This window comes from Babylonia areolata, chromosome 31, assembly GCF_041734735.1.
Source record: "Babylonia areolata isolate BAREFJ2019XMU chromosome 31, ASM4173473v1, whole genome shotgun sequence".
Classification (NCBI taxonomy): Eukaryota; Metazoa; Mollusca; class Gastropoda; order Neogastropoda; family Buccinidae; genus Babylonia; species Babylonia areolata.
In genome coordinates, this window is record NC_134906.1 from 26975860 (window position 1) to 27044564 (window position 68705).

Sequence of the window (68705 nt, forward strand, 5' to 3'; positions counted from 1 at the left end):
TCTTTTTCAGTGCGCCAAGTGCGTGCTGCACACGGGACCTCGGTTTATCGTCTCATCCGAAAGACTAGACGCTCAGTTTGATTTTCCAGTCAAACTTAGGAGAAAGGGCGAGAGCGGGATTCGAACCCACACCCTCACGGACTCTCTGTATTGGCAGCTGAGCGTCTTAACCATTCTGCCACCTTCCTCCAGAGGACATCCACACACCAAGGCTGGTGCACCCCACACCCACCCACACCATCCCTCTCCACATGGAGCCCACAACCACAGTCACTTTTCAACTCACATTTTTCATTATACTCTCTCTCTCTCTCTCTCTCTCTCTCTCTCTCTCTCTCTCTCTCTCTCTCTCTCTCTTATGTAGATCTGCAAAAGAAGATGAAGTCCATTTCGTATTATGTTGTCCTGTATTAGATGACTTGAGACAAATATATATTCCGTTGAGATATTATAACAGACCAAGTAAGTTTCGGTTAGTATTACTTCTGTCTTCTACAAATGATAACGTTTTTTCGAATCTTGCCATATTTATCTATAAGTCATTAAAACGACGGAGTTTCATGATTGGTTAAAGAGAACAGAGCTTTGAGTATATTCTTATGCAAATCTATTCTTACAAAATATGTAATCACCCCTTCAAATGGGGCCATGGCCTTATTGAATAAACTTTCGTTTCGTTTCTCTCTCTCTCTCTCTCTCTCTCTCTCTCTCAATTGGCAGCCACTTAAGCCCTCACGGTAACGCCCATTTACAAAAAATAGCACCCTGAATCCAATATAATTATACACTTGTTTCACCCCCTTGTGGTATTATATAAGGTATTACCCACAATGAAGCAAAAACATAACAAACATAAAAACAAATGACACATAAACTGTTCCAAGAAAATTCAGGTGTTTCAATGCTACCTTTATGTTAAGCCCAGCCAGTTACTGACAGCTAGTTACCATCGGCCTGAAACAGCTGACACAATCAAACTTGGCAGTACATCAATCCCTCTTTCCAGGAACCTCGGTGTTGTCCTTGACAATACACTACCCATGCAAAAATTTATCGGTCAGACATGTCAATCCTGCTACTGTCAATTGCGGCGCATCAGTTCCGTCCGGAAATATCTGTACACTGACGCAACATCTAGACTTGTCGTTTCTCTCATTCTCTCTCGCATTGACTACTGTAACTCTCTATTGTCTGGTTTGCCTGCTGCATCCATTAAGTCCCTTCAGCGCATACAAAACTTTGCTGCGCGACTTAATGGATGCACAAAGAAAAGATCTGAGTACGTCACTCCTCTTTTGCAACATCTCCACTGGCTCCCTGTCTCACACAGAATAAAGTACAAGAGCAGCACTCTATGTTATAAATGTATTCACAAATCTGCCCTTCCTGTCTCCGTGGCTGCCTTCACCTCTACACTCCATCTCGCTATCTACGATCGACTTCGGATCCACTATGTTTACGCATACCCAGATTCAAACACTCCACTGTTGGCCGCAGTTCTTTCTCTGTCTCTGGACGTTGTAATTGGAATGAACTTCCTCTTTCGCTTCGTCAGGTCTCCACACTCAGCTCTTTCAAGTCTGGCCTTAAAACCCACCTCTTCCCAAAATAGCCTCCCTTCCCTGCCTGTTCCTTGTCTTCCATTTCTCCAGTTTTAGAGTTATGCATGCGTTTGAATGACTGGTGCGAAAGCGCTTTGATTTGTCTCTGCACAAGATTTAGCGCTAAATAAATATAATAATTATGATTAATAATTATTAATTATTATTAACAACAACACACACAGCCGGTTGCTGTCATCTAAAAACAGACAAGAAAGAGTTCCGTCCCTAGGATCAGCCATCTGTCTCATCTGTCTGCACGAGACAAATAGAAAAAAGAAGAAAGAAACTGTCTGGAGACGGATTGAGACAGCTGGTGGCCAGTGTGAACACTTACCGCCGGCACGCAAAATGGCGTGGGCACATCTATCGGCCAGTTGCTGGCTGCATCTGGCTGAACTAAGTGTGAACGTAACCAAAAACTTTCTCTTACTTTGGACTTTCTCAGTTTGTTTTGCGTATTGAGTGACACAGCATTTGGATCAGCCGACGCACCTGCACATTTCCAACCGAACGTAACATATCGGTTACATTCACGTGCTTGGGAGTATGCACAATGCTAGTGGCACTCTTTCGTTTGTGTTCCTGTTAACAAACAAAAAAAAAATCACCCCGATACTTTATAAACACAAGACTGGCCAAATTTTCTTTCAACTTCTTTCGAAGAAGCGTGTGCAGCGAGGAAATGCATTGTTGTGTGTGTGTGTGTGTGTGTGTGTGTGTGTGTGTGTGTGTGTGTGTCAGTGGAAAGATGGGCATACACTATTCTGTCTTACCTTGCCCTTCATTTCTGAGGCTGCTTTTCTTTTCATCTCTTTTTTTTTTTTTTTTTTTTTTTTTTTTTTTTACACGCTGGTTTGTTTTCCATCCCCTTTGTGACAAATCCTCCCGAACAAATATATTTGTATCTCTCAGGGTGTTTTTTGTTGTTGTTGTTGTTGTTGTTGTTTTCATTTAGCTTTTATTAAGCGATTGTTGCAGAATCTACCTCCAAGTTCAGTGTTCAGTTGGGTATCTTCTCTCTCTCTCTCTCTCTCTCTCTCTCTCTCTCTCTCTCTCTCTCTCTCTCTCTCTCTCTCTCTCTCTCTCTCCTTATTTCAATTTCACACACAAAAAAAGATCATTGCTCCTTTTGATTCTGCTGTCCAAAACTATCAAATACAGACTAATTTTTTTAGATTGTTTCCTTTGGTTGTTTGATCCTCATTATTGCGTTCAGCCGTTCATCTAACAGTACCTGTTTAACTCTCTCCATACGAACGGCGAAAGAGACGACGTTGACAGCGTTTCATCCCAATTACCACCATCAAAATATTGCAAGTGGAAGGCTCTTATACTGAAGAGGTGAATGTTGACAAAGAATACCACAATTCTGACGACGGAAGCTAAAGGTTGGGTCATTCAGACACCCACTGGACATCCGAGGGGTCTGTGTAGAGGAGAAGAGAGGACTGGCCGTACTGGGTGAGTTAACTGTGTAAACGCCAAGCTTCCGAACGGCAATACAGACTTTGGACATTCATATTTATCTGATAACAAATGACTGGTATCAAAAAAATATGAACACTCCATGATAAAATGAAATTCATCACCAACGGTATTCATGTTACATTTGTGGCGAGTTACGATACTTTGTCGGAATTCTACATCTCTGCTCTGTTTCAACTGGTCTGCTTTTAATGTTACATCTGAACTTTAACTGAATGAAAAAAATTGAGTCTGAGAAATATACCCTTTCAATGCTATGGACAACAACAACAAAAAAGTTTGTACAGGGCGATTGACCTATGTACATATCTGAAATTCCTTTTTGTGGTGCATATAAACATGTTATTCACACACACACACACACACACACACACACACACACACACACACACACACACACACACACACACACACACACACACACACACACACACACACACACACACACACACACACACACACACACACACACACACACTTGTCTCACTTCACAGTTTCAAAAAGAACAACAACAACAACAACAGCAGCAACAACACACACACACACACACACACACACACACACACACACACACACACACACACACACACACACACACACACACACACACACACACACACACACACACACACACACACACACACACACACACACACACACACACACACTTCTCTCACGTCACAGTTTCCTGAAATAATGTTTATTGTTACAATTCATACGACGCACGCAGTTGACACTTGGCATTATGATTTATTGACTGCTTAGTGGAATATGATGTATGAGTGCCGATTTGTTTCTTCTCTTAATATAGACAGTACATCCATAAATTGTCGTAGGTGAATATAGTGAAGTAATGTATTTATTCTTTTCTGACTGTTTGAAGTGGAAAATCGCAGAAACGCTCAATGTGTTGAGTGGTGTGTGCTTTGAGTATAGGGGCTAATATGTATCGCAAGTTTCAGTCAGATAATGGCATAGTTCCAGTACAAAGTTATTATTACTCTCATTCTTATTATTAAGCTTATAATTCTCATTCTTATCATTGTCGTTATAAATGTATTCAACATGTGCTAAGTCTTCTGCAGAATTAACTCTCTCCATACGAACGGCGAAAGAGACGACGTTAACAGCGTTTCACCCCAATTACCATCATCAAAATATTGCAAGCGGAAGCCTCTTATACTGAAGAGGTGAATGTTGACAAAGAACACCACAATTCTGACGACGGAAGCTAAAGGTTGGGTCTTTGAGACACCCACTGGACATCCGAGGGGTCTGTGTAGAGGAGAAGAGAGGACTGGCCGTACTGAGTGAGTTAAACCAATGCATTTTCACCTGTCACGCTCTTGCAAACCTCAGAATCAAAGTAATAAATACATGTGGATACAAAGCAGGAGAGACAACAGGCGGAGAAAGGAGTGTATGGGAGAAAAAAGTTGGGAGGATTACCAAAATGGCTGCGGAACACTCTGTTGAATGTGGTCCAAGTTTTCAGTCTCATTTGTACAGATTGTTCACCGGCCGCTGCCGGAACATAGATGCTTCGTGCATTGAGAACCCTGGGGGGTCAACAATGTCCCCCCCATCAAAGCCATGCAACTGAAAGATTTTTCAGCCTGTGTCCAGTTTTCAGTAGCTCAAGGAGGCGTCACTGCGTTCAGACAAATCCATATACGCTACACCACATCTGCAAAGCAGATGCCTGACCAGCAGCGTAACCCAACGCGCTTAGTCAGGCCTTGAGAAAAAAAAAAAAAAAAAAAACACCAAAAAAAAACCTACCACTACTAATAATATGTATAAGGCGCAAAAACTTGATGAAGTCAGCTATAAGCGTACATAAATAAATAAATAATAATTATGATATAAAAAAGTAGTAGTAGTAGTAGTAGTAGTAGTGTCCAGTTCTCATCCAGCGTAACCCAACGCGCTTAGTCAGGCCTTGAGAAAACAACAACAAAAAAACAAACAAACAAAAACCAAAACAAAACCACCACTACTAATAATATGTATAAGGCGCAAAAACTTGATGAAGTCAGCTATAAGCGTGCATAAATAAATAAATAATAATTATAATATAAAAAAAGTAGTAGTAGTGTCCAGTTCTCATCCAGCGCTGAGCGTTCCATGGGCTTGAAATGGGAACATTCCAGTGGAATCCACTTCGTGGAGGAATCCCTGTGAGTGTTCCACAGGAAAGTTCATCCTCTTACAAGCTTTTCTGATCACTGCTAACTGAAATCAAGATTATTTACAAATGAACAATGGAGACCCCATCCCCGAAAAAGATGAGTACAAACATCACACGATTATAGTAAAACAAAAAATTATATTGATAAAAATGCGTTTGGGAACAGTATTCAGCAGAATCACTTAGTTAAGTTTTGGGTTTACCAGGGATACAAGAACTAATATATTCATCATATTGATAACAAACTGAAGCGTCAGATTATCAAACAATCTATCGTGAATAACGAGGAAGTGAATGAAATCATATATCAATCTTTTCAAGTGATTCAGTCAGCAACGGATGTTGTTATTAAAACACACACACACACACACACACACACACACACACACACACACACACACACACACACACACACACACACACACACACACACAACACACACACAACAACAAACATGCAGTTTCACAGATAAGAAAGCACGATCAAATACACATAGACGTACACGACGTACGTGTCTACGAATGGTTATGATGGAATGTAGCAGCCATGAGGTAAGGAAAGTATTGTTATACGGGCGACGCCCTCGATAAGAACATTGAACACTGAGGGCTGGCACTGGACTGCTATCTTAACTCACTCAGTACGGCCAGTCATCTCTTCTCCTCTACACAGACCCCTCGGATGTCCAGTGGGTGTCTCAATGACCCAACCTTTAGCTTCCGTCGTCATAATTGTAGTATTCTTTGTCAACATTCACCTCTTCAGTATAAGAGCCTTCCGCTTGCAATATTTTGATGATGGTAATTGGGCTGAAACGCTGTTAACGTCGTCTCTTTCGCCGTTCGTATGGAGAGAGTTAAACTGCATTGGCTGGACAGTTGACCTCTTCCATTACTGACATACTGACTGTCGGGATGACTGATGAACGCACTGGGTGAGTTAATGATTCACTGTCTGTCTGAGTTAACCCTTTCACCGCCAGTCAATTTAGAGTACAAAATTCCGTTGTGGTATAAACACAGAAAAGACAGTGGCTAAAGAATAGCTGGGAATTCCCCCTGCGATGTATAGAAAATATGGCCTATCCTTCCACTGAATATTAAGAGCAGTAGGTTCATGGATAACAGACCAATGAATGGTCACCTTTTAGTGACATGGGTCCTCTACCACGCCTGTGCAGAAATGCGAGCTTGGCGTTGAAGGGTTAATGATCTTTTCACTTCGTTTTAAAACGTACAGTGCTTTTTCGTTCAGAGTGTTGAACCAACCATTTGTCTAAAACCCTCAATCAAAAAAAGACTGTCTGTCTCTGCTGACTTGATCACAGATCACAGAGTCTTGAACAACGCCAACACCAACATCACGACGCTCTGCGCCATGTGCCCGGGTTTGGACTTTTTTCTGAATCAAAACAAAACAAAGTACACACTCCAACAGGTCAACCTCTCAAACTGTGATATCAGTAGGCCACCCTTCACGGAGCGAGTTGTGTCTTATGGTGTGTGTGATGATTCCACACCTTTCTGTAGAATGGGATTGAGTGTTTCACCAGACTCGCCTCTCCAGATTCGTCTGCAACGCTTATCATATTGGTGTGATGCCAGATACTGGCAAACAGATGTGTTCAACGTTGGAGACATTAAATTTACATGCATGTATCATAGCTTTAAAGAACTATTTCTTCAACTAGATGCAGGCATCATTTCTATTTTTCATAGCAATAACCCTCTGATTAATCTTAATATTGTGGAAATCAAACAGCATCATTTCATCAAGAAACAAATTTCGAAATATGTTGGATATTTGATAACACCACATGTGGGACTATCTCCGCGTTTCATACCACCGACTATCGTAGTCAGTGCACATCTCAAAGGACAGAAAGACCATGTGATCATGATCAGTGTACGTCAGTCATACTATCCTGATTATCGGATGAGGAAACAGTACCCATTACTGATGTACCGAGAAGCAAATGCAACTCAACAAAGTGTACAGATCTGGTACGTTGACCAGCTCCCAGTCGCTAAGGTCTTTTTTGCTTCATACCTTTACATTGAATCTCGTGTCACTTTACAGACTCAGTTTATGAAACTGTATTTTACTACACTTTCCGAGAGTGCACAGCCCCATAAGTTGCCTAGTGATATGTTCAATTGCTCTGTGACCAGTTATTCTGCATTTCAGGATCACCTACACTGCAACCTGAGGGTAGAGTGTGAGGGCGGTCAGGATGAAATGGGACACTGTCCCTTCAGCAGTCCTGACTGTCAGGGTCTCGTGGCTTCACGGAACAAATGTTTTAAACTTGTCACATCAGACGATCATAACGTGCATTACTGGTGGCGTATCAAATGCAGGACTATAAGTGGAAAACTGGCTTCGGTGAAGACAAGAGAGGAATTTGAATCCATTTCACACATTTTCAAAGTCGTTTATGAACTACCTCATTTGTGCTTAGGGTACACAACAGGATGGGACACAGTACCCTTCATGTACAGCAAGTTTCCTAAATGGTCTGACAGTACACTGATCTACAATATGAACCACTTCAGAGTAGAAAGTCCATACGACCCTTCAAGGACGGTCCAGAGTGCACACTTTCCTTCTATGGTCATTTATTCGCACTCAGCACGAGAAAAGGTGATGTGTTATCAATCACTGTGTGAAATGCACACACCATCACCCAGATACGCCCCCTCCGAAATGATCCTTATTGAAGTTCATTCACTTCAGTCTGTCTTCACAAACACACACCAATTTCTATTTATTTGTCCGGGTAAAGAACTGTCGCATGCATTTTTGTTTTCTAACCTCCAAAGTAACTGTGGAAACGCAAAAATCTTGCAAACTGACACGTTTGTGAACGTGAGTAACATGCAGCATTATGGCGTGGTTCCGTCTACAAAAGATATGTTTGGCATGTTTAGATGTGATGATTATTTCACAAAATTACATTACACTTTCGTGTGTGACTTCAGACAAGACTGTGCAGACAACAGCGATGAGTTTTTCTGCGAAACTTCTTCATGTTATGGTTTCCAGTGTTTTAATGCTCAGTGCATACTGAACAGCCAACGTTGCAATGAATATTCCGACTGTCTGGATAGCTCTGATGAGACCAGCTGCCCAGCACACGAAACACTGCATTCTCCATTCAGAGAGGAACTCAATTGGAAACACTTTTACATCAGTTTGGATGGTACAGGTTACTTCCATCAGAAGGTAATGACAGCTGAAGACTCTTGTCCCGACACTCATTATCGCTGTACAGCTGAGTGGTTGTACTGTCTTCCAGTATATACACGATGCAATGGGTTTTTTGACTGTGTTTATGGAGAAGATGAACTAGCTTGTGAGACAGCGGCTTGTCCTGACCTCTTCAAGTGTAGAGACTCTAAAGTTTGCGTACATACCTTTAATCTGTGTGATGGATGGGGTCAGTGTCCACAACTGGATGATGAACTGATGTGTGACGTGACCTGTCCTGGTGGTTGTCAGTGTCAGGGTTATTCTTTCAGGTGTGATCAGACATTCCCCGTTCATTCCTTTACTTCACTTCGTCACGTGGATGCCACAGGGTCAGGAATGACATTGACAGACTTCTCAAAAAATGCATATCTGGTTTATCTGAGTCTGTCCTTTTGTTCCCTGCAGAATGTGTCAGGTGTGAAACTCAGCAACTTGCAGTCCATCAGTCTCGCCAACAACCATCTGAGATCAATTGACATGACTGTTTTTCTTTGGCTGCCCAACCTGAGACTCGTATCCTTAGCAAATAATCCTCTACAGGAAATGACAAGTAAACTGTTGAAGCACATTCATTATTCACTGAGGAGAGTAGATATGTCGAACACTTTTCTCAACTTGCTTAATAGTAAAGTGTCTGTCTATTTACCCTGTGTAAAATATGTAAATATGTCTCTTTGTGCCTTGGAACACATTGGAGTGAAAGGCTTTAAAGACATTCCTCAACTGACAGAATTGGACATAAGAGAAAATCCACTAATAAGTTTTCCTTTAGACATATTCGCAAGGAAATATCATTTGAAATACGTCTTCTCATCAGATTATAGGATTTGCTGCGATTGTATGCTTCCTGAGCAAGCAAGCTTAAAATGCGTAGCAGCTCCAGTTGTATTCCCTTCGTGCCAGACATTGATTCCATCAGAACTGCACACGTATCTCTTCTGGGTTGTGTGTGTTGTTGCTGTTGTGGGCAGTCTGGTTTGCCTTCTGTCTTCATTCACTGTCACAGGACTGTTTGGAACGAATTTTCTTATGGCCTTTGCCCATCTAAACTTTGCTGATATATGTATGGGGAGTCATCTTGTCATTGTCTTGGTTGCAAGTCACATATTGAATGGAAAATATATCCTGTTTGAAAAGACATGGTTGGAAAGTGTAACATGTAAAGTAAGTGGATTCCTTTTCTTTCTCTCCAATGAGGTGTCTGTTTTTATCATCTTGATGATCAGTTTGAGTCAGTTAATTAGTCTTTGTTTTCCAAATCGTGTTTTGGCATTTGATAAGTGTTTTATCACTTCGACATGTGTGATAATTTGGTTTGTTGGAATCTCCTTGTCTATAATACCATTTCTTCCAGGACTGTCACACTGGGGCCTCTCTGGTCAGTCTGGTCTTTGTCGTCTGGCTTTATTTCAACATTACAGGTCTAACCAAGAGTTCAGATGGTTCAGTGTTACTGCAGCAACGAATTTCATCGTCAGCATACTGACTCTGGCTGGCCAAATCGCCATTTGCAAACTTACGCCAAAATGCAGAATTGTATTTGACCAGCTGAAGAGGTCACTGTATTCCTCAGTCCACCTGATGAGAAAGGTGGCTGTCATGACTGCTGTTTGCTGGATTTCATTCGGCCTGGTCACGGTGATGTCAGCAGGTGGTGTTGGTGTTTCAGGCAGGATCCACGGAACCCTGGTCGTGTTCATGTCACCACTCAACGCTGCCCTCAACCCTCTGTTTTACATGTGGACAGTCGTTACACAGCGACGAGGGAAAGCTCAAGAAGAAAAATTACTTAAATTGTTAAAACTGCGATTGGAACAGACTACGAAAAAAAAAAGTTTAAGTAAAGAAGAATAGAAATGGAATCCCCAGGGCAAACGGAAGAGAGGAAGGCCAAGAAACACCTGGCGACGTGACCTCGAGGCAGACACCAAGAAGATGGGGCACACCTGGAGACAGTTAGAAAGGGCAGCCCAGGACAGAGGACTCTGGCGGACTGTTGTGAGCGGCCTATGCTCCGGGTGGGAGTGATGGGCATAACTGATAACTGAACTGAAATAAGATTGAATGTCCATCAGCCAATCAAAATCAAACCATTAATCAACATATAAATCACACTTCTATACATTGATATGTCATGCAAGAGTTACTCAATCGCTAATATGTTTTTCTTTCTCTTTCAGCCACTCCATAAGTTCCAAATTCTTGTTTTGGGGGGAGGTATTGAAGATAAGTTGATGAAGCAAGTTGTTGTGGTGACACCCCCGAAGAGGCCCAGGTTTTACCCTTTCGTTTGTAACGTGCTTTGAAGTAACAGTGTGTTAGATAAATGACGACGTTGAAAATCTCGTGTTGGTTAACGTAGTGGATGCTCTCTATGTCAAGTCGTCCTGATGGTGTAACGAGTGATAGAGAATCGTTTAAGTGTCAGGTCAGGGGCATAGCCCTTGCTACTGGTACCATGTAACCCAGTACTACCTGCCGCATGTGAGGTCTCCCAACGACGGACCAGGCGGAGGAGGAAACCTTTCCCAACGGCTGTGAAGGCGGAAGAGGGTGACCAAAGGGCAGAGGGAGCTCTTATCCTTGGCTGGAAGTCCCCCTAGGAGATGGAACTCCGAAGAAAAAACCTGCACCTGCCGAGGCCGTCCTACACGTGGCGGTATCTGCACCTGTGGGACTGTGAGCGTCGGTAGGCGAGAGAGTGGGGAAGGGACTGCACAACTCCTCTTCACTAAAAAAAAAAAAATCACCTGGGCAGGTCAGGCTTTGAAAACAAGAGAACGCTGGCCATTAAGGAGAAGCGTGAGCGAAGGATGCAGGGCTCAACTTCTGGAGACGTTTTCCCTTGCAACACCTGTGGGAAGTGCTGTGCATCCAGAATCGGCTTCTTCTCCCATATGAGGACACACACCGACAGATAAGCCTGCCTGCCTACTCATCCGTCGGTCCGACGGGAAACTCCATCAGAATCGTGTATGGAAATTTGTTTTAAAACACTCAGCAGCTTTGAATATCAGTTCCAGTACACATTTTTAAAGGATTTTCAGAGCACACACACACACACACACACACACACACACACACACACACACACACACAGCACAGACGGAGAGGGGGGAGGAGGGAGAGAAAAAAGGGAAATAACTAACGCTCACCTGGACAGAGCATTTAAGTATTCATGATGGTGATTTGTCTTCCGGATGGTGATTTGCGTTTCGCACTAATCGAGATGATTTAGTTATGTTTTTCACATATCTTGTTTCTGAATTAAACTCATCCTTAAGGTAATAGAGATGCCAACAATCCTTCAAATCCTGATGAATATATTAGTATCGACAAGGTTCCGATCACGAAAAAGAATGATAAAGTGAGTTTAACCCTTCAACAGCTGACTCTTGTTGAACTGAGATGTGTGGCGTTTCAGTGAGCTTTGTACTTTTTGTGTACCTCAGTTTATCGTCTCATCCGAATGACTAGCGTCCAGACCACCACTCAAAGCATAGTGGAGGGGAAGAAAATACGAGCGACTGTGGGACTTGGAACCAGTGTGCTCAGATTCTCTCGCTTCCTAGGCAGACGCGTGACCTGTATCTGACTGCAGGCCTGCTGGTTCCATCAGTACCATCTTGTTGTGGATGGGGCAGGAAGCGCTGACTTGCAGTGACATTCTGAGGAAAGTGCTGGTGGCTGTATTTGTATTTGTATTTCTTTTAAATCACAACAGATTTCTCTGTGTGAAATTCGGGCTGCACTCCCCAGGGAGAGCGCGTCGCTACACTACAGCGCCACTACTTTTTTTCTTTTTTTTTTTTGTATTTTTTCCTGCGTGTAGTTTTATTTGTTTTTCCTATCGAAGTGGATTTTTCTACAGAATTTTGCCAGGAAAAACCCTTTTGTTGCTGTGGGTTCTTTTACGTGCGCTAAGTGCATGCTGCACACGGGACCTCGGTTTATCGTCTCATCCGAATGACTAGCGTCCAGACCACCACTCAAGGTCTAGTGGAGAGGGAGAAAATATCGGTGGCTGAGCCGTGATTCGAACCAGCGCTTTCAGATTCTCTCGCTTCCTAGTCGGACGCGTTACCTCTAGGCCATCACTCGACTGTGTGGGGAAGGCGAAGAGGGAGGGAGGGGGAGATCCTTTCAGCAGACTCAGCATGGGCATAATCTCACAGACAGATGCAGAGAATCGTATCGTAAAAAGCAGCAGTAGCAGCAGCAACACAGTCATTTTATTGTCGTCGTTGCAGTAAACCTAGTAGCAGCAGTGGCGAAGCAGCAATATCAAGAGTGCCAGTGAATGTAATAATAATAATAATAATGGATACTTATATAGCACACTATCCAGAAATCTGCTCTAGGTGCTTTACAAAAACGCTTTTGTTAACATAAAACATTATATCTATGTTACATACACACACCAAAATGTGACTACACACACACACACACACACACACACACACACACACACACACACACACACACTGCATACATACATTTTAACATACATGTGTATCTAACAGCTACCCTAACACATACGCACACATAGGCAGCCACAAACTTACTTAAACACACGCACACACAATACACATTTATATACATGCATGTAGTTATGTACACATACATATGTATACACACATAGTCAAGCACAGCTAACGCAAAGGAAGTGGAACGTATTGCTGAGGGAAAAGGTGAGTAAAGAGTAAACAGAGTAGGAAGTATTCTCTGTAACACTGCAGCAGATTGTTAGCAAAGGCAGCTGCATCATCATCATCAAATCCAGTATGTCACGGACAAGGAGGGTTGTGTGTGCGTGTGTGTGAACGCTGCCACTTATGGTAGACCCCTCTCCTCGCAGCTCTCCCGCGTGCTCCATGTAGCTAAGGAAGTCTATGGAATGCACGTGTTGCACTGGAAAGCATGACGTGCAGATTTCCGATTTGTGAGCTATGGAAAGTTTTCTTCATTTGGAAAACCAGCACCATTAGTCAGTGGAGCAAGACACTTGGCCAGGTCTACAAGTGTAGAGTCCTATGGAGAGGGACGCTCAGCCGGTATTTTGGCCGGAGCCCAGAAACCGTTGAGGTTTTTGTCTAGGGAACTCCATTCTCCCTGTGTGGAGACCCGACTTCATCCCCGCTGTTTGAGTGGCCGTCTTCCGTCCGCCTGGGGAGCTCCAGCGTCGCTGGTGGACGTGTTTCCCCAAGCGGCAACACCAGAGTCCACCTTCCAGGACAACGAACTGTGTGGTGCTAGTTTCTACCACCCCCACCTCCTAAGTTGAGTTTTACAGGAAAAAAGACAAACTGTCACGGGAGAGCGACGGAAGGGAAAATTTTGGTGTTCCTCATGTGGAAGAGGAAAGCGAACAGACTTCTTCTTTGTGGTGTCTAATTAACTCTCTCCATACGAACGGCGAAAGAGACGACGTTAACAACGTTTCACCCCAGTTACCATCCTTAAATTATTGCAAGCGGAAGGCTGTTATACTGAAGAGGTGAATGTTGACAAAGAAAACCACAATTCTGACGACGGAAGCTAAAGGTTGGGTCATACAGACACCCACTGGACATCCGAGGGGTTTGTGTAGAGGAGAAGAGAGGACTGGCCGTACTGAGTGAATTAAGTATTGTATCGTGTCTGTGATTTTTGTTAATAGTATTTGGAGTAAATGTTTTGTATCTGTTTATTCCAGGCTTTTGTTTGGATAAAGGTGAGAGAGCGTGAGAGAGTTGGCCATAACTTTTATTTGAAAAGTTGCACGCGACACAGTATAATAAGTAGAAATGTGCAACCAACAACCATCTACCTGAACATTTAGTCATCAGCTCCATCCACATGTAATATGCAGCTTCTGTTCAAACGTGTGTGTGTGTGTGTGTGTGTGTGTGTGTGTGTGTGTGTGTGTGTGTGTGTGTGTGTGTGTGTGTGTGAGAGAGAGAGAGAGAAAGAGAGAAAGTGTGTGTGTGTGTGTGTGTGTGTGTGTGTGTGTGTGTGTGTGCAGTGCGTGCATGTGTGAATGTGCACAAGTTTTTATATTGATATGCACTTGTATATATCCTAATTTCTACTGTATCTGTGTTTGTGTATGATTTTCCATTTATGTTCATATCTTGTTATGTATTATCCGCCCCCCCCCGCTCCGCCCCACCCCCACCCACCCCCCCAAAAAAATTCCTTGTGACCCCAGTGCACTTGCTAATAAAGACATATTCTATTTTATTCTATTCTATCATCATCATCAGCAGCAGCAGCAGCAGCAGTAGTTGTTGTCGCAGTTCTTGGTGTAATATCGGTTTTGTGGGCGTTATCAAGACATTGGTGGATTCCTGTCTCCCAGTAGTAACAGCAGCAGCTACAGCAGTGTTAGTGTCGTTGTTGTGGATGTTCTTGGTGGTGGTGGTGGTGGTGGTAATGGTGATGGTGAGGGTGGTGGTCAATCAAAGAATGACTCAATCAATGTAACTTTCATTATTTCATCGCAAATATTGGGGAGAAGGTATATGAATCACATGTCATTTCAAGCCAATCAGTAACCGTCAGAGGAAGAGCGGAGATTTCTTGTGGGAGTGTAAACACTGATAAGGTCAGAAAGATAAGCAGGTCCTGCGGAGTGGAAAGCAGAATAGCAGAGACATGCAACTTTGTATTTAATTCTCGCTTCAATGGGGAGCCAATGTAGAGTGTGGAGGTGAGGAGAAATGTGATCAGTACGTGGGACTCTGAGAGTCAGACGGGCAGCATTGTTTTGAAGTTTTTGAATTCGCTGAAGAATAATTATTATGTGGACAGCCTATGAGAAGAGAATTTCAGTAGTCAGTTCGTGACAGCACAAAAGCAGAAATAAGAGTTTTAGTAGTTTCAAAAGAAAGGTATTATTTATTAAGACTTCTAATTAACGGATAGAGCTGATGCGACGAAGTTCACAATTGACTATGCGTATCAGATTTACAACCTGAGCTTGCATGCTGAGGTTTGAGTCATGAATGACTCCAAGGTTCCTTGCTGATTTAGAAAACTGAACTGTGGCATCACCAACCACAATAGAGGCAGGAAAAGAAGTAGATGTGAACATTCTTGCAGAGGAAATAACCATAGTTTCAGTTTTGCCAGGAACATATACATACACACATACATATATATACATCAGAACGGACGGGTGAAAACGATTGTCTCCCATTTCAAAACGTCCTTACAATGCAACAGGGACAGTGTGTGTGTGTGTGTGTGTGTGTGTGTGTGTGTGTGTGCGTGTGTGTGTGTGTGTGTGTGTGTGTGTGTGTGTGTGTGTGTGTGTGTGTGTGTGTGTGTGTGTTTCAAGAACTTGCCTTTCCAAAACTAACATGAATGCTCATCCGTCATCGAACCAAGAAAAATACAGAATTTCTTAAGAAAATATTCTTAGAATTTCTCTTCAAATCCAGATGTAAGCGAACAAAAAGCCACAAACGGGGTGCCAACAAGGGATGATAAGGGAGAGAGAGAGTGTGTGTGGGGGGGGGTTGTGTCGTCTGTCTTTTCCCACCATCCTCTTAATTAATTTTACATACTCTCTCTCTCTCCCCCCCTCTCTCTCCCCCCTCTCTCTTCCCCCTCTCTCTCTCGATCTCTCTCCCCTCTCTCTCTCTCTCTGTCTCTCTCCTCTCTCTCTCTCGATCTCTCTCTGTCTCTCTCTCTCTCTCTCTCTCTCTCGATCTCTCTCTGTCTCTGTCTCTCCCCTTTCTCTCTCTCTCGATCTCTCTCGGTCTCTCTCTCTGTCTCTCTCTCTCTCCCCTCTCTCTCTCTTCCCTCTATCTCTCTCCCTCTCTCTCTCCTCTCTCGATCTCTCTCTCTCTCGCCCCCCCCCCCCTCTCTCCCCTCTCTCTCTCTCTCTCTGTCTCTCTCTCGATCCTCTCTCCCCCCCTCTCTCTCCCCCCCCTCTCTCTCTCTCTCTCTCGATATCTCTCTGTCTCTCTCTCTCTCTCTAGATGTGTGGTGTGGCAGGCGCGCGTGACGGTGTGTGTATGTGTTTGTTAAAAGTCCCACCGACTGTGAGAGGGGTGGAAGCAGACTGAACCACGTTCACTTATCGTGACATCATTTCTGCCCGTGGGATGAAATTACACACACGCGGTACAATTCTATCACACCGACGCGGCGTTTGAGGGGAGACTAATTACTGGTGAGATAACACTGACATACTTATCTTCTTCTTCTCTCTCGCGCTGTGAGTGACCCAGAATGTTCAGGTGTAGAACCGTCATTGTTCCCCTCCCTACTAAACTTAGCCCGCGGATAATTTTTTTTATTCTTTCTTTCTTTCTTTCTTTCTTTATTATTATTATTTTTTTAATTTTTATTTTTTTAAGTTTTCAGTTCTGAATTTTTTTTTAATGTCCACACCAGAAACATTACATGATAGTATTGCATACACAAATACACTTGGGAAAAAAAAGAACAAAATATCAACAACTGGAAAACAAACAAACATAGGGAATAAGGAGGGAGAGGGGGTGAATGAGAGAGAGAGAGAGAGAGAGAGAGAGAGAGAGAGAGAGAGAGACCTGTCATTTAATTTCATTTTCCCTTCTTTGCCTTTTTATTTTTCTATGGAGGGAATTACAAAAAAAATAGTGTGTCCTATGGTTACATATATCCAAACATATTAACAATATATCCTGCTGATAAAATTGTCTCAGAAAACAGATCGATAGTCTCTCAGACTCTTGAGCCATTCTGCATCGAATAATATACCAAGAAATCTATGTCACAAGTTCTTGTTTGTTCCTTTATTTATTTATTTATTTATGTACGCTTATAGTTGACTTCATCAAGTTTTTGCGCCTTATACATATTATTAGTAGTGGTAGTAGTTATTTTTTTTATGTATTTATCTATTATTTATTAACCCCTTATTATTTTTTTTTCCTCAAGGCCTGACTAAGCGCGTTGGGTTACGCTGCTGGTCAGGCATCTGCTTGGCAGATGTGGTGTAGCGTATATGGATTTGTCCGAACGCAGTGACGCCTCCTTGAGCTACTGAAACTGAAACTGAAACTCCTTTGTTTTACTTGAGATCGATTCAGTTCAGTCACACGGAATCACGCAACTCCCAGCTTCACTCAATTGGGCTGACGACAGAAATAGCTCCTGAACCCGAGCGTGGTGTTACTCAGTTGGCACTGACACGTCTCGATTCTCCAAACCCCGGCGAATTCACATTTTAACAAAATGGGATTTTCAAACAGAATTTTCATCAGGATTTTTGCAGCAGAATTCCTCTCCTCCTGAGGAAAGCCCCTTGGCAGCATCTCCATCTTCACTGATTCCATGTCCACGCTCCAGGCCCTTGACTCCCCTGATCCTGGTCCACTGATCCAGTCCCTTAAGGCCTCCCTCACAACCCTTACCCAAACAGCCCCAACGACCCTCCAGTGGGTGCCTGCACATGTAGGCCTCCCAGACAACGAGCGTGCAGACCACCTTGCTAAGGAAGGAAGCCAGCTCACACTGCCAACCATTCCTTTTATGTATTGAGTAAAATGCATTTACTGTTATATTTACACAAGTGAGTCAAAAACCAGAGACTTTCACTGCCAATGTCAGCCATAGACTGCAAGCCTGATGAGTGCCAAAAGAAGAGCACGAACTGGCCATAGCTTCATTAATGTTTGGGGTTGTGGTTCAGTTCTTTACCCACCTCTGTGGAAAAAACCTATATAGGGCCTACCTGAGAGAAACCGACACACCTTTGCGTGTGTTGTTCACTTACGTTTTCATACTTCATTTATAGAATTTCAAGTTCGTTGCTAGGTGTTCAATGGTGGGTTTCTGAATAATTCCTGAACCGATTTAAGTCGGACTGGTCGCAAATTAACGGGCTCAACCCAACCTTTCTAATGAATATGGAACGAAGTGTTGGTTATAAAAGATAAGCTTATAATCTTGATTTTAAGTCACCTGAAACTAAGCCCTTTTAACAAGTCCAGAGCTGAAAATTGCTAATTGCGTTAAATGAGTTTAGCGTAGGCAAACACTTGTGGTACAAACTTAAAGAAGGAATTGAAACAATTCTGCCAGTATATGATACTATTCTTATCCATTAAAAGAAGTAATCACTCAATTAGTGGATGCTAAGAAATACAGATTCCAAATTGGCCATGCAGGCAAGCAAAGCCAAAATAATGCGTGAAATGATCGTTGTATGTGTCGACAATGAAAATCTGCTTTGAATCTTATAAAATGCCTGCTCTATTTTCATCCACACTCCATAACAGTGGATTTGTCAACAAGTGATCACACACAGAATTTAAGAATGCAGTGTTGTATGTGACGCACAAAGAAGATTGCGTAATCTTTGCGTCAGTTGAAATCCTTTTGAGCTGACCAACGATTAGAATACAATCTGAATAAGATTCTGTCTGGTCTTCTGAAGTGTACGTAAGCACAACAGGCATATAATCTAGCTGTGAATGATACATATTTGTGTAGTTTTCTAACTGTTTCGAGCATTTGTTTAGGATGGGCTAGTTTGAATTTTGAGTTGCGTCGCGCCTGTGTTATCTTCGCAAACTGCACCAGTCCGCCAACTGTGAAACTGTCCTCTGCTGTTAGTGTTGATGTTGTTGTGTAGAACGTGGTATTCATAAATTGGGGCCAAGGCGCATTTGACTGTATTATTATTATTGTTGTTGTTGTTGGTATTGTCATCAGCAGCAGCAGCAGTAGTATTTTTATTGCCATTATTTCAATTACCACCTTTGATCAATATTATCCCGGGGGTCAAAATGAGAGAGGGGGTAATTCTAGCCCTTTCCACCCTTATTCTGTGCAGTTCACTTCCACAGAAAACACACAGGGAAACGTTTGTAGTTTCTGTGCTCATCAAACAACAACAGACAGTTACTTTAAGTCGCTGGGGATTTTTTTTTCCAATGTTGTTTCGACTTTGTGACAACAAGGGATTCTATCGTCTATCGTCCAGGAGTGGTTTTTGATGTGTAGGCTAATGTAAGATTGTACATGAAATAGCATGTAGGCCTATTTCAACAGAGGGGAATGGTAGTGTATAGAAACGATGAGGTTTTGATTTTTCTAAAAATCAAGAATTAAAACAACAGTAACATACACAACTGGATGTTTCAAATGTGCGCACTGGTGAATTTGGGTTACATTGCTTTATGGCTTCCGGTTTGGTTTGGTTTGGTTTTTAATGCTAGAGAACGCGCTGCCGCGTCGTTTTAAAGGTTAAAAGTTTACAAATCCCTCTACAGCCTTTTACGGCCATCGGGGCAGGGAATTCATATCCACTGTGTCCATGGCTCGGGTTAGGAAGGCGGGGACCAGTTCTCTCCTTTTTTAGTGGATTAATATGGATACTTTGATTGACTGATTAATTGACATGGATACTTATATAGCGCCTATCCTCAGTCAGAGACCAAGCTCTAAGCGCTTTACAAACACGGGGTCATTTGTGCAACAGGCTGCCTACCTGGGTAGAGCCGACTGACGGCTGCCACTGGGGCGCTCATCATTCGTTTCCTGTGTCTTTCAAACAGATTTCAGGCACGCACGCATACAAACTTAGACAGACATGTAACATTTTATGTGTATGACCGTTTTGTTTATTTACCCCGCCATGTAGGCAGCCATACTCCGTTTTCGGGGTTGTGCATGCTGGGCATGTTCTTTGCATAACCATCCGAACGCTGACATGGATTACAGGATCTTTTAACGTGCGTATTTGATCTTCAGCGTGCGTATACACACGAAGGAGGTTCAGGCACTAAGCAGGTCTGCACATATGTTGACCTGGGAGATCGGAAAAATCTCTACCCTTTACCCACCAGGCGCCGTTACCGAGATTCGAACTCAGGACCCTCAGATTGAAAGTCCAACGCTTTAACCACTCGGATATTGCGCCCGTCCTTCCAGTTCCGGTTCTCCTTTTGCCGTTTCAATCTCCTCCCTCCCCCCCCCTCCCCCCCCCCTCCGCCCCCCGCCCGCCCCCCACCCCCACCCTCCCACACCCCCAGCCCTCCCCTACCGAAGCCAGGTAACCCGTTCACACCCGGGTGGAGTGAGGTAAATCGGAGTAAAGTGCCTTTCACATGGACACAACACCATGCCGAAACGGGGGAACGAACCTTGACCATTGGTGAACACTGGATCAGAAGTGCAACGCCTTACCGAATCTGCTACGGCGGATCCTGTTTTTTGTTGTTGTTTTTTGTTTGTTTGTTTGTTTGTTTTAATAATAATTTTCTTTAATTCACTCAGTACGGCCAGTCCTCTCTTCTCCTCTATACAGACCCCTCGGATGTCCAGTGGGTGTCTGAATGACCCAACCTTTAGCTTCCGTCGTCAGAATTGTGGTATTCTTTGTCAACATTCACCTCTTCAGTATAAGAGCCTTCCGCTTGCAATATTTTGATGATGGTAATTGGGCTGAAACGCTGTTAACGTCGTCTCTTTCGCCGTTCGTATGGAGAGAGTTAAAGCGACATATTACGAAGAAATACCTTGTCTAAATGATGTCATGGCTTTATTTCCCTTCCTACAAAAGTGATGACAAACTGCATTCAAGCAGACTGTTAGACCTTTTAAGTTTAGAACTGAACACTGGTATTTGGGGTCGCTGTGCAATTTTCGAAATCTAGGTTCGAAAAGAGTAGGCAGAATGAGAAAACGGTTTTGCTTTGGTTTTCTGTTTTCTATTTGTTTTCAGTAGCTCAAGGAGGCGTCACTGCGTTCGGACAAATCCATATACGCTACACCACATCTGCCAAGCAGATGCCTGACCAGCAGCGTAACCCAACGCACTTTGTCAGGCCTTGAGAAAAACAAAACAAAAACAAACAAACAAAAAAACCAACTACCACTACTAATAATATGTATAAAGCGCAAAAACTTGATGAAGTCAGCTATAAGCGTACATAAATAAATAAATAAATGAAATAATAAATAAATAATAATCATAATCTAAGAAAGTAGTAGTAGTAGTAGTAGTAACAATAATAATAAATAAATAAGACAACAATGATGATAAATAAGCAAATAAATGCAAAACATGGAGACACACATCCACACATACACCCACACATGCACAACAGACACGCACCAAACATGCAGCTTCACAGACATGGGAAGCACAGTCAAATACACATAAACGTACATGAACCCCAACACACACACACACACACACACACACACACACACACACACACACTACCCTGCACCTCCTCTTTGCTTTGGGTGTTCGATTAATATGAAAAGAATGCTACAGTAATTTTGCATTAAAATGACATTGAAAATGGGTGGCGGGGGGGAGGGGGGGGGTGGGGGTTCAGTGTTACTGCCGTACATTTTTCCACAGGTGATTGGAGAAAGAGAAAGCACAACAGTCGCGTTAAGTCTGAAGTCTACCATGGGCACACAGAAATCGAACTCGCCAGGAATTCCCTTCATCAATCTGGCCATATCATTAATAATACCTCTCATGACTCTATCCTCCGCCGTTGGGACTTCTTTTTATCCGCCATGCCGGCGCATTGATGCTGCTGTGAGATGGGCCAGCACTAACGTGACCTACTTTTTCAGTGCGGAGGAATTCATCACATATCATGATATTCACAACGCGCAAGAAGACGAGCCTCTTCCGGTGCGGCAGATAGCGAGGAATTTCCCCAGTTCCATCGACGCGGCCGTCAGCTGGTTTTCACGGAGAAGGAGAAACAGTAGGAGCTTCTATTTCTCAGGATGCTTTTACCACAAGGTATTGTTTCCTTCTTTTCTTTACCTGTGCCGAAGATGTTACATTCAGAAAACAGGATAAAAAAAAAATACATGTTATTGTCTGCAGCTGATCTTTAACGTGCGTATTTGATCTTCTGCTTGCCGTATACGCACGAAGGGGGTTCAGGCACTAAGCAGGTCTGCACATATTATCATGTTGACGTGGGAGATCAGGAAAGAAAAAAAAAATCTCCAACCTTTACACACCAGGCGTCGTTCCCGAGATTGGAACCCGGGATCCTCAAATTGATTAAAAGTCGAACGCTTTAACCACTCGGCTGTTGTAAGATAACGACAACAACAACAATGACAACGACAACAACAACAGCAACAACGACAATAACAACAAAGACAACAACGACGACGACAACAACAACGACGACGACAACAACAACGACAACAACAACAATGACAACAACAACAAACACGACGACAACGACAACAACAACGATAACAACAACAACGACAACAACAACAACAACAGCGACAACAACAACGACAACAACAACAACAACAACAACGACGATAACAACAACGACAACAACAACAATGACAACAACAACAAACACGACGATAACAACAACAAAGACAACAACAACAACAACGACGACGACAACAACAACGACAACGACACTGTGTGTCTCAGGTCAGTGAAAGGACCAGGCGGGTACAGTCACGTCATCGACTGTCCCGACTTCGTCTTCCCTGTGACGTGGATGCTGCTGTCAACACTGATGGCCACACCATCCTCGTCTTCAAAGGTTTTCCCCTCTTCGTTTCCCTCTGTCTGTCTGTCTGTCTGTCTGTCGGTCTGTCTGTCGGTCGGTCGGTCGGTCTGTTTGACTGTGTCTGTTTGTCTGACTGTCGGTCGGTCTGTCTGTTGGTCTGACTGTGTCTGTCGGTCTGTCTGTCTGTCGGTCTGTCTGTCGGTCTGACTGTGTCTGTCTGTCTGTTTGTCGGTCTGTCTGTCGGTCTGACTGTGTCTGTCTGTCTGTTAGTCGGTCTGTCTGTGTCTGTCGGTCGGTCGGTCTGTTTGACTGTGTCTGTTTGTCTGTCTGTCGGTCTGACTGTCGGTCGGTCTGTCTGTATGTCTGTTGGTCGGTCTGTCTGACTGTGTCTGTCTGTCGGTCTGTCTGTGTCTGTCTGTGTCTGTCTGTCTGTCGTTCGGTCTGTCTCTCTGACTGTCTGTCGGTCGGTCTGTCTGACTGTATCTGTCTGTGTCTGTCTGTCTGTCGTTCGGTCTGTCTCTGTCTGTCTGTCGGTCTGTCTGTGTCTGTCTGTCGGTCTGTCTGTGTCTGTCTGTCGGTCTGTCTGTATGTCTGTTAGTCGGTCGGTCTGTCTGTTGGTCTGTCTGTGTCTGTCTGTGTCGGTCTGTCGGTCTGTCTGTATGTCTGTTGGTCGGTCTGTCTGTATGTCTGTTAGTCGGTCTGTCTGTGTCTGTCGGTCGGTCGGTCTGTTTGACTGTGTCTGTTTGTCTGTCTGTCGGTCTGACTGTCGGTCGGTCTGTCTGTATGTCTGTTGGTCGGTCTGTCTGACTGTGTCTGTCTGTCGGTCTGTCTGTGTCTGTGTCTGTCGGTCTGACTGTGTCTGTCTGTCGGTCTGTCTGTGTCTGTCGGTCGGTCTGTCTGTATGTCTGTTGGTCGGTCTGTCTGACTGTGTCTGTCTGTCGGTCTGACTCTGTCTGTCTGTCGGTCTGACTGTGCCTGTGTCTGTCGGTCTGACTGTGCCTGTCTGTCGGTCTGACTCTGTCTGTCTGTCTGTCTGTCGGTCTGTCTGTGTCTGTCGGTCGGTCTGTCTGTCTGTTTGTCGGTCTGGCTGTCTGTCTGTCGGTCGGTCTGTCTGTTTGTCGGTCTGGCTGTCTGTCTGTCGGTCGGTCTGTCTGACTGTATCTGTCTGTGTCTGTCTGTCGGTTTGCTTGTCGGTCAGTCGGTCTATCTGTCTGTCTGTCGGTCTGACTGTGTCGGTCGGTCTGACTGTCTGTCTGTCTGTCTGTCGGTTGGTCTGTCTGTCTTTCTGACTGTTCGTCGGACTGTCTGTCTGACTGTCTGACTGTTTGTCTGTTGTCGGTCTGTCTGTGTCGGTCTGTCGGTCTGACTGTGTCTGTCTGTCTGTTGGTCGGTCTGTCTGTGTCTGTCTGTCTGACTGTGTCTGTTTGTCGGTCAGTCGGTCTATCTGTCTGCCTGTCGGTCTGACTGTGTCGGTCGGTCGGTCGGTCTGACTGTCTGTCTGTTTGTCTGTCTGTCGGTCGGTTGGTTGATCTGTCTGTCTGTCGGTTGGTCTGTCTGTCTTTCCGACTGTTCGTCGGGCTGTCTGTCTGACTGTCTGTCGGTCTGTCTGTCTCTCTGTCTGTCTGACTGTTTGTCTGTCGGTCTGTCTGACTGTGTCGGTCTGACTGTGTCTGTCTGTCTGTTATTCGGTCTGTCTCTGTTTGTCTGTTGTCGGTCTGTCTGTCTGTCGGTCGGTCTGTCTGTATGTCTGTTGGTCGGTCTGTCTCTGTCTGTCTGTCGGTCGGTCTGTCTTTGTCTGTTGGTCGGTCTGTCTGTGTCTGTCTGTCTGTCTGACTGTGTCTGTTTGTCGGTCAGTCGGTCTATCTGTCTGCCTGTCGGTCTGACTGTGTCGGTCGGTCGGTCTGTCTGTCTGTCGGTCGGTCTGTCTGTATGTCTGTTGGTCGGTCTGTCTCTGTCTGTCTGTCGGTCGGTCTGTCTTTGTCTGTTGGTCGGTCTGTCTGTGTCTGTCTGTCTGTCTGACTGTGTCTGTTTGTCGGTCAGTCGGTCTATCTGTCTGCCTGTCGGTCTGACTGTGTCGGTCGGTCGGTCTGACTGTCTGTTGGTCGGTCTGTCTGTATGTCTGTTGGTCGGTCTGTCTGACTGTGTCTGTCTGTCGGTCTGACTCTGTCTGTCTGTCGGTCGGTCTGTCTGTTTGTCGGTCTGGCTGTCTGTTTGTCGGTCTGGCTGTCTGTCGGTTTGCTTGTCGGTCAGTCGGTCTATCTGTCTGTCTGTCGGTCTGACTGTGTCGGTCGGTCTGACTGTCTGTCTGTCTGTCTGTCGGTTGGTCTGTCTGTCTTTCTGACTGTCTGTCGGTCTGTCTGTCTCTCTGTCTGTCTGACTGTTTGTCTGTCGGTCTGTCTGTGTCTGTCTGTCGGTCTGACTGTGTCGGTCTGTCTGTTATTCGGTCTGTCTCTGTCTGTCTGTCTGTCTGTCTGACTGTGTCTGTTTGTCGGTCAGTCGGTCTATCTGTCTGCCTGTCGGTCTGACTGTATCTGTCTGTCTGTTGGTCGGTCTGTCTGTCTGTGTCTCACTGTGTGTCTTTCGGGCGGGTGGTCGGTGTAGTGTTTAAATTTTCGGATCTGTCTGTGCGTCTCACTGGAACCTAGGAGTGAAGGCATTTGATTGAATCGCGTTCATTCTCGTGAACATGCTCAAAGACATGCACGCATCGCCGAGCGCACTCTTTGTCTCTATCCGCCTCTCCCTCTCTCTCTATCGCACGCACGCACGCATGCACGCACGCACGCACACACACACACACACACACACACACACACACACACACACACACACACACACACACACACACACACACACTATTATCACTACTATCCTAGTTTGAGAGTCAGTCCTTCACAAAAAGACTAAGCCGTAACTGATTTCCTATTGCAATGGAGAAAGTATTGATCACTTTGCTGTTGGCCCAACTGTAAACATATGTCAATCTGTGATATAAGCTGAGTGTTGTAGTAGTACACAACAGCAGTAACGACAACAGTAGCATCAACACCTGCTCCATAGAAGAAGTAGTAGCCGTAGCAGCATCAGCGGCGGTTGCAACAGCAGTAGTAGTGGCAGTAGCAGTGGAAATTGCTCTTGGAAACATGAACATTCCCAGCATGCACACCCCCAAAAACGGAGTATGGCTGCCTACATGGCAGGGTGAACGTTGGAGTTGCTGCCCACGAACGAAGTCGTAGTATTAGCAACAGCAGCAGCAGCAGTAGTAGTAGTAGCAGCAGTCGCAGCAGCAGTATTTGTATTTGTATTTCTTTTTATCACAACAGATTTCTCTGTGTGAAATTCGGTTTGCTCTACCTAGGGAGAGCGCGTCGCTACACTACAGCGCCACCCTTTAAAAAAAAATATATATATATATCTTTTCCTGCGTGCAGTTTTATTTGTTTTTCCTATCGAAGTGGATTTTTCTACAGATTTTTGCCAGGAACAACCCTTTTGTTGCCGTTGGTTCTTTTACGTGCGCTAAGTGCATGCTGTACACGGGACCTCGGTCTGTCGTCTCATCCGAATGACTAGAAGTCGTACTAAGCAGCCTCGGAAGCTGCAGCAGCAGCAGTAGTAGCAGCAGCAGCAATACCAATGCATTGCATTGCTTTGCATACCCAGGCTGTCAGTACTGGACGATCACACGAACCAATCGCCGAGCCGTCCTCGGGGGCTCCACAAGTGACCTGGGTCTTCCCTGTGACGTCGACGCGGCGCTGACGTGGGAGAACGGCACTTCCTACGTCATCAAAGCTGACGTCATATGGGCTCTGTCGTCATCCAACCAGTCAGTGGAGTTCCAGACAAGCCTTGATGAGTGGAACTTGTGTTCGTGGCGGATCTGTGAGCTGGAGGGGCATGATGCCACCACAAACCATACGTTGGAAGGGAGCGGGTTCCCCTGCAACGGCGACCCAAGGTAATTTTTTTTTTTTTTCGTTATTGACGAGAAAGTATTGCCATAGAAAAGAATGTTTTCGTTTTTAACTATCACTACCCTTTTTTTTTTCTTTTCTTTTTTTTGTGGTTTCTTTCTAATACTTCCCTACGCTTGTGTATCCAGACAGACAGACATCCAGACACACACACACACACACACACAGACATACACAAACACACACACACACACACACACACACACACACACACACACACACACACACAGTTCTTTACCTTCCATATAACTTTCAGTTATATCAACGTACCCTCGCTTCCCTTCAACCATTCCCTTAACTTTCTTTTCCTTCAACTTTGATTCACTTTTATTTCACTTTCACTTTCTTTTTCCTTTTCTTCAATGCGCCCCCCCCCCCCCCTTACCTCCTCCCCTTCTTTCCTCCCTTCCATCCTTCCTCCCTTCCTTCCTTCCATCCTTCCTTCCTCCCTTCCTTCCTTCCTCCCTTCCTTCCATCCTTCCTTCCTTCCTCCCTTCCTTCCTTCCTTCCTCCCTTCCTTCCATCCTTCCTTCCATCCTTCCTCCCTCCCTTCCTTCCTTCCTCCCTCCCTTCCTCTCCCTTCCTTCCTCCCTTCCTCCCTTCCTTACATCCTCCCTTCCTACCACCCTTCCTTCATTCCTTCCTTCCTTCCTTCCATAGAGTGACCACAATCAAATGTTGATTATTCTGTCACTGTTGGGGGTATGGGCGTTGGGGTGGGGGAATCTGCAGGAAAAAGCACTAATCTTTTTTTAAAGAAAAAAAAACGAAAAAAAACCACCTTTATTTCGCAGTATCTAGGCTGGACCACTCTGGCTAGCGAATCACTCCCCGGGGATAAACCCTGGTCGGCACAGCTCAAGCCCGTCATTTACTGCTACTTTGATACGTGATCCCTACACAAAGAATTGAAAATATAACTTAACCCTTCTTCTTCTTCTTCTTTCTTTCTTTCTTTCTTTCTTTCTCTCCATTTCCCTTTTCCTCTTTCTCATTCTTTCTTTGGTGGTGCTTCAAAGGAGAGAGAGAGAGAGAGAGAAGATTTGACATTTCTTTTTGACGGGCGCAATAGCCGAGTGGTTAAAGCATAGGACTTTCAATCTGAGGGTCCCGGGCTCGAATCTCGGTAACGGCGCCTGGTGGGTAAAGGGTGGAGAATTTTCCCGATCTCCCAGGTCAACAGATGTACAGACCTGCTCAGTGCCTGAACCCCCTTTGTGTGTATACGCACGCAGAAGATCAAATACGCACATTAAAGATCCTGTACTCCATGACAGCGTTCGGTGGGTTATGGAAACAAGAAAATACCCAGCATGCACACCTCGGAAAACGGACTATTGCTGCCTACATGGCGGGGTAAAAACGGTCATACACGTAAAAGCCCACTCGTGTACATACGAGTGAACGTGGGAGTTGCAGCCCACGAACGAAGAAGAAGAGAAGAAGAAGAAGACGACATTTATTTCCTTTAGCTTCCCATAACCTTTAGAGTTTCCTTTCCCACTGGTTTCCCCCACGCTGTATTTAATAATAATAATAATAATAATGGATACTTATATAGCACACTATCCAGAAATCTGCTCTAGGTGCTTTACAAAAACGCTTTTGATAACATAAAACATTATATCTATGTTACATACACACACCAAAATGTGACCACACACACACACGCGCGCGCGCGCGCGCGCGCGCGCACGCACGCACACACACACACACACACACACACACACACACTGCATACATACATTTTAACATACATGTGTATCTAACAGCTACCCTAACACATACGCACACATAGGCAGGCACAAACTTACATAGACACACGCACACACAATACACATTCATATACATGCATGTAGTTGTGGACCTGCCACAATTGAACTTATTGCTTAGGGAAAAGGTGAGTTTTGAGACGAGATTTAAAAGATGCGAGGGAATCGGAATGACGGAGGTTATCAGGGAGCTTGTTCCACGTCTTTGGCGATTGAAAAGAAAACGATCTGTGTCCATATTTCTCATGACAGGTTCTGCTCCTTACGGTTCGATCAGCTCACGATGGCGGGTTCCCATAACGCGGGTGCGGGGTTCGACGGGGGGTTCGGGTTCTTCAGTTGCTGGGTTCGGAACCAGTACCTGACCGTGCTTGAGCAGCTGAGGTTCGGGGTTCGATTCTTGGACGTGGACACCAGCTGGGAGCACTGCGGGACCCTGGGGTCCTTCCACAACTTCATGTGTGGTGGTCCTGTGTGCAAGATGATCAAACAGGTGGGTGGGTGGGGGGTTTGTTTTTTTGGGGTGGGTGGGTTTTTGTTTTGGGGGTTTTGTTTTTTGGGGTGGGTAGGGGGTTTGTTTTTGGGGTGGGTGGGGTTTTGTTTATGGGGCGTGGGTGGGGTTTTGTTTTTTGGGGTGGGTGGGTGGGGTTTTGGGGGTGGGTGGGGTTGTTGTTTTTTTTTGGGGGGGGGTTGTTTTTTTTGGGGTGGGGTTGGGGGGGGGTTTTTGTTTTTTGTGGTGGGAGGGTTTTTTTTTTTGGGGGGGGGGGGGTTGGTTTGGGGGGGGGGTGGTTGGGGGTTTTGTTTTGGGGGGTGGGGGGTTGGGGTTTTTGTTTTTTTTGGGGGGTGGGTTGGGGTGGGTGGGAGGGTTGTTGTTGTTTTTGTGTGTGTGTTGTTGTTGTTGTTTTTTGGGGGGTGTTTGCTTTTTTTGGGGGGAGGGGGTAGGGTGTTATTTTCGTTTTTAATTATAATGATGATGGTGATTATGAGGGTAATGATGATAACAATGATGATGATGATGTTGTACATACGTATAGCGCCCTTTCTCTCTAAGACCTCAAGGCGCATTATATGAAAGAAAAAGTTACAAATTACGTGGCCCGTTCATGACCACCCATTCTCTCTCCTTCTAGCCCCCCCCCCTCCTTCCCTCCCTCCCCCTTCTCTCTGTTTCTCTCTCTGTCTTAGTGCCACCACCTCTTCCACCATCTCTTTCTCTTCCCTTCCCCACGAGGGTCACACGGAAAAGTAAGCTGAAGAAGTACATATCCAGCACCATCCAATGTCTTCATTGATCAGGGGAAAAAAAAGTTGAGGAAGTAGTTGAGTACTACTCAGCTGCCCCATCATCTGCACCGTTTCAGTGGCATTACTCCCACGCCGCTCATTTAGATTCCCCTATACACAGCCACACCCGGGTTCGTCCGTCGCAGTTCCAGCATCGGCAGTCCACAGGGAACCATCGATGTTAGGTCGCCAGGAGGCCACACACCAGAGGAGACCCTGCTCTGCTGCTGAGTCACTTCGGTGGTGTTCAGTGGTGTCTGTTCTGTTTTAACGTACTTAGGACACCACCTACCAAGCCCCCTACTAACGACAATAATGGCTTAGTCGCGGAGCCAGACTGAGTGAGCGTCCCTCCCAGAGTGGAGACCGCCACCACGTCCCTCAAACAACAGCCCCCCATAAATCTGCCGACACTGAAGACATTGACAGGACTCACCCCAAGCACGGAAGTGGAGGGGTATCGAAAATGAAGTCACCATGAAAGCAGGGCATGAAAGGCCACAGACTTTGAGACTGTCTTGTTTATATTGATGATGATGGAGGAGGAGGAGGATGACTGTGATGCCCCCTACTAACGACAATAATGGCTTAGTCGCGGAGCCAGACTGAGTGAGCGTCCCTCCCAGAGTGGAGACCGCCACCACGTCCAGTTGAGTAGGAACTTCACTTACTTTGACATGCCAGTCAACAGGAGTTGTGGCTTAGACTACGGAATGAAATATCGTGTTTGAGAGACAGCAGCGACAGCTTCTTTTTTTTTTTTTTTTTTTTTTTTTGAGACTTGAGATTATGTAATTCATGTCTTGTTCACCCTCATCTGCGTAGAGCTGCGAATCTTGGCAGCTTAGACCCCACACAGGGGGTAAAAAAAAAAAAGTAAAAAAAAAAAAAAGATTACATTTGACTCAAAATGATCACGCAAGTTTGGGGTCAATATTGAAATGAATACATAACGAATTAAAACAACATGTAATGAAATGACGAAGTAAAACGTGCATAATCTGACAGGGAATGAATAAATGAATGAACGAACGAAAAATAAAATCAATATAACAACAATTAGAATAATTATCATAATCGTAATTATCCTCAACATAATGATAATGATAATAATAATAATAGCAATCCTACCTGTGTTACTGCTGCTATTGCTTCCGTTGCTGTTAATTAATGATGCTGCTGATCACTGATACTACTCCTGCTGGTCATATATTACGACAACGACTGACTTGACTGACTGACGACGACACGTAGATCAAACAGTTCCTCCGAGAGAACCGCCACGAGGTGGTGGCCATCAACTTCAACCACGAGATGAGGGACACGGCCATGGTCCTCCCTGCCCTCGTCCGTCAGCTGACGTCACAGCTGGGCAATTACGTCAACTCGGCCTACCGTGACGTGGGCGAGTGGCCGCTACTCGGGGACGCCGTCCGCTCCGACAGGCGGCTGTTCGTCGTCATGGATCCTCGCGTCACCAGCGAAACGCGGGAGACCTATCTACGTCATCGGTGGATTCACAGCGAGCGGCTGTTAAGGAGCACGTGGCGTGGTGACGTCAATGTTGGCCGTGAGTATTTATTTATTTATTTATTTATTTAGACATCTTGCTATAAAAAAACTGCCACCAAGATCACCGGGGCTGATCTACCTTCTCTAGAAGACATATATTATAAGCGGCTACTCAAAAAAAAGCAAAATCAATCAGCCAGGACGAATCACATCCAGTTTTTGGGATTTTCGAGATGCTCCCCTCTGGTCGACGGTACAAAAGTATAAGGACGAAAAATCTAGATATATATATAAATACATTGCTTGATAAAGCCCCAAAGAAAAGAACTGTCCTGTTGTTTTTCTACTCTCGACTTTTCGCCCGGGGGGGGGGGGGGGGGGGAGTTCGTCAGGGGTGCGACAATACATAACACACAAAATATTTCCTATTCCCCCCCAAAAAAAATAATTCACTTTCTAACACCAGCAGATTATTGCTTTTACAGTACGCTGCTGGTCAGACATCTGCTTAGCATATGTGGTGTAGCGTATATGGATTTGTCTGAACGCAGTGACGCCTCCTTGAGTAACTGAACTGAACTGTTCTGTTTAGTTTAGGGTCTGAGTCTTTGAGTATGAGTCTGAGTTACACACACACACACACACACACACACACACACACACACACACACACACACACACACACACACAAAACAAACCCTGTTCTTCTTCCTTCTTCACACAGACGACTGCCGAGAGGTGGTAGAGAATTCCCGAGAGCAGTGCCAAGCCAGACAAGACGCCCCCTTGCTGGAAATCTCCATCCTGGGTTACAGCACAGGCTGCGTCACGTCCATCGCGGACCTTTGCCTCCCGTTGGTGCACCAGATCAGCCAGGACTGCCAGCAGCACCGCCACCAGCACGGCAAAGCACCCAACGTCCTGCTCGTCGATTTCCCGGAGAGGGTCGCCCACAATGCTCTGTCGGTCGCCTCGGCGGCCTTCCTGCAGAATGTGCGGAACGTGTTCAGGCTGGCGTCACTGGATTGTCGCCTCGGCGTGGACGCCGCGGTGTGGTTGAGGGAGGAGGAGGAGGAGGATGGGGGTGACTTGGCGGAGGAGGAGGGTAGGGTGGTGTTCTTCCGTCTCCGATCACCACCACGGTCTGCCGAGCTGGTTGTGTACCGCTGGGCGCTGCAGACGCAGGATAGAGAGGAGTCTGTGTAAGATGGAGGGCGTTTTGTTTGTTTGTTTGTTTGGGGTTTTTTTGGGGGGGCGGGGGGGGGGGGGGGGGTTGGTGGTTGTTTGTTGTTTTTTTGATGGGGTGGAAATGGAGGTTACGATAATAATAATAATGACGATGTCGATGATAGTGATGATTATGATGATGATGATGATGATGATGACGATGGTAGCCTCTGCTGCTACTGCAGTTTCTACTACTATTGCTGCTGCTGCTGCTGCTGCTCCTGTTTGTGCTGCTGCTGCTGCTGCTGCTGCTGGTGGTGGTGCTGCTACTATCACTTCTGCTACAATTACTTATGCTGCCGCCGCCGCAGCCTATACCAAAGCTACTGTTGCTACTACTGGTTGTTGTTGTTGCTACTACTACTACTACTGTTGCTGTTTGGCCACTTCTGCTGCTGTTGTTGTTGCTACTACTACTACTACTGTTGCTGTTTGGCCACTTCTGCTGCTGTTGTTGTTGATACTACTACTACTACTGTTGCTGTTTGGCCACTTCTGCTGCTGTTGTTGTTGATACTACTACTACTACTGCTGTTACTACTACTCCTGCTGCTGCTGCTACTACTACTACCACTAGTTATGCTGCTGGTATTGTTCTACTACCAGTACCACTATTCCTGCTGCTGCTATGGCCAGTCTTCTTCTTCTGCGTTCACTCGTATGCACACGAGTGGGCTTTTACGTGTATGACCGTTTTTACCCCGCCATGTAGGCAGCCATACTCCGTTTTCGGGGGTGTGCATGCTGGGTATGTTCTTGTTTCCATAACCCACCGAGCGCTGACATGGATTACAGGATCTTTAACGTGCGTATTTGATCTTCTGCTTGCATGTACACACGAAGGGGGTTCAGGCACTAGCAGGTCTGCACATAAGTTGACCTGGGAGATCGTAAAAATCTCCACCCTTTACCCACCAGGCGCCGTCAATGTGATTCGAACCCGGGACCCTCAGATTGACAGTCCAACGCTTTAACCACTCGGCTATTGCGCCCGTCTGCTATGGCCAGTGATACTGCTGTTACTTGCTCTGCTACCAGTACTCTTCGTCCTGTTGTCCCTGCTACCAGCTGTTTTGCTGGCTGCTACTGTTCTACTGCTACTAATACTATTCCTTATGGGCTTCTTCATACCCTTTTTGACTCACTTGTGTAAACAAAAGCAAATACTTTGTCAGTTGACACCAAATTAGGCATAAAAATAGGAAAAATTCAGTTCTTTCCAGTCATCTTGTTTAAAAAAAAATATTGCACCTCTGGGATGGGCACAAAAAAAATTTAAAAAGAAGCCTAATTATATGCAAACTGCATTTACTGTTATATTTATATTTTTTGTATTCTCTAAACTTGGCACTTTGACCTCTTATTTCTGACACAACAGAGGCGTTGCCTCTCTTGTTTATTTTTTTAAAACTTTTTTTATAGACATTTTTCCCTTTCGAAGGCTGAAAAAAGCAATTGTTTGCTTACTCTAGTGCCCTCAGAAATAAAATTCATTTATTTATTCCTTCATTTATTCCTTCATTTATTCATTCTCCCTCTCTCACTCACTCACTCTCTCTCTCATTACTATATTTATATACATTATTGTCATGAATGCAAGTATCATGATTATGAACCTGTAAGTGTTTACAATACTTGCTCCGTAATGGATTTGATAATAGTCTGAGAGTTAAACTCAGCATTGGTCTGCGAATCGGACCAAAGTCTGAGAGAGTCAACTGACGAGGTTTTAGACTTGAATTCAAACACCTATAAAAAGTCTCTTTCTAGTATATTGCTTATTTCCTTGTATGACAAATGAGCAATATACTTTTATACTATCTGTATGATTCTTTGCTCCCCTAATTTTTTGAGAAAGAGAGAGAAGAAGATAGACAGACTGACATATAGACAGACAGACTGACTGACTGACTGAAACGAACATAGAGTCACAGAGACAGCGTGTGATGGGTGTTGAAAGAGTGAGAGGAAGATTGGGAGGGAGACAAAGAGAGATAGTGTGTGTGTGTGTGTGTGTGTCACAGTGTGTGTATGTGTGTGTGTGTGCCACAGTGTGTGTGTGTGTGTGTGCCACAGTGTGTGTGTGTGTGTGTGAGTGTCACAGTGTGTATGTGTGTGTGTGTGTGTGTGTGTGCCACCGTGTGTGTCACAGTGTGTGTGTGTGTGTGTGTGTAGGTGTGTGCGTGCGTGTGAAGAAAGATGACAGAGAGAGACAGACAGAGGGGAGATTTTACTGGCTTCCTTCGAAGAAAAAAACAACAACCACTCATTAGCAGTTCCACGATTGTATCCCCCAAGCCCACAAAAAGAAAACAACAACAACAAAAACAAAAACAAAACACACACACACACACAAACCTCAAAAAAGCACTTTTGCAGTGGCATAAGAATTAGATGAAAAATACCAATCCTTCTCTCCCAGGGAATATGCCCAAAGACTTCTACCGCCTAACGTTGACGCGGCGTTCAGGCTCATGGGGCAGGTCTGCTTTGTCAGCGGCTGTGACGTCACGTGCTTGCGTGGTGGTGGTGGTGGTGGTGGAGTGAGGTCACAGGAAATGCGTGTGACGTCATCGGCCAACATGACCACGTGGGGTCTGCCATGTCACGTGGACGCGGCGCTGACCAATGAGGAGCCAGACTCTGTGGCCTTTTTCAAAGGTTGGTATCAATTGAAGCTGATGGAAGGTTAGGGAGAGCAGTGAGATGATTGGCCCAATACGTGGTGGAGAACCTGGCATCATAGCATAGAAGCGAGTGTCTTGGAGTTCAATTCTCACGCAGACTGGGATTTTTTTTAAATAATAATAAATTTAAAAAAAAACACTCAACAACCATCTACCTGAAGATCTAGTCATCAGCCCCATCCACATGTAATATGCAGCTTCTGTTCAAACGTGCGTGTGTGTGTGTATACACAAGTTTTTATATTAATATGCACTTGTATGTATCCTAATTTCTACTGTATCTGTGTTTGTGTATGATTTTTGATTTATGTTCGTATCTTGTTATATGTACTATCCCCTACCAATATTCCTTGTGACCCCGGTACACTTAGTAATAAAGACATATTTTATTCTATTCTTCATACACACACACTCACATAAAAACAACAACACACTTCTGTTTTTAATCTCTCTCTCTCTGTCTCTGTCTCTCTCTCTCTTTCGCCCTGTCTCTCTTTCTGTGTGAATGAGAGCGAGAGAGAGTGTGTGTGTGTGTGTGCGTGTGTGTGCAAATAATTAAATGTGTAGATAATTGTGTAGCTGTGCTTATTTTCAAAGTTGTTTTCACATGGTATTCTGCTTTTCTTTTGTGCTGTTTTGCTATATTTTGCTGCATGTTGTAGTTGTAGTTCTTCTTCTTCTCCTTTTTCCACAGTATTCTCATCATCTTCGTCGTCGCCATCATCATCATAACCATCATCAACAATATCTTCAGCAGCAGCAGCAGCATTGATGTTGTTATCATCAACATCGTTATTGTTACTGCTGCTGCGCTGAATTTTTTTTTTTTTAATCTTATTTAATAAATTTATCTATTTTATTTTTGTACCACAGGGCAGGGTGTGGAAAAAAAAAAAACACTCTTGACATTGTGCTTAATTCATTACCATGGAAATACGAGTTTTCATTCCTTCATTCATTCTGTGTCTGCGGCGAACGTGGAGTGATGGCCTAGAGGTAACACGTCTGTCTAGGAAGCGAGAGAATCTGAGCGCACTGGTTCAAATCACGGTACAGTCGCCAATATTTTCTCCCCCTCCACTAGACCTTGAGTGGGTGGTCTGGACGCTAGTCATTCGGATGAGACGATAAACCGAGGTCCCGTGTGCAGCGTGCACTAGGCGCACGTAAAAGAACCCACGGCAACAAAAGGGTTGTTCCTGACAAAATTCTGTAGAAAAATCCACTTCGATAGGCTAAACAAATACAACTGCACGCAGGAAAAACTACCCAAAAAAAAACAAAAAAAAAAGTGGGTGGCGCTCTCAGCGTAGCGACGCGCTCTCCCTGGGGAAAGCAGCCCGAATTTCACACAGAGAAATCTGTTGTGACAAAAAAGAGAAATACAATACAGTACAATACAATACAATACAATACAATACGTCAGCAGCGAACGAACGTACACTTCCCTGTGCTTTCTGTTTCCCAGCAACCGTTCCACAATCATCATCAACATCAGCATCAACACCACTACAATCATCGTCACAGACATACTGCTTTAATAACGAAGTGTGTCTGTGTCTGTGTGTCTGTGTCTGTGTGTGTGTATGTTGTTGTTTTTTGCTGCGCTGATGTTGTTGTTGTTGTTGTTGTTGCTGTCATGTTCCACCAGTATCAGTATCAGTAGCTCAAGGAGGCGTCACTGCGTTCGGTCAAATCCATTAAATATACGCTACACCACATCTGCCAAGCAGTTGCCTGACCAGCTGCGTAACCCAACGCGCTTAGTCAGGCCTTGAGAAAAAAAAATCAATCAAAAAAATTAAAAAAATAAATATAAAAAAATAAAAATGAATAATAATAAATAAAATAAATAAAGTAAAAAAAAAACAAACAAAACAATTAAAATAATAATAATAATTAAGAAAAAATAATGTTTAAAAAATAAAATAATAATAATAGTTAATAATAAAAATTAAATTAAATTAAATTAAAAAATAATAGATAAGTACATAAAAATATTACTAATACTGATAATAATATTTAAAAGGTGCAGAATCTTGATTAAGTCAACTCTAGGCGCGCGCGCGCGCACGCACACCCACCCACACACACACACAAATTATATTTTTAATAAGAAGATAAATAAGCAAATAAATGTTTCCACCAGGCTGTCATTACTGGACCAGACTCAGCTCAGGCACAGTGACGGGCCCTGAACCCATCACCGATTTCGGGTTACCCTGTGACGTCAGTGCCGCCTTCCGGGCACCAGATGGCGCCGCCTACTTCTTCAAGGGAGACCACTACTGGCGACACAGTGGCGGGGAACGAGGCTTGTCTCCTCCTGCTCACAGTCTGGAGTGGTCGGCCGATTTTGTGCAGTGTCAGATGCCGTGATGGGGGGGGGGGGGGGGGAAGGGGGGGGGAATCCAAACCAAACTTTTTTAATTTTAAACTTGTGGACACATGGGCGACCATGTTTTGATACAACGTCACGTGTGTGTGTGGGGGGGGGGGGGGGGGAGGGATCGCGGGAGGGGGGAGATGGGGGGCGGGGGGGGGGGGGGGGCAGCACAGACACAAACTGTACGTGTATGAATAATGATTTCTGCAAAGGCACACGCAGACGATCACACACATATACACAAAGAGTGAATTTGAGTGGAAATGCTTTATTTTACTGTAAAGATTCATAGTTTACTATTCTAATTAATGTTTCAATGACTGTAATTGATGTTCCTGTGCCTGTAAGTGGTAGCATGACACTTCTGTGCCGTGTTAATTGTTTGCGTTAACTTTGGTTGTGTGTTTTACAACGTGGTGTTGTCTTGTAGCAACTTCACGGCCGTATTTGTTCAGTATGTTGTGCAAGTGTATATGCAAACAAAAGTGCGTGTGTGTGTGCGTGCATACGGACGGATGCATGTATGTGGGTGCAGGGGAGAGTAGGGGTGGGGGGGTACTTTTATCGGACTTCCTTTGCTATGACTCGGTTGCATCTGATTTTTTTAAGTCTCTCTCTTACTGTTCTCTGTGTGATCTGTTTGTATCACAGACTTCACCACACTCGATTCATCTTATTGAGACAATAAAGTTATTCTAATTCTGGACATCAGCATGCAGATTACATGCATGGTAACTGTAAACTGATGTGTGAATTTGGTCGTCATCGGCGAGCAAGAAGTGGCAAGGTGGGAGACAGGTTAAGGTAGTGGACACGGCAGAGACCAAAATGATGATTTTTCATGATTTGGGTTTTTGATGGATTTTGATTCTTGAACATCTCCTCTATCATATGCATAAGTTGTTTTTTTTCCACTGTAAAGATGTCTTTAACGATGAAAAAAATTGCCAATAAAGATTGCTTGCTGAATCACGAAAGTTTTTATTAATAATTTTTTGTTCAATTTCGACGCAAGTCGTCAAGTTTCTGGCCTTGACAACATACTTGGACTTGCTCAATGATGAGTAAACCTACAACCATGAGACTTTGCATGATTGTTTTATGACATGTTATTGAAGTTTTCTTACGAGTATGTATGAAAATAATCTCTGGGTTTTAATTCATAGTAGTACCAATCTTTTTACCCATTATAAATTTTGAGGATTTCGCAATACCCAAAATTTCAAAAATTCATAAAAAGTACAATAATTGAAATATCAACACAATCTCACGTGAAAATGAAGATAATGTCATTGTGTATCAAGTCCACGTAACAAAAAGTGTCTACATGCACCACAAACCAGATTTCTCTGATACATTGTTTGGCGGCCATTTTTATTTGTTTCCATAGCAACAGGTAGTCACAGAAATCTAAGAACACTTATTTTTGTGATCCACAAGTGATGATACACCTAGTAGACAAAAAAAAAAAGAGAAAGATATAGTCGGAGAGGAAAAAAAAAAGTCGTTATTTGACTGTAGTGTCTGGCCTCAAAACCCCTTGACTGCCATCAACGTATTACGTACGTGCCTAGTGACGTCACTGATTACGTCATCAGGAAAAGGGGAAAGGCTGAAAATAATTCACACAGTTTGTCCAGAGAGGTATATCTGCAGACCATTTTCTCAGTTTTAGGCTTACTGTTTTGGATAATGTTTTATGACTTGAAACACCACTTTCTGCTGTTTTCCCCCCTGGCACTGAAGGGGTTTTTAAGACGCTTATCTGCCAACATTACAGTGTCCGTGAGGGTGTGGGTTCGAATCTCGCTTCCCCCATGCCCTTTCTCCCAAGTTTGACTGGAAAATCAAACCGAGCGTCGATCTATATTCGGATGAGATAATAAACCGCACTGGAAAAGAACCCACAACAACAGAAGTTTTGTCCTCTGGTAAAAAGAAATCCATTCTGATTGTCACACACACACCAAGTTTTGTTCTTATGTCAAGTGCATATGCTTTAGTAACCTGACAATTGAGCATATAATTTTTGACTGTAGCTTGATGAAGCCTTATGTACACGAAAGTGTGTCTTCACAAGTGACTGAGAATGTTGATGTTTTTGACTTCTTGCATTCATTATCAGTTGTTTCGCTTGTCAGTTTAACGACTTCTCTTTTACGAAGTCCTTAAGTAATTTCCTGTAATTGTATTTAGATTTTTTCTTCTTCTTTTTTTTCAAATTTCACCCACATTTCACCTTCATTTGCCCACTTTCCCTCAACCCTCCATTCATTCACATCTCCCACCCCTTCTAACCGATAATTCTCAAATGTATTCAAAAAATACTTTAACAAAATGTCTTCAATCACCGATATATGTGACAGGACATTAAACAAAATTCCTCCTCCACACACACACGCACACACACACACACACTGAAAACTCGTCATTGACTGTCCAGAACCAGGATTGGCCCTCTCACTCTCATGGTCAACATCCACGTGGCACTGAAACGTGGCGAAGCGGTAGTGGTGATAACTGGTTATGCACGTGCGCTGTTAACGATCCCTCTTCGATCGATGTGTGCCGCTCCTGCGGTGTACGGTGTTGTTTTCTGATATGGGATACAAAGGACACTCCTCAACTCCACACCCCCACCCACCATCCAGCCCCCATCTGACGCTCTGGCTGTGTTCACAGTCACGGCAGCCGGTTTCATCAGTTCGGGTCTGTTGTTCTCACCACAGTTTGCTGAAAGCTCGTTCTGTGTTACGACACTGTTCAACAGCCCATGATGTATTGATGATAATACGGGCGCACAATAGCCGAGAGGTTATTAAAGCGTTGGACTTTCATTCTGGGGGTCCCGGGTTCGAATCTCTGTAACGGCCCCTGGTGGGAAAAAGGGTGGAGTTTTTTTTTGTTTTTTGTTTTTTTTTCCGATCTTCCAGGTCAACATTATGTGCGGACATGCTTGTGCCTGAACCCCCTTCGTGTGTATATGCTCGCAGAAGATAAAAAATGTTTTCGCACGTTAAAGGTTCTATGATCCATGTCAGCATTAGGTACGTTGTGGTTACAAGAATATACCCAGCCTTCACACCCCCGAAAACGAAGTATGGCTGCCTACATGGCGGGGTAAATCAACAAAATGGTCATACACGTAAAATATTATATGTCTGAGTGTGTATGCGTGTGTGACTTAACCCTCAAAGTGCTGGGTATATTAAACCCGACTGAAAGACACAGGAAACGAATGATGTGCGCCCAATGGCAGCCGTCAGTCGGTTCTATCCAGCTAGAAAGCCTATTGTGCAAATGACACCGTGTTTGTAAAACGCTTAGAGCTTGGTCTCCGACTGAGAATAGGCGCTATAAAAGTATCCATATCATAATGATAATAATGATGATGATGATGACATTAATAATTATCACTAGAATAGAATAGAATGTCTTTATTTCCAAGTGTACCGGGGTCACAAGGAATATTGGGGGCGATAGTGCATAACAAGATACGAACATAAATCGAAAATCATACACAAACACGGATTCAGTAGAAATAAGATACATACAAGTGCATATCAATATAAAAACTTGTGCATAGTCACGCATGGACGCACTGCACACACACACACACACACACACACACGCACACACACACACACACGCACGCACGCACGCGCGCACACACACAACACACACACGTTTGAACAGAAGCTGCATATCACATGTGGATGGGTCTGATGACCAGATATTCCGGTAGATAGATATTCAGATAGATCATCATCATCATCATTATCATACAATGCTGAATCATGTGCGAAGAACAAACTGAATCTCTCTCTCTCTCTCGCTCTCTCTGAGCTTGCTCTCGCCATCTCCCATACTCACCCCCACCCCCACCCCAACCCTCCTGCCTTGAACAATCCAGTATTTACCCAGCTGCTTTCGTCGACCAATGTCGATTCAATCATCGTCAAAGAGAAAGCCGTGAAAGAGACACACGTAACGTAAATATTTGTTCAGGTGCACACCATATGGCGAAGGGAAACGGTTAACCAAATAAAATGAATATTTAGCAAAATATATCGCCTGTCATTAATAGTGGTTGTTTTCAACTAATCAAACGTATTACTCGTATGCATTTAAAACACCATGAGAAGTTAACAGGGTGTTGTTTTGTCAGTGTCAGCGGGCACAAATCAATTTCGAAAATGTGTCAACGATGTTAATTTCAGCCTCTCCTCCCTCGTTTGTGAAATATGGCTGGAGCTCTGAAGGCTAGTTGGATGTTTCAATGTCAGTGTGTCCATGATTGAATGACACAGGAAATGAATGATGAGCGCCCAATGGCAGCCGTCAGTCGGCTCTACCCAGGTAGGCAGCCTGTTGTGTAAATGACTCCGTGTGTGTAAAGCGCTTAGAGCTTGGTCTCCGATCGAGAATCAATTTCATCGTTTCTTGAAATGATAATTCCATGTGTTAAATGTGTCATGCCAGACTGGTTCTTATCCTCTCGGTGATTTGGAGTGGAGTGATGGCCTAGAGGTAACGCGTCCGCCTAAGAAGCGACAGAATCTGAGCGCGCTGGTTCGAATCACGGCTCAGCCGCCGATATTTTCTCCCCCTCCACTAGTCTTTGAGTGGTGGTCTGGACGTGAGTCATTCGGATGAGACGATAAACCGAGGTCCCGTGTGCAGCATGCACATAGCGCACGTAAAAGAACCCACGGCAACAAAAGGGTTGTTCCTGGCAAAATTCTGTAGAAAAATCCACTTCGATAGGAAAAAAACAAATAAAACTGCACACAGGAAAAAATACAAAAAAAAAGGGTGGCGCTGTAGTGTAGCGACGCGCTATCCCTGGGGACAGCAGCCCGAATTTCACACAGAGAAATCTGTTGTGATAAAAAGAAATACAGATACAAATTATTGTATTCAAGAAGTTTTAGATTACAAAGAAGGTATGGAATAAAATTAAGGATATGAAAAATGGGATATCTTTTTAAGAATATCCTATAAAAGTTAATGGGAAATGTTTCCCTGCCTCTTTAGAAAAAGCAGAAACTTTTGCAGATATGTTTGCCAAAACATGCAATGATGATGGATTAACACCCAAACAGCTGGCTGTCAGAATTAATAGTGAATCAAATGAAAAATATAAGGAACCAGCTCCTAATAATGACATATTTATAAATGCTCCACTCACTTCTAAAGAAGCTGAAGATGCAATTGCGTCATTTGAAAATAAAAAAAGTAGCTGTAGGTTATGATGGTATTTTTTACACCAAGATCAGTCATCTTCCTAAAGAATGGTGCAAGCTTCTTTATACACTTTATGCGAAATGTTGGGAAACAGGTAAAACACCTTGTATATGGAAAAAAGCTATCATTACTCCCATACTTAAATCAGCTAAACCACGATCAGACACATCGAGTTATAGACCCATATCCCTAACATCGCACGTCGGAAAAATCTTGGAGAAAATTATATTGGTGAGGCTAACATATTATTGTGATAAAAAATAGAAATATTCCGATTGCACAGGCCGGATTCAGAAAGGGCAGATCTACTTTAGATCACCTAGTAAAACTAACAACAAACATAAAACAACAGTTTTCAAAGAGAAAGAGTGTTTTGGCCACGTTCTTTGATGTATAAAAGGCTTATGACCGCATTTGGCATGCCAGACTACTGTTTAGGCTACAGAACATTGGGTTAAGTGGCAATGTACACAGGTCTATAAAATCTCTTTTGACAGAAAGAAGCATCATCACTAAAGTTGGGCAATCATTGTCGTCTTCAAGATCAATTAACATGGGTATTCGGCAAGGTTCTACAATTTCCCCACTTCTGTTCAACATAATGTTATATGATTTGCCAAAATATCTGTCTAAATCTATAAATCTCGCCCAATACGCTGATGATATAGTAGTTTGGATGAACGTAACTTTGCGAAAGAAACGGGCCTGCGTTATATCAATCACATTAACAATTTATAACAATCAGAACTTGATAAATTAAACATTTATATGAAAGATAATGGATTACAGTTTTCAACTGGCGATGCGCAGCGTCACTTCTGCATCAAGGGCTCCGTTGCTGCATAGGGTGTTGCCCAGGTAGCAAAACTTGCCGACTGTCATCGATCTTGATTGCAGGTGGGGGGGAGGCAGTGGCGTTCTGTGAGCTAGCTGGTTGGTACATGGAGTCGGTCTTGCTGAGGCTGATGGTGAGGATATATGTGTTTTAGCTTCAAAGAATTGCTTTCCGAGTCCTTTATAATAACATGAAACTGACTTTCTGTAGTCACTAAATCAGGCACAAAAGATGACTGACGACACTTTAAATGTACTTCTTTCGTAGGCGTTGTCACTGTCAAAAGGGCCGTCTTTTTCGAGACAATGTTCCATCATAAAATATGACGAAATCCAAACACACGTCATATCGAGATCACGTAACATCATAGTTTTATGTCATAGATTCGTACGTGGTTGAGGCCTTCTTGCAGGCCTGTTGAAACTACGTTTTCCAACACAAAAACTAAATATGTATCTATTCTAAAATGTTAATAAAAAAAAATAAAGGTGCCTCTGAAATTCGAGGAAAAATTCTCCGGAGCACAAAACAAAGTGTAGGAACCCCGATTGAAGTGTCCTGTAAATTCCAAGGGATGGTCGCCGGTACAATGGTTTACCCCAGAGACACAGCACGACCCATTAGATGTATATTAACAGTAATCTCCCACGGATGTCACCGTGTTGACTGATGATATTGATCATGAAATCCAGCGGTTAGCTAACACACCGATGACACTATTTACACACACGAAACAAACAAACAAAACCAAAAAAAAAACCCAGAGAAAGACCATATATATTTGTAGAGCTGTTGATTCCTGTTGCGGTTGCTAGGCTAACCAGGTGCAGACCACACGCAAAATTCACTCATACACACTCACACACACACACACACACACAGTGTGCTTTTCCTGACCAAACGAAAACGACCCAGTGACGAACCGATTCGCACCAGTTCCGGTTTTGACAACGAGGCAGATCACAACGTGCTCGAGCTCTGACAAACTGTTGTCGGCAGCTGTGATGTCTGTCTGAGTCATAAACTTCAGGGCGAGACAGGGTGTGGAGTTGGTTGCTACAAAAATGATTTGCAGGTGGGTATGTGCATACATCTATTACATTCATTCATTCATTAACTCGTTTATTTCCTTCTTTATTCATTTATTTTTCTATCTACTTATTCATTTATTTATTCATTTCTTGAACTTGAACTGGAATCAGACGTTTGAGGCCTGTGAAGGCCTGTTCGTCGTTCAGTTAGATACAGTATACCAGTACGCGTGGTTTAATGATAGTATACTGGATCATAAAACACTTGGAGAGTTATCAGCTTGGTTATAAATCTGTTTAGAGTAATTCGGGGCAAGAAGCCCAGTCGGAGCCAAACTCCCACTCCAAAATATCGGAGACAGTGTGACACAGCGATAAAATGACACTTTTACTGTTTCCGCTTGGCAGCCAGGAAAACACACCTCAACACGGAGGCCACTCAGAAGTCAGCTTTGTTTACCACATGCATTTGATTGTTTTCACCTTGATTTCTGTAAAACCGATGCTGTTGCAATTTCCATACTATCTGTTCGTTCAAAACAAAATTTGATAATTTTTTTTTTTTTTTCTGTGAAAGGAATGTGTCAGTTGTTGAATCGAAGCGCTGAAACCGATTTGTCTCCTTTGCATTTTCCTGGAAATCATATCATAGTAATGTTTTCAAACTGGGGCAAAACTGTGGAGTGATGGCCTAGAGGTAACGCGTCCGCCTAGGAAGCGAGAGAATCTGAGCGCGCTGTTTCGAATCACGGCTCAGCCGCTGATATTTTCTCCCCCTCAACTAGACCTCGAGTGGTGGTCTGGACGCTGGTCATTCGGATGAGACAATAAACCGAGGTCCCGTGTGCAGCATGCACATAGCGCACGTAAAAGAATCCGCGGCAACAAAAGGGTTGTTCCTGGCAAAATTCTGTAGAAAAATTCACTTCGATAGGAAAAACAAATAAAACTACACACAGGAAAAAATACAAAACAAGAGAGGCAAGGCCTTCAAGACTCACTTGTGATACATTTTTTTTTTTTAATGCAAGCTTTTTATGTATTGAGTATAATTTCAAAATGTAATATTTAAGATGAGAAAGATCAGTTTAAATCAAATTAAGTCCCCTAGCATTAATTACAGAGTAATTTCCCTTTTTTTTTTACTATCTGCACCAAAACGTTTGCAAAATAAATAAAAATTCCATGCTTAGCAAAAGAAGTTCCTGTTGGAACAAAAAATGATAATAATGACTGCTCTTGTTGTTGGGTCAGAATATCAGATCAAAGTGCCAAGTTTAGAGAATACAAAAAATATAAATATAACAGTAAATGCAGTTTGCATGTAATTAGGCTTCCTTTTTTTATTTTTTGTACCCATCCCAGAGGTGCAATATTGTTTCAAACAAGATGACTGGAAAGAACTGAATTTTTCCTATTTTTATGCCTAATTTGGTGTCAACTGACAAAGTATTTGCAGAGAAAATGTCAAGGTTAAAGTTTACCACGGACACACAGACACACACACACACACACACACACACACACACAGACAACCGAACACCCGGTTAAAACATAGACTCACTTTGTTTACACAAGTGAGTCATAAATGGGTGGCGCTGTAGTGTAGCGACGCGCTCTCCCTGGGGAGAGCAGTCTGAAATTCACACAGAGAAATCTGTTGTGACAAAAAGAAATACAAATACAAAATACAAATGCAACGCCTACAAGGTGTTGGGGCAAGACGCCCACCAGTGGGCCTTTTACCCCTTCACTGGGCGTTTTGCCCCCCTGTGATTTGGAAAAAGATAGTGAACTCTTTCTTTATGCTTCTTGCTCATTTCTTCAAGTGTTTTGCTTGATAAATATTAAACAGCAATTGCTGTACGTGTGCATTCATGCATATGGAATACAAAAAGAAATGATAATTTTTACAAGCCATAAGATCCCATGTGAACAAATGGGTAGACGATGGTAAATATAGGGTATTCAAGCTGATTTGATATTCAGCCACGCACAATACATACATGTCTTGTTTTTTTTTAAATTGCTGGTGGTAACCTTGCATTTATGCAGTTACGACCTTTAAGCATTCCGTAATATGAATTCTTATTTTAAAAATCCTAACATGCGATGTGTTTGAGCAGAGGAACTAGATCTTGAAATTGGAAGGGAGTCTGTATTAACAAAGAACATATATTTTTAAGCAAGGATGTGTATCTTGGGCAGACAAAGTAAATTGCATACGTCTTTCATTTCGTATGTCACACCGGATACATAATGGGTTCACTATTGGTTTCCTAAAGCGAGATATGCTGTTCAAAGGTAGTTTATTGGACTCTGAAAGGCAAAGTGCATTCATAACATGCGTGCATGTGAAAGAGAGACCGGAAGGGGGGGGGGGGTGGAGAGGCGGAAGGTTTACGTGCAGATACACTACCTTCAGAACAGTACAAAAGGCTGTCCATTCCCATGGGCACATGTAGCATCTGGGCCTTCATCGTGACCTAGTCAGCAGATCAGGGCCATTTTTCATGACATCATCTCTCTGGCAGTCCAAAGGCCAGTGGGTTTACAAAAAAGCAGAATCAGCGACAATCATAACATCTCCACCGTACAAAACAAACTTTCTCGAGAAACAGACAAAGGCGATTTTGTTAGGCCTTTCATCTCTTCTGGACTATAAGCCAGATATAGTGGAGTGATGGCCTAGAGGTAACGCGTCCGCTTAGGAAGCGAGAGAATCTGAGCGCGCTGGTTCGAATCACTACTCAGCCGTCGATATTTTCTCCCCCTCCACTAGACCTTGAGTGGTGGTCTGGACGCTAGTCATTCGGATGAGACGATAAACCGATCTCCCGTGTGCAGCATGCACATAGCGCACGTAAAAGAACCCACGGCAACAAAAGGGTTGTTCCTGGCAAAATTCTGTAGAAAAATCCACTTCAATAGGAAAAACAAATAAAACTGCACGCAGGCAAAAATACAAAAAATGGGTGGCGCTGTAGTGTAGCGACGCGCTCTCCCTGGGGAGAGCAGCCCGAATTTCACACGGAGAAATCTGTTGTGATAAAAAGAAATACAAAATACAAAATACAAAACAACAGACCTCCACAATCCCCTATCCTAACTGTGTCTTTGCCTCTGTCTGGTTCGAGGTAAGGCCCATCTTCTTGGTGTCTGCCTCGAGGTGTCTTCGTCAAGTGTTTCTCGGTCAGCCTATCTTTTTCTTCCTTGGACGGTTCCATGTCGGGGCCTGTCTGGTGATGCTTTACGATGATTTTTGCAGCGTTTGCTGTGATCCATCCTGAGTTTCTTCTTCCGATTCCTTTCAGCTGACAGTTGTGTCTTCTTCTATAGGTCAATGCTGCTGATCTTGTGTTGGCCAGTGGATCTAAAGGCCCAACACTGAGCTTATATCACAGATTGACATAAGTTTACATATGGACCAACAGCGAAGCGAGAGCTGTATTATCAATGGTTACTCCATTCAATGGGAAACCATTTACAGCTTAGTCTTTTTGTGAAGGACTATGACTCTCAAAGTAGGAGGCAAAATTGCACTGGCTCTTAGTGCTGCAGCCTTGTGGGCTAGTTGGCCTTTGGGAACCATCCCAACGCCGACTGCCCTAAAACCCTCTTGGCCGAGAGAGTGGGGATGTAACTTGGGCAAGACACTCTCCACTATAATCAAATTCTAGCCCAAATAGTCGGAACAGCAGTTGCCTCCTCTGCTGTTCTGATGGTCATAGTCGGACACGACTGACTATCATATCATATATATAAGGATCTAGAGGCATCTTCTCAGACAGCTGTTGACGAACATCGGCACTTTGTTGAGTGTAGTGTAGTCTTTTTCATCCTCCGTCACCCAGTACCACACAGCAGCACTTACTTCACGTTGGAATTGAAGAACCGAATTTTAGTTTATTTTTTTTACTGCACCCTGGAGCTCCAGATATTCATGAGCTGTATTGAGGCTGCTCATTCATTTATTTAGTTAGTTAGTTATTACACATATTTGTTTTATTTGCTATTTCTAATTTCAACAGCAACAGAAATGAAAAGGAGGAGAATAGGAGAGGGTGTTAGTTAACCCTTTCACCACCAGTCACTTTAGAGTACAAAATTCCCTTGTGGTATAAACACAGAAAAGACAGTGGCTATGAATAGCTGGAGATTCCCCCTGCGATGTGCAGAAAATATGGCCTGCCCTACCACCGAACATTAAGAGCAGTAGGTTCATGGATAACAGACCAATGAATGGTCGCCTTTCAGTGACATGGGTCCTCTACCACGCCTGTGCATAAATGCGAGCTTGGCGATGAAAGGGTTAAAAGGAAAAAGAAAGAAAAAGATGGAAGCAGGATGCGGATTTTACAGTCCATTATATTCCCCTACATTTATTAACTCTGTGTGTGTGTGTGTGTGTGTGTGTGTGTGTGTGTGTGTGTGTGTGTGTGTGTTTGTGCGTGTGTGTGTTTGTGTGTGTGTGTATTGTTTGTTTCTGTGTGTGTTTGTGCGTGTGTGTGTTTGTGTGTGTGTGTTTGTGTGTGTTTGTGCGTGTGTGTGTTTGTGTGTTTGTGCGCGTGTGTGTGTTTTATCTTCAGTTTAACGTCTATTCACTATAAGTGTTTTTAGACGGAAAGGAATAAAGTAGTGGATAAAGGAAAGGGAGTGCATGTGAATATTAGTGTAAAAAAGTGTTCATGTTATGTATCAGAGGAAAGGTATATTATTATAAGAAAAAGTCTAAAGAGATTGTGGTGTGTATTGAGTGAGGTGTCATGGGAGGGAGAATATGTATATGCGTATCAACAAGTATTAACCTACAACAATGTAAATATAAATAACAACATTAATTATAATACATCAAAGAATGATACCAACTGGACTGGAGTTTAAAATTTCTGAAAACATTCTAAGCAATGAATAATCATTCAAAATCTTTTCAATGGTTAATGAAATATTGGAAGAAAAGTCATCAACTGCATCTTTTGGAATTAACGGTCTTATGCTCGGACAATGAATGAGTAGATGGCTTACAGTTATTTGCTTACCGCATATACATTTTATATTTTTAGAAACTTTTGTACGAAAGGCATTAAAACGAATTCCATACATTAGACTTGTAATTTGTCTTGAATGTGCTGCTGGTGTCGAATTTAGAAAATGTTTGGGATTAGCTGCATTCCTTGTGTTTACACAACAGTGGTAATATTGATTATTTGAATCTATAAGTAATTTCTGAAATTGATTTCTAGATACATTTTCTATAAAACTAATGCATTCATGCAGATCTAACTGGATGTCAAGTTGTACTGCGCCTTCGAAATTACGTGCTGCTCTTCTAACTGCTTGGTCTACCCACTCATTTGAAGATATTCCACAGTGCGAAGGTACCCAACAGAAAGTAATTTTAATGCCCTGTTTTGTCAGTTGGTGAATAATATGTTTTATTTCCATTGTCATCTCAATTCGCTTCTTTGAATTTGAAGATTCTATAGCTTGTAGTACTGACTTTGAGTCTACACATAATAAAATTTCACTTACAGTTTTCGGAATGTCTGAAATATAATTTAAGGCGATAATTATGGCTATAAGTTCAGCTGTGAAAATGGAATATTGTCTACCAATATAGTATAATTTTTCTATTCTAAATGAAGGAATTACAAAAGCCGCTCCTGAATTACCATCTTCTAGAACAGATCCGTCTGTGTATATTTTTAGATAATTTGAATATTGATTTTCTATATGGGAGAGCACTTCACGTTTTAACAAAAATGGTGACTGGTTCTTGGATAAATCTGTATAATCCATGTCAAAGGTAGCTTTACACTGCTCCCATTCAGGGACTGGTGAAAAAGTAGGTATTTTTGCAATTTGCTTGTCTTTTGATTCCGTAGCACAAATGATATCTCATGCAAATGTATTAATGAATGTCATAGACTGTATCGTCTTAGCTCTTTTAGCAAAATCTTTTTGTGAACTCATATTAGCTTCTTCTCTAGAAAAGGTTTCATATGCGAAAGATTTGATAACGAATTTCGCGGCTGAAGCTTTCCTTTGTTCATCAAGTGTTTGTGTGTGTGTGTGTGTGTGTGTGTGTGTGTGTGTGTGTGTGTGTGTTTGTCTGTGCGTGTGTGTGTGTGTTTTTGTTTGTGTGTGTTTGTGCGTGTGTGTGTGTGTGTGTGTGTTGTTGTTGTTGTTGTTTTAGCCCATGCACGTGCACCTACCTGTTTCAGGTTGAGAAAACTGATCAGGCGGTTTGTCCATTGGCGATGCACGAGGCGACTGCTGATAGCTGGCATCACTCTGTCCACGCTGTCTCTGCTGCTCTTGTCTCACGACCCTCCCCCTTCCCCCACCAACACCCCCCTCGCCCCCCTTCTTCTTCCACCCTTCACCATCGCCAGGTTACGAACTCGGATGCTGATTCTCGATTCCGGCATCCACACCGTGACCTGTGGAAAACTCGGCAGTCGGCAAAACATCACCATGAGCAAAGCTCAGCTGACCTCTCTTCTAAGTATGTCCCCTCGTCACAGCTCTCCTGAGCTTCCGGACGGAAGTTCAGTCGGCTGTAAAAGCTGGAGGCGAAAGCGAGGGTTCGAACGCTGGCCGGTGACCGCCGAGGAAGCGCAGTTCCCGCTGGCGTTCAGTTTCAAGGTTCACAAAGACCCGGACATGTTCGTGCGTCTGCTGAGCGTTGTGTGGCGGCCCCACAACGTGTATTGTGTTCACGTGGACTTCAAATCGCCTCCCGACGTTTACCATCACATCGCCAATGTCACGCGTTGTTTCGACAATGTTCTCCTCGTCAGAACCCGAGTGCTCGTGGTCCACGCTTCCATCACGTCCCTGGAGGCGGACCTGAAATGTGCCAGGCTGGTCCTGAGGTCTCCCGTGCCGTGGAGGTACCACATCAATCTCTGCGGGCAGGATTTCCCGCTGAAGACCAACCTGGAGATGGTGCAGATCGTGTCAGCGCTGGACGGGAGCAACGACGTGGAGAACTACCCTCCCTCGAACACCAAACCCTTTAAAACCCGGCATCACATTGTCGACGGAAAAATCCAGGAATCCGGGATGCCGAAGCCTCCGTTTGAAGGGAACCTGACTCTGAGGAAAGGCAGCGCTTACAACACCGTCAGCCGCGCTTTCTTGAAGTGGGCTTTGAAAGATCAGGTCATTTCAAATAACTTGTTTTCTCTTCTTGTTTTGCTTGTTAGTTCGCTTGCTTTGTTTGGAACTTAGAAACTTTTTTTTTCTCAAGAAACATAACCTCAACAAGAAAACAAATATACCAGCCGCCGTGGCGAAGTGGTTAGCGTCGCGGACTGACGGCTGGGAGGACGCGGGTTCGAATCCCAGCGGAGGTGGGTTTTTCGGCCCGTGGCCGGCTCCTACCCAGAGTTGAGTGTACTGTGGGCTTAAATGGAGAGACTGGGACCACACAGTCGAGTGTCATCCACTTCAAGGATGCGTCTTTGGGTGTGTTGCTCTAATTACCTGACCAACACTGCAAGTGTCTGTATCTCTCGGGCCTGGTTAACGCCGGGATATCATTATGACAGGAAGCGTAGAGTACAGCCTTGTCACGCAGTCCCAAACCAAAATGGACCTCCATAGCAACATCGTCATCATCATCGTCATCCTCCTCCTCCTTCATCGTCATCAATATAAAACAAAATAGTCTCAAAGTCTGTGGCCTTTCATGCCCTGCTCTCATGGTGACCTCAGTTTCGATACCCCTCCACTTCCGTGCTTGGGGTGAGTCCTGTCAATGTCGTCAGTGTCGGCAGATTCATGGGGGGCTGTTGTTTGAGGGACGTGGTGGCGGTCTCCACTCTGGGAGAGACGCTCACTCAGTCTGGCTCCGCGACTAAGCCATTATTGTCGTTAGTAGGGGGCTTAGTAGGTGGTGTCCTAAGTAGGTTAAAACAGAACAGGCACCACTTAACACCACCGAAATGACTCAGCAGCAGTGCAGGGTCTCCTCTGGTGTGTGGCCTCCGGGCGACCTAACATCGATGGTTCCCTGTGGACTGCCGACACTGGAACTGCGACGGACGAACCCGGGTGTAGCCGTGTATGGGGGAATCTAAATGAGCGGCGTGGGAGTAATGCCACTGAAACGGTGCAGATGATGGGGCAGAAAAAAAAACAAAAAAAAACCAGCAAAACACAGAATCGTTCAATACGCCGATTTACACCTGTGCAAAAATATCCCATCTCTGAACTTTCTTTTTCAACTGCATTCCTAGCGTTACACATCTGTTCATATCCTTCATCATCATCTCGTTTTAGTTGTTATGATTATTATTCTTATTATCATTATATTATCATTATTGTCCTTACTATTGTTGTTGTTGTTGTTCTTCTTCTTCTTCTTCTTCTTCTTATTATTATTATTATTGTTGTTGTTGTTCCTGCTACTGATACTTAAATAGTGCCTGTTTGCGGTCAGATACGAAGACTTTAAGTGTCTTTCTCAAAGCGATCATTCTGCACAACAGGCTGCCTATCTTGACACAGTCGACTGACAGCTGAGACTTTTGGCGCTCATCATTCGTTTCCCGTGTCATTCAGCCAGGCCTCAATCACGCGCATATACACACAAGTATTATTAGAGTGGAGTTTTCTGCAGAACTTTGTCAGGAACTTCTTCTTCTTCTTCTTCTTCTGCGTTCGTGGGCTGCAACTCCCACGTTCACTCGTATATACACGAGTAGGCTTTTAAGTGTATGACTGTTTTTACCCCGCCGTGTAGGCAGCCATACTCCGCTGTTCGGGAGGTTTGTCAGGAACAACCTATTTGGTTGTTTTTGGTCGGGGGGGCTGGGGGGTCGTGTTTTTTTGTGTTTTTTTTGGGGGGGGGTTGTTTTTTATTTTGTTTTGTGTTGGTTTTTTTCTTTCTTTTTCTATTACTTTTTTTCTTAATCAATATTTTCTAATTGCCATGGGTTCATTAGCGTTTGACTTTTTTTTATATATTATAATTATTATTTGTTTATTTATTTATTTATTTATTTATCTATGAAGCTTATCTATTATTTATTCACCTTTATTTTATTTTTTTATCTTTTTTTTTTTAAATTTTTTCTCAAGGCCTGGCTAAGCGCGTTGGGTTACGCTGCTGGTCAGGCATCTGCTTGGCAGATGTGGTGTAGCGTATATGGATTTGTCCGAACGCAGTGACTCCTCCTTAAGCTGCTGAAACTGAAACTGAAACTGAAACTTGACTTTGACCATTGAGTTGCGCAAAGTTCCCGCTGTCGTCTCATCCGAATGACTAGCGTCCAGACTACCACTCAAGGTCTAGAGGAGGGAAAGACAATACTGGTGAGTGTGGGATTCGAACCCGTGCGGGAAGATTCTCTCGCTTCCTAGGCGGACCCGTTACCACGAGAACATCATGTCACCCCGCACAAGAAGCAGTGGTGGCTGTGTTACCATTGTCATCATCATCATCATCATCATCATCATCATCATCAGTTCAGGGCTGAAACTTTTCTCCGCATTACTGGTTGGCGTTTTGATGATGGTCCATACGGAATTCCCCCTGAGCCTTTGTGTTATCTTCTTCTTCTTCTTCTTCTTCTTCTTCTTCTTCTTCTTCTTCTTCTTTCTTCGTCTTCTTCTTCTTCTCCTTCTTCTTCTTCTTCTTTCTTCGTCTTCTTCTTCGTCTTCTTCTTCTTCTTCTTCTTCTTTCTTCTTCTTCTTCTTCTTCTTTCCTCTTCTTCTTCTTCTTCTTCTTCTTTCTTCTTCTTCTTCTTTCTTCTTCTTCTTCTTTCTTCTTCTTCTTCTTCTTCTTTCTTCTTCTTCTTCTTCTCTTCCTCTTCTTCTTCGTTCGTGGGCTGCGATTCCCACGTTTATTCATATGTACACGAGTGGGCTTTTACGTGTATGACCGTTTTTACCCTGCCATATAGGCAGCCATACTCCGTTTTCGGAGTGTTTTCACTATCAGTATGACGGTCGCACACAGCCGATCGGTTGATTAACTAAAGCGTCGGACTTTAAATCTGAGGGTCCCGTGTTCGAATCTCGGTAACGGCTCCTGGTGGGTAAAGGGTGGAGATTTTTCCGATCGCCCAGGTCACCATTTTGTGCAGAGCTGCTAGTGCCTGAACCCCCTTTGTGTATACGCACGCAGAAGATCATAATTTTAATACGCACGTTAAAGATCCTGTAAGAGTTCTGTGGGTTATGGAGTACGACTGCCAACATGGCAGGGTGAATTAAAGAAGAAGAAAAAATAGGTCATACACATAAACTGTTACATGTCTGAATGAATGTGTCTTTGTACGGGACTGAAACCTGACTGAACAAGACAGGAAACGAATGATGAGCGCCCAATGGCAGTTTGTCAGTCGGCTCTACCCAGGCAGGAAGCCTGTTGTGTAAATGACTCCGTGTTTGCAAAGAGCTTGGAGCTTGGTCTCTGACCGAGGATAAGAGCTATATAAGTAACCGTATCATCATATCAATATTAATCCAGGGCTGGAAACTTTCCAGACATACCAGTTGGTCCTTTGAGGCACGGCCATAGGCCCGGCTATACGGAATTCCGCCTGAGCGGTTGTGTTTTCATTATCATTATCTGTGCAAAGCTGTAACCTTTCTCCATTGATATTATACTGGTCCTTTGAGGCACAGCCATAGGCCCGGCTATACGGAATTCCTCCTAAGCGGTTGTGTTTTCATTATCATTATCTGTGCAAAGCTGTAACCTTTCTCCATTGATATTACACTGGTCCTTTGTGGCAGGTCCATAGTTCCAGTTTTGCTTTCAGTTCCTCAAGGAGGTGTCACTGGGTTCCCGGACAAGTCCACATACGCAACACCACCTCTACAAAGCAGATGCCTGACCCAGCAGCATAACACAACACGCTAGCCAGGCCTCGAATGCATGCATGGGAATATACCTTGGGTACCTATCGGGGTGGATTTCTTCCAACAGAATTTTGCCAAAGAAGCAACACTCTCGTTGCCATGGGATCTTTTCTTTTTTTTTCTTCTTTTTTTTTCAGTGCTGGGCAAAAGTGCTTGCCACACCACAGGGGATGTCGGCTGTCGGGACCATCTCAGTTAATCGTCTCATCTGAATGACTAGACGCCCCTGCTAGGTTTTTATCGCCACATCCACAATGACTGGACGCCTCATTTGTTTGGCAGGTCCACAAGGACTTCCTGCTTTGGCTGAACGACACGTGGGCCCCTGACGAGCTGTTCTGGGCTACCATCAGCTACAGGGAGGCCGCCCCGGGGGGTCCCCGAACCACTGTTCGCCACGACAGGGAACACGTCCTGAGCAAGGCCGTCAACTGGAGGTGGGATCCGTACAACTGCCGAGGGACCTACGTTCGAGCCGTCTGCGTTTTTAGGTGAGTGGAGTGGGTTGGTGTGGAGTGTGGTAGTGGTGGAGTGGGTGGGGTGGTGGTGCGGAGTGGGGTGGTGTAATGCGGAGTGTGGTTGGGGGAGTGGGATGGAGTGGGGTGGAGGGGAGAGTGGGCTGGTGTGGAGTGTGGTGGGGGGGAGTGGGGTGGTGGTGCGGAGTGGAGTGGTGGGGCGGAGTGGGGTAGTGTAATGCGGAGTGTGGTTTGGGGAGTGGGGTGGTGGTGGAGTGTGGGGAGAGTGGGCTGATGCGGAGTGTGGTGGTGGAGTGGGTGGGGTGATGTGGAGGGGGAGTGGGGTGGTGGTGTGGAAGGGGGAGGGCGGGGTGTGGAGGGGGGGGGGGGGTAGTGGTGTGGAGGGGGGAGGGGGTGGTGGAGTGTGGGGAGAGTGAGCTGGTGCAGAGTGTGATGGTGGAGTGGGTGGCGTGATGTGGAGGGGAGGGGGTGGTGGTGTGGAGGGGGGAGGGGGTGGTGTGGAGGGTGGTGGGGTGGTGGCGGAGTGTGGGGAGTGGAGTGGGTGGGGTGCAGTGTGGTGGGGAAATGCGGAGTGTGGTTGGGGGAGTAGGGTGGTGGTGTGGAGGGGGGAGTGGGATGGTGGTGCGGAGGGGGGAGTGGGATGGTGGTGTGGAGGGGGGAGGGGGGTGGTGGTGTGGAGGGGGGAGTGGGGTGGTGGTGCGGAGTGGGTTTTGGGGGGGGGGGAGTGTGGCGAGGGGAGTGGGGGATGTGGAGCTGGGTGGTGGTGGAGTGGGTGGGGTGGTGCGAAGTGGGTGGCGGGGGGGGGGGGGTGGAGCTGGATGGTGGTGGAGTGTTGGGAATGGAGTGGGGGGAGTGGGGTGGGGTGGTGAAATAGGGTGGTGGAGGCGAGTGGAGTGGGCTGGGGTGGGGTGGAGTTTTGTTTAAAGTAAATGCCTCTTCACACATACTGGCGGTTAACTGTGGACATTTTTGTTTCAGTAAAGATTTTAACATTTGAATGTTACCGTTTGAAAGGTAGTAAAGAGAGAAGAGCGGGCGTGAAGCTGAGTGATTCGGGGAAGAAGCTTTGTAGAACGATAGCTGAAATCAAAGATGTCTATAATCATGAAACAAATATTGGAGTACAATGAAAGAAAATGACTTCATGGAGTCCACGAAAGAGAAGTCGTTAATTCAACAAGAGAAACAACTGATAATGAATGGGGGGGGGGGGGGGGGAATCAACGTTACCTGCGACTTGTGATGACACACTTTCGCGTTCAGGTGAGGCTGCATCCAAATCACAGTCAAGAATTATTATATGCTTTACTGTCATTTCACTGAAACAAATGCACCAGCTGTTAGGGTGATATTTAGCCCCGTGATCAGTTAGATAACAGTCTTAAAATTAAACTTGATTAACAACTGGCCTGAGAATCAAACCAAAGTCTGAAAGAGTGTGATGACGAGGTTTTATAGTTGAACTGAAGCACTTATAAAAGACTCTGGTAAATTATTACTGATTTCCTTGTATGACAAGGGGTGATATAATTTTATTTTTTCGGGTGAGGAGTCTGAAAAGGGGAATACAATACAATACAATACAGTCAGTATATTACAGTACATGATACAAGTTCAGCACAGCACAGCACAGCACAGTACAGCACAGCACAGCACAGCACAGTACAGCACAGCACAGCACAGCACAGCACAGCACAGTACAGTACAGTACAGTACAGTACAGTACGCATAACAACACGCAACACAGCACAACATAGTTTCAGTTTCAATAGCTCAAGGAGGCGTCACTGCGTTCGGACAAATCCATATATGCTACACCACATTTGCCAAACAGATGCCTGACCAGCAGCGTAACCCAACGCGCTTAGTCAGGCCTTGAGAAAATAAATAAAACTAACTAACTAACTAAATAAATAATAATATAATTTTTAAAAAAACATAACATAACAGCACAACATAACACAACACAACAACAACAAAACAACACAGCACAACACAACAACAACACAACACAGCACAACACAACACAACACACAACTCGACACGACACGACACAACACAACACAACACAACAACAACATAATACAACACAACAACAATACAGCACAACACAGCACACAACGACACAACACAACACACAACTCGACACAACACAGCACAGCAGCAACAACAACAACAACAATCAACACACAACAACAATACAACAACAATACAACAACGACAAACCATTTCCTGTATATACACACACAGGATAGGAAAAACAAATAAAACTACACGCAGGAAAAAATAATTTACAAAATATATATATATATATTTTTTTTTAAAAAGGGTGGCGCTGTAGTGTAGCGACGCGCTCTCCCTGGGGAGAGCAACCCGAATTTCACACAGAGAAATCTGTTGTGATCAAAAAGAAATACAAATACAAATACAAATACAAATACAAATCCCAACAGCTCCCTGGACCTCCCGTGGCTTTTGGCTCGCCACGAACTGGTGGCCAACAAGTTCAACGGCCTGAACGACTCCCTCATCCTCGAGTGCCTCGAGCAGGAGCTGGAGAGACGCGCCCTGGCTGGCTTCACCGAATGGCTGCTCACAGTCGCCACCAACAGCCAGCAATCCCGCGAATACGGCGACTCGTTGTTGCCGTCGTCGTCGTCGCAGCAGGAAGGTGTCAGCCGCCATAGCAACCACCACAACAAAAGGGACGTGACTCAGCGACTCCTGAAGGAGGTCAGCAAGAGTTCAGGGCCCTGGGTCGCCGCCGCGGCGGCCGGGCGAGGTTGGCCGAGACTGTCCAGCTTGAACTGGAGTCTGTACCGATCCTTGCCTCAGTTTCCTTGACTGAGGTGATGCGGACAGGTCGTCGTCGTCGTCGTCGTCGTCTTCGTCCTCATCACCGTTATCATTGACATCTTCTTCTCGTCTGAATTCATTTAATTCTTTTTTTCTTTTCTTTTTTGTTATTTTTACTTTATTTATTTTATTTTATTTTTTATTGTTATTTATTTTTATTTTATTTATATATTTATTTTATTTTATTTTATTTTATTTATTTTTTGTTATTTTTACTCTCTTTTTTTCTTCTTCTTTTTTTTCTTTTCTTTTTTTTCTCAAGGCCTGACTAAGCGCGTTGGGTTACGCTGCTGGTCAGGCATCTGCTTCAGTGGCAGATGTGGTGTAGCGTATATGGATTTAACCGAACGCAGTGACGCCTCCTTGAGCTACCTATACTGATACTAGTAGATACTGCCTGAATTTCTATCCATTTGTCATCACCGTTATCATGGACGTCTTCTCTGCCTGAATTTCTATCCATTTGTATCTCTGTTTGTCTTGTCATCTGAAGGGCGCAATAACCGAGTTGGACTTTCGATCTCAGGGTCCGTGGGTTGGATTCTCGGTAACGCCGCCAGGTGGGTAAAGGGTGGAGATTTTTTTCACATCTCCCAGGTAAACATATGTGCAGACCTGCTAGTGCCTGAACCCACTTCGTGTGCATACGCACGCAGAAGATCAAATACACACGTTAAAGATCCTGTAATCCATGTCAGCGTTAGGTGGGTTATAGAAACAAGAACACACCCAGTATGCCGGCACACCCCCGAAAACAGAGTATGACTGCCTACATGACGAGGTAAATAAATAAAACGATCATACGCGTAAAATATTACATGTCTGTCTGCGTGTGTATGACTGTCTGCCTGAAACCCGATTGAATGACACAGGAAACGAATGATGAACGCTCATAAAATTGCTAGCCGTCATTCGGCTGTACCCAGGTAGACATCCTGTTGTGCAAATGACCCCGTGTTTGCAAAGTGCTTAGAGCTTGGTCTCCGAACGAGGATAGGCGCTATAATCATAAGCATCTATATCATCATCATCATCATCATCATCATCATCTTCATCTTCATCATCATCTTGTCTATCATTCCGATTACGTACAACTATTACTGTCCATGACAGAGTTCCCGTTAGATCAAACTTTTAGAACGAAGAGGAGGCTGTTTTGGTAGTGTCGTGCCACCATGGGCTAACTATAGTCTTTGAGGGTGTTTTTTTTTTTTTTTTTTTTTTTTTTTTTTTTACGCTTATAGTTGACTTCAAGGTTTTGCGCCTTATAAATATCATTATTAGTAGTAATAGTTCTTTTTTTATGTATTTATCCATTATTTCTTTCTTTCTTTACTTATTTATTTTATTTTATTTTATTTTATTTATTATTATTCTTTATTTTTTACTTTAATTTTATTTTTTTTATTATTATTATTTTTTTTTATTATCTTATTTATTTATTTATTTTCATTTATTTTATTATTTTATATTATTATTATTGTTATTATTATTTATTTATTTATTTATTTATCTCAAGGCCTGACTAAAAAGCGTGTTGGGTTATGCTGCTGGTCAGGCATCTGCTTGGCAGATGTGGTGTAGCGTATATGGATTTGTCCCAACGCAGTGACGCCTCCTTGAGCTACTACTGATACTGATACTGATACTGTTAATTTTTCCACAGACAGGGGGGGGGGGGTCGAGTCGGTGTTATTCCTCATCTCTCTTTCTCAAGGCAGGTGAAGTGGGCAGAGGAGAATCAGATCAGTGAGTCGCTGGGCTTTGTTTTTGGGGGGTTTTTTGTTTTGTTTTTTTGGGTTTTTTTTTTTTTTTTTTAGAGACAGATGTGTTACTGACTAGCTGCTGATGCACGATTTTTGACTCCCTTGTGTAAACAAAGTGAGTCTATGTTTTAACCCGGTGTTCGGTTGTCTGTGTGTGTGTGTGTGTCTGTGTGTGTGTGTGTATCCGTGGTAAACTTTAACATTGACATTTCCTCTGCAAATACTTTGTCAGTTGACACCAAATTTGGCATAAAAATAGGAAAAATTCAGTTCTTTCCAGTCATCTTGTTGAAAACAATATAGCACCTCCAGGATGGGCACAAAAAAATTAAAAAAAAGAAAGCTAATTATATGCAAACTGCATTTACTGTTATATTTATATATTTTTTTATATTCTCTAAACTTGGCACTTTGACCTCTTATTCTGACACAACAACAAGAGGAGTCATTATCATTTTTTGTTCAAACAGGAACTTCTTTTGCTAAGCATGGAATTTTTATTTATTTTGCAAACGTTTTGGTGCAGATAGTAAAAAAGGGAAATTACTCTGTAATTAATGCTAGGGGACTTAATTCATCACAAGTGAGTCTTGAAGGCCTTGCCTCTCTTGTTGTTGTTGTCGTTGTCTGCGTAGCCATGTGTCGTAGACTGCGTGCACAGCCGGCTTTGACTAGATCACGCCCCTTAGAGAGGCCACTGTGGCGCCGTCTTCGGTGATCTCCTGTTCTGGTAACGGTTTACAGTTGGCCGGGTTTTCTCTCGGGAGTTTTCCTTCTCTTGGAAGGACTGCCTGCTGAGGCTATCGGACTCCATCTGCCCGGGTTTGAAATCAGAGTTGTCCTTCTCCTAGACTATGTGTGGGTCCACGGCGGCACCTTATTCCATATCATTTGGTGCACCCCCCCCCCCCCCAAAGGGAGGGCTCCCCCATCCGCCACCCGGGGGATGCGACCCTACGCCGTATAGTCCCAGCGCGAGGGATTTTTGTTGTTGCTTTTCATTGCTTCCTTCCACTTGGTGGTTCTTCTCTTCTTCTTCTGCGTTCGTGGGCTTCAACTCCCACGTTCACTCGTATATACGCGAGTGGGCTTTTTACGTGTATGACCGTTTTTACCCCCGCCATATAGGCAGCCATACTCCGCTTTCGGGGGTGTGCATGCTGGGTATGTTCTTCTTTCCATAATCCACCGAACGCTGACATGGATTACAGGATCTTTAACGTGCGTATTTGATCTTATGCTTGCGCATACACACGAAGGGGGTTCAGGCACTGGCAGGTCTGCACATATGTTGACCTGGGAGATCGTAAAAATCTCCACCCTTTACCCACCAGGCGCCGTCACCGTGATTCGAACCCGAGACCCTCAGATCGAAAGTCCAACGCTTTAACCATTCGGCTATGGCGCCCGTCACTTGGTGGTTGAGTGCCAGGAACTGACCAATGGCGTAGTTCGGTCAACGTAGGCATTTAGTCACGTGTGACTGTCAAAAAGTTAGAACCAAGCAATGCAACTGGCACCTGGGTAATTCAGTTTTGCTCATGATATTTGTACTATATTTATTTATTTGATAATGATAATTAATAGAACTTGCTCTACTTTATATTCACATACTTACACGCGAGTATACTCACCGCGATCATACATATAATATATACTCACCCAGAGAGAGAGAGAGACTAGAGAAGTTCTCGCCTGTTTTCACACAGACGTGAGTGGGTTTGAGATGTTGAGTGTCCAAGTGTCAGTGAACTTGATGCGTTTTTACTTTGTAACTGACTGTGTGGCTACACTTGTCGGTGTATGTTCTTGTGGGCGGCACTTTGTGGGGAGAATAAGGGTGTAGTTTTTGGTGTTTGTTACGGCTGCTGCTGGGTTGTTTTTAGTTGTTTATTTATCCATCTATTTACTTGTTTATTTGCTTGTGTGTGTCTAGACATATACATACACGCATTGAACATTTTAACTCTCTCCATACGAACGGCGAAAGAGACGACGTTAACAGCGTTTCACCCCAATTACCATCATCAAAATATTGCAAGCGGAAGGCTCTTATAATACTGAAGACGTGAATGTTGACAAAGAATACCACAATTCTGACGACGGAAGCTAAAGGTTGGGTCATTCAGACACCCACTGGACATCCGAGGGGTCTGTGTAGAGGAGAAGAGAGGACTGGCCGTACTGAGTGAGTTAATGCATTAATGTTTTGTTGTTGTTTTTTGTTTTGTTTTGTTTTTTAATCTGTATCTTTGCGGGCTTGTTTGTGTTGTTTATTCTGTTGCGGGGGTATTGTGGGGAGGGTGGGTGCATGTCCGCTTTGGCACGCGCGTGTCCATCAGACTGAATGCGTCACAACATGAAGGAGCTATGAATCTTGTGTGTGGCTGGCGACTCAAACATCGAGAAAAGTGATGACGGAGTTGTCTGTACTTAATATTTTGCTCAGTTTAAAATATATATCTTGATACATGTAAAATATATGATTTGATACATGAAATATCTATGTTGATACATATAACTTGATACATGAAATATCTGTGTTGATACATATAAAACACAATTTGATACATGACATATCTATCTTGATACATGAAATATCTGTGTTGATACATATAACTTGATACATGAAATATCTATGTTGATACATATAAAACACAATTTGATACATGAAATATCTATCTTGATACATGAAATATCTGTGTTGATACATATAACTTGATACATGAAATATCTATGTTGATACATATAAAACACAATTTGATACATGAAATATCTATCTTGATACATGAAATATCTATGTTGATACATATAAAACACAATTTGATACATGAAATATCTATCTTGATACATGACAATATATAATTTAATACATGAAATATCTATCTTGATACCTGAATATCTCCTGAAATATCTATCTTGATACCTGAAATATCTGTCTTGATACATGAAAATATATAATTTGATACATATCTATTTTGATACAGAAAAAAAAATCTATCATAACACAGTAAAGTTGTCGTTTACAATCACAGAATAAGTTTGCTCCAAAACCGCGCTGGGGGGGAAGTGTACAAATACTTAGGAAGCTTAGATAGACATGTTCTTTAGCTTTAGAGAATAGATTTCCATGTTGTATCAGAGGCATGGGATGTGCTTGTCTGTTACTGCATCGCATTCTATCATATATTCTTCAATGTCTTGTCTGGAGCTGCATTTCAAGATATTCTACTGTGTTCTAATAAAATTTGATGATTTGTTTTACTCGTGTTGTTTGTTCGTAGTTCGAAGAAGCTGCGTGTGCTTTGCGCTGACATTTTTTTTTTCATTGACGGGTGCAATAGCCGAATGGTTAAAGCGCTGGACTTTCAATCTGAGGGTCCTGGGTTCGAATCTCGGTGCACCTGGTGGGTAAAGGGTGGAGATTTTTCCGATCTCCCAGGTCAACATATGTGCAGACCTGCTAGTGCCTGAAACCCCTTCGTGTGTATGCGCACGCAGAAGATCAAATACGCACGTTAAAGATCCTGTAATCCATGTCAGCGTTCGTTGGGTTATGGAAACAAGAATATACCCAGCATGCACACCCCCGAAAACGGAGTATGGCTGCCTACATGGAGGGGTAAATAAAAAAAATAATAATAAAAAAAAACGGTCATACACGTGAAATGTTACATGTCTGTCTGAGTGTGTATGTGTGTACGTCTGAAATCTGATTGAATGACACAGGAAACGAATGATGAGCGCCCAGTGGCAGCCGTCAGTCGGCTCTACCCAGGTAGGCAGCCTGTGGTGCAAATGTCCCCGTGTATGTAAAGCGCTTAGAGCTTGGTCTCTGACCGAGGATAGGCGCTATAGAAGTATCCACATCAATCAACTGTGATTTATTATCATTTACAGTCATCACCGTCACCATCATCATCATTAGTCGACATGGATAACATCACGTACTACTACTGCTGCTGCTGCTGCTGTTGCTGTTGCTATTACTTCTACTACTGTCATTATACATTCATTCATTCTTCTTTTTTGTTTTATTTGTTTGTTGTTGTTTTTTAATTCATTCACATAGTTATACATCTTTGATTCCTACACACACACACACACACACACACACACACACACACACACGAACACACGCATATCCATCTCCACATCTTCCCCCATCCCTCCTCTCTCTCTCTCTCTCTCTCTCGCTCTCTCTCTCTCTCTCTCTCTCTATATATATATATATATATATATATATATAATATATATATCTGAGGCATGCGTGCATATCTGTGTGTATGTGTGTGAGTGTGAGTGTGTGTGCGTATGTGTGTGTGTGAGCGGAGATACTGCTGCCGCCGCGTGTGTGTTGCTGAGGTGAGTGTGTGTGTGTGTGTCAGTGTGTGTGTGTGTGTCAGGGGGAAAGTGTGAGGCGCCGGCGCTGACACACACACACACAGCATGGCGAGTATGCCGCTACAGTTACCATCAACAGTCAAGGGGTTAATCAACGAAGGGGTTAATCAATGGATCACTCACTCACTCACTCAATCAATCAATCAATCTGCTTCATGTCGTAACGTTGTTAGTCGTTCCACAGAAGAAGGGAGTGAATTCTGTACATCGTTGTTGTATACTTGTGAACATTGATTGTCTCCCGTAACCTCCAACTGGCAATGTGACCAGGGAGTGGTGGTGGTGGGGGGCGGGGGGGGGGGAGGGGGAGGGGGGAGGTGCGGATGGATAGGGGGAGAAGGGGTGTAGGAGGTTGAGGGGGGAGGGGGGGCATGCAAGCGCTCTCGTACACTCTCTCTCTCTCTCTCTCTCTCTCTCTCTCTCTCTCTCTCTCTCACACACACACACACACACACACACACACACACACCTAGTCCTACTCACTCGCATATAAACATACACTACATTACACAACACTACATTATACTACATGATACTACACGAACTACGCTCCGCCACACACGCACACACGCACACACACACACACACACACAACAACAAAAAAATAAAACACAAACACAAAAACAACAACAACAACAACAAAATTTGACAGGTTTTATGCAGAACGAAGTTGCACGAACCGAATCATTGAGAGAAATAAAATGATAACAGAAATGATAAAAAAAAAATTAAAAAAAATAAAAAAGAGTATAAAAAAAAAATAATAATAATAAATGTTGAAGACACTAACAAAAACAATGCTTTTCTCCGCAGCTGTTTTCAAGTTGTTGGTTTTTTTTGTCGCGCGCGCGCGCGTGTGTGTGTGTGTGTGTATGTGTGTGTGTGTGTGAGAGAGAGAGAGAGTGTGTGTGTGTGCGTGCGTGCGTGCGTGCGTGCGTGCGTGCGAGCGCGTGTCTATCTGTCTGTCTGTGTCTGCGCCTGTGTCTGTGTCTGTCCGTCTGTCTGTGTCTATGTCTGTCTGTGTCTCTGTCTGTCTGTGTCTGTGAGTCTGTGTGTCTGTCTGTCTGTCTGTCTGTGTCCGTGTCTATGTCCGAGTCTGTCTGTCTGTGTCTGAGTTTGTGTCTGTGTCTGTCTGTGTCTGTCTGTCTGTGTCTGTGTCTATATCTGTCTGTGTCTGTGTGTGTCTCTGTGTCTGTTTGTCTGTCTGTCTGTCTGTGTCTATATCTGTGCTGAGTCACTAAGTTGCCGTATGTGCCTGTGTCCGCCGTTTACAGTACCTGCGCGCCTGAGTCAACTGCGCGGCGCGTGCACGCGAGCGTACGGCCGGGTGTGAGTCCGCATGCGCCGGCGCGAGTGCGGCATGCGTGTGTGCCGCCGATTAGTGCGCGCGTGCGTGCGTGCGTGTGCGCGTGCGCCCGCCAAAGTGAACGGTCCTGATGGGTCAGGGTTTCAGTGAACTATGTACTGGGTGTGTGTGTGTATTACACAGGGTTCACAAAATGTTAGGGACCATTTTGAGAAGTTGCAAAATCTTCTCCGTGCCGTGGAGGCACGGCACAGTGAGACTGACGACGCTGAATTTTCAGTACGGCTGAAATAAACGTTCCATGCCAGTGCATGCCGGCCGGCGGCACTCAATGTAAGTGACGACTGACCACAGCTGTCAGTGGCTTCAGTAAAAACACTTCAGAGGTGCTTTCTTGTCACAGAGGCTAAGTCAATGCCGCGGCCGATGTTGCAATTCCATATTTTACACAATGACTTCTTCTTCTTCTTCTTCTTCTTCTGCGTTCACTCGTATGCACACGGGTGGGCTTTTACGTGTATGACCGTTTTTACCCCGCCATGTAGGCAGCCATGCTCCGTTTTCGGGGGTGTGCATGCTGGGTATGTTCTTGTTTCCATAACCCACCGAACGCTGACACAGTGGATTACAGGATCTTTAACGTGCGTATTTGATCTTCTGCTTGCATATACGCACGAAGGGGGTTCAGGCACTAGCAGGTCTGCACATATGTTGATCTGGGAGATCGTAAAAATCTCCACCCTTTACCCACCAGGCGCCGTCACCGTGATTCGAACCCGGGACCCTCAGATTGACAGTCCAACGCTTTAACCACTCGGCTATTGCGCCCACTGAGATCGTTTATAGGTCAGTGATTGCGCCCGTCAACACAGTGACAAACCACAGTCTATTGTTTGCAAACCGGCGGCACTGAATAGCTTACTGAACTGGTACATCGATTTTTTTTTTTCCCCCGTTAGTTTTTCTTTCAAGCTGTTTATGGTGCACATTATGCCTTAAACAGTCCTCCATGTTATGTCTGAGTGTATTCAATGAGAAAACAGTAGTTGACCATAATTTCTGTTACATTTCTACATAACTCTGTATTTCTATATTTCTCATATCTCATGTTCAGTTCTATCCTCTTCTCTCACTTACTGAACCCATTGGACGGTCCAACAGTCACCCATATGTGTAAGCTCATATGGCGCAGAAATTGAAAAATTTTAAAGTGTAATGACATAAAATTATAATTTCTGTACTACTGTGCAATGGCTCACACAATGACGGTTGCATGGTTTCATCTTACGTAATTATGTTCCTTTTCTGTCTCGCTTTACAAAAAGCGCCAAAACCTACAATGTAGGCCATAGACACTAGAATAATGAGATATTAGTGTCTATAATTATGTGGGCTCAATTTACACAGGGCTAGATGCGGCATGCAGAAAGGTCGGACACCCAATGACACAGGCTGGACATTGGTCACTCGGCCAACAGTACCGCGTCAGCGGCGATCCTCGCTCGAGAGCAGCCCATCGCGAAGATTTCCCTTGTTATACAAAGCTGGGTAGAAAAGAGATTTCAGTTTCAGTTTCACTTTCTCAAGGAGGCGTCACTGCGTTCGGACAAATCCATACACGCTACACCACATCTGTTGAGCAGATGCCTGACCAGCAGCATAACCCAACGCGCTTAGTCAGGCCTTGAGTGCATGCTTACATATTTGTGTACCTATGAAAGGGGATTTCATTTTACGTTATTTCGCCAGAGGACAACACTCTCGTTGCCATGGGTTCTTTTTCAGTGCGCCAAGTGCGTGCTGCACACGGGACCTCGGTTTATCGTCTCATCCGAAAGACTAGACGCTCAGTTTGATTTTCCAGTCAAACTTCGGAGAAAGGGCGAGAGCGGGATTCGAACCCACACCCTCACGGACTCTGTGTATTGGCAGCTGAGCGTCTTAACCATTCTGCCACCTTCCTCCACTATAGAAAAGAGAGAGTATTGCAAATACCCATGTGTGTACGCCATTGCACAATAGCGC

The 68705-nt window shown here is 44.0% G+C and overlaps 2 protein-coding genes across 6 annotated transcripts; both read left to right on the top strand.

The window, feature by feature from the left end:
* Positions 1-19381: 19381 nt before the first annotated feature.
* On the top strand, positions 19382-37878 carry LOC143276196 (uncharacterized). Of its 5 annotated transcripts, none has more exons than XM_076580641.1 (9): positions 19382-19658; positions 21887-22285; positions 22952-23066; positions 26700-26997; positions 29038-29278; positions 31324-31639; positions 32306-32783; positions 35231-35469; positions 37645-37878. In XM_076580641.1, exons 2-9 carry the CDS (start codon positions 21938-21940, stop codon positions 37872-37874), a joined length of 2265 nt encoding a protein of 754 aa, XP_076436756.1. In that variant the 5' UTR covers positions 19382-19658; positions 21887-21937; the 3' UTR covers positions 37875-37878. The 5 variants fall into 5 exon arrangements, with proteins under 5 accessions (XP_076436756.1, XP_076436753.1, XP_076436754.1 ...); XM_076580638.1 differs by having other exon boundaries at positions 19382-19593; XM_076580639.1 differs by having other exon boundaries at positions 19382-19572.
* Positions 37879-51402: 13524 nt separating this feature from the next.
* On the top strand, positions 51403-59192 carry LOC143276073 (beta-1,3-galactosyl-O-glycosyl-glycoprotein beta-1,6-N-acetylglucosaminyltransferase 3-like). Its single transcript, XM_076580460.1, has 3 exons — positions 51403-52161; positions 56155-56363; positions 58802-59192. Exons 1-3 carry the CDS (start codon positions 51403-51405, stop codon positions 59190-59192), a joined length of 1359 nt encoding a protein of 452 aa, XP_076436575.1.
* Positions 59193-68705: the final 9513 nt, after the last annotated feature.

Bases quoted from the DNA above. Each gene is read 5' to 3' on its own strand.
- LOC143276196 (XM_076580638.1), top strand. From the start codon at position 19,570: ATGGTAGTGTATAGAAACGATGAG. The intron at 26,998-29,037 runs GTAATTTTTTTT...TTCTCATGACAG, and splicing joins CCCTGCAACGGCGACCCAAG to GTTCTGCTCCTTACGGTTCG. The intron at 31,640-32,305 runs GTGAGTATTTAT...TTCTTCACACAG, and splicing joins TGGTGACGTCAATGTTGGCC to ACGACTGCCGAGAGGTGGTA.
- LOC143276073 (XM_076580460.1), top strand. From the start codon at position 51,403: ATGCTGATTCTCGATTCCGGCATCCACACCGTGACCTGTGGAAAACTC. The intron at 52,162-56,154 runs GTCATTTCAAAT...TTTGTTTGGCAG, and splicing joins AGTGGGCTTTGAAAGATCAG to GTCCACAAGGACTTCCTGCT. The intron at 56,364-58,801 runs GTGAGTGGAGTG...AAATCCCAACAG, and splicing joins CGAGCCGTCTGCGTTTTTAG to CTCCCTGGACCTCCCGTGGC.